General features: G+C 44.2%; 4 protein-coding genes and 2 long non-coding RNA genes across 11 annotated transcripts in view; 5 read left to right on the top strand and 1 right to left on the bottom strand.

Annotated features, from left to right (window-relative positions):
• c9 (complement C9) overlaps positions 1-4,768 on the bottom strand; it is a gene marked incomplete at its 5' end in the record, with an annotated part of 12,374 nt that extends 7,606 nt beyond the window's left edge. The window contains 3 exon segments of the mRNA NM_001124426.1: positions 4,138-4,291; positions 4,452-4,560; positions 4,688-4,768. Coding sequence (NP_001117898.1) covers positions 4,138-4,291; positions 4,452-4,560; positions 4,688-4,768 — 344 coding nt within the window.
• An 11,961-nt stretch (positions 4,769-16,729) lies between these two features.
• Positions 16,730-32,270, top strand: LOC110537025 (disabled homolog 2). 6 transcript variants are annotated; one of them, XM_036937003.2, is made up of 15 exons: positions 16,835-17,085; positions 20,649-20,930; positions 21,178-21,317; positions 24,441-24,539; positions 24,774-24,905; positions 24,984-25,064; positions 25,426-25,452; positions 25,616-25,666; positions 27,689-27,751; positions 28,560-29,180; positions 29,829-29,946; positions 30,219-30,884; positions 31,038-31,237; positions 31,564-31,630; positions 31,721-32,270. In XM_036937003.2, exons 2-14 carry the CDS (start codon positions 20,795-20,797, stop codon positions 31,603-31,605), a joined length of 2,376 nt encoding a protein of 791 aa, XP_036792898.1. In that variant the 5' UTR covers positions 16,835-17,085; positions 20,649-20,794; the 3' UTR covers positions 31,606-31,630; positions 31,721-32,270. The 6 variants fall into 6 exon arrangements, with proteins under 6 accessions (XP_021478416.2, XP_036792898.1, XP_021478413.2 ...); XM_021622738.3 differs by having other exon boundaries at positions 31,717-32,270; XM_090191782.1 differs by lacking the exon at positions 28,560-29,180 and adding an exon at positions 28,062-28,085.
• A 4,244-nt stretch (positions 32,271-36,514) lies between these two features.
• LOC110537026 (uncharacterized) lies at positions 36,515-46,510 on the top strand. Its single transcript, XM_090191359.1, is given in 8 exon segments — positions 36,515-36,529; positions 36,938-37,074; positions 37,347-37,548; positions 37,550-37,648; positions 37,650-37,832; positions 37,834-38,079; positions 43,780-43,816; positions 44,015-46,510. Coding segments are annotated over 8 exon segments (3,213 nt in total). The 3' UTR covers positions 46,309-46,510.
• Positions 46,511-47,777: 1,267 nt separating this feature from the next.
• LOC149979083 (uncharacterized) lies at positions 47,778-49,705 on the top strand. Its single transcript, XR_016484895.1, has 4 exons — positions 47,778-48,156; positions 48,318-48,369; positions 48,496-48,708; positions 49,453-49,705. It is a non-coding gene; the product is annotated as an uncharacterized LOC149979083 (long non-coding RNA).
• A 4,066-nt stretch (positions 49,706-53,771) lies between these two features.
• Positions 53,772-58,232, top strand: LOC149979082 (uncharacterized; the record flags this gene model as incomplete). Its single annotated transcript, XM_090191358.1, has 3 exons — positions 53,772-54,853; positions 55,080-55,413; positions 56,038-58,232. Coding segments are annotated over 3 exons (1,551 nt in total), but the record flags the coding sequence as incomplete, so codon positions are not given.
• Positions 58,233-59,141: 909 nt separating this feature from the next.
• Positions 59,142-64,457, top strand: LOC110537023 (uncharacterized). Its single transcript, XR_002475549.3, has 4 exons — positions 59,142-59,414; positions 60,225-60,289; positions 61,544-61,596; positions 61,919-64,457. It is a non-coding gene; the product is annotated as an uncharacterized LOC110537023 (long non-coding RNA).
• The last annotated feature ends 7,632 nt before the right edge of the window (positions 64,458-72,089 follow it).

The raw sequence follows: 72,089 nt of genomic DNA, 5'->3' as shown, positions 1-72,089 counted from the left end.
GGTGGGCGGAGTAGTAGAGGTGGGCGGAGCTGGGAGGGTCGTCAGTGCTGATGGGGCACACTTGTGAAATCTCAGCTGTGGCATAAAGCCACTGTTTCCCCATTCAGCAAGAGATCCCTCTCTCCATGTATACCTTTGGTTGTTTTGATGTAGCTGTGGCAGTTGACACATGTTGGGCAGTGTTAGTTCTTTGTTATTTTTTTTGTGGTGACCATGGCTGGGGCAGTTGTCTCAGGAGCACATCTGTGGCTCAGTGGGGTAACCAGCTTGCTAGGTGCTTTTTCTGTGACAGCGGGGTAAAGTGCATGAAGAATGAGGTTGAGCTAGTAATAGGTCTTGGGGAAGCTCCACTTGTTTTTTTGTTTTTTTTCTATCCTGTGTGGTTGACACTGATTCTGTTTTGTCTGGTTTGGGGTACTCAATTGGGGCGAGAGCAGGTTTTTTGTTCGTTGACTGTTTGACTATGGCTAACATTGAGTAATTATTCCAAGTCCTGAGGGAGGAGCTTCTGGATTGCTATACTAAAGATCAATTGTTATGAATTGCGACATATAACATGGAGATTGATGATAAATGTCTGAAAGAGACGGCCAAGTCCGTACTAAAGGCCAAGTCCGTACTAAAGGCCAAGTCCATACTAAAGGCCAAGTCCATACTAAAGGCCAAGTCCATACTAAAGGCCAAGTCCATACTAAAGGCCAAGTCCGTACTAAAGGCCAAGTCCGTACTAAAGGCCAAGTCCATACTAAAGGCCAAGTCCATACTAAAGGCCAAGTCAGTACTAAAGGCCAAGTCCGTACTAAAGGCCAAGTCCGTACTAAAGGCCAAGTCCGTACTAAAGGCCAAGTCCATACTAAAGGCCAAGTCCATACTAAAAGCCAAGTCAGTACTAAAGGCCAAGTCAGTACTAAAGGCCAAGTCCGTACTAAAGGCCAAGTCCGTACTAAAGGCCAAGTCCGTACTAAAGGCCAAGTCCGTACTAAAGGCCAAGTCCGTACTAAAGGCCAAGTCCGTACTAAAGGCCAAGTCCGTACTAAAGGCCAAGTCCGTACTAAAGGCCAAGTCCATACTAAAGGCCAAGTCCATACTAAAGGCCAAGTCAGTACTAAAGGCCAAGTCCGTACTAAAGGCCAAGTCCATCCTAAAGGCCAAGTCCGTACTAAAGGCCAAGTCCGTACTAAAGGCCAAGTCCATACTAAAGGCCAAGTCCGTACTAAAGGCCAAGTCCATACTAAAGGCCAAGTCCGTACTAAAGGCCAAGTCCGTACTAAAGGCCAAGTCCGTACTAAAGGCCAAGTCCGTACTAAAGGCCAAGTCCATACTAAAGGCCAAGTCCGTACTAAAGGCCAAGTCCGTACTAAAGGCCAAGTCCGTACTAAAGGCCAAGTCCGTACTAAAGGCCAAGTCCGTACTAAAGGCCAAGTCCGTACTAAAGGCCAAGTCCATCCTAAAGGCCAACTTGATTGAATCCGGCATTCTAATGGAGTTGTTTTCTCCTGGTTTGGCTACATTTCGGTCCACTCAAACAGCCATAATCCAATCTTATCTTTTGAACAGCAAAAATAACTGTTGTTGCTACAACTAGAGCATGATGGACTAAAACAGCAACAAGCGTTGGAAAAGGAGTTGGAGGTAGAAAGGTTTAAACCGGAAACGGAGTGTGCCAAACTGACGCTGCAACAAGTCCGTTTAGACTTGGTCTGTCACGCCCTGGCCTTAGTATTCTGTGTTTTCTTTATTATTTTGGTTAGGCCAGGGTGTGACATGGGTGATTTATGTGTTTTGTCTTATCTAGGGTTTTTGTAGTCTATGGGGTTGTTCAGTTGAGTGTTCTAGGTAAGTCTATGGTTGCCTGGAGTGGTTCTCAATCAGAGGCAGGTGTTTATTGTTGTCTCTGATTGGGAACCATATTTAGGCAGCCATATTCTTTAGGTATCTTGTGGGTGATTGTTCCTGTCTCTGTGTATTGCACCAGTTAGGACTGTTTTGGTTTTTCCACGTTTTCTTATTTTGTATAGTGTTCACGGTTTCATCTTTCATTAAAGATGTTTATAAATAACCACGCTACATTTTGGTCCTCCTCTCCTTCCCAGGAAGAAAACCGTTACATGGTCAGAGATGGTAAGCTCTCTGACATCTCTTAATGACAGTTACGGTGATTTCTCTGGAGTTCGTGCTCAGCTTTCCTTCAATGTAGCTGGAAAATTTAGGCTCCGGATGAAATTCAATGAAAAGGGTAGCAGATTCCACGAATTGGCCTGACACCGACCGTACATTGATGTTTCAATGTGTGCTAACTGGAAAGCACAAGAGGCCTCCTCGGCTCTTAACGTTGCTGACAGCCAAAACTAGGGCGAAGTTAAAGCTGCTGTGTTGCACGCCTATGAGATGGTTCCAGAAGGGTATCGCCAGTGGTTTAGAACCTGGAAAATAGCTAACAAACAGACTTTTGTTGAGTTCGCACGGGATTTGCACACCCAGTTTAATGGATGGTGCACTTCGTTAGATGTTACAACCTACGAGCAGTTGTGCTGGAGCAGTTCAAAGATTGTCTCTGACCGCCTTGCCACATACATAAATGAGCATAAGGTGCAGACCGCCTCTGGGGCTGCCGTGTTGGCTGATGAATATGTGTTGAGGCATAAAGGTCACTTTGGGGAACCCCGTTTTAGCAGTGATGGTTGTAGGGATAGTTTTGGGACTACATTTTTTCCTACTGGGCCTGACCTTGTCTCAAGGGTTGACTGTGGTTCCCATGTGAAGTCAGATCATGGCAAAATCTGCAATTACTGCCGTGGTAAAGGTCATTGGAAAAATGAATGCCCTGTCCTTAGCGTTAAAGCTAGGCCTTCTGGGGTTAATGTGCCCGTAAAGCCTATGGAATTAGCGACACCTGCTTCTAAGTTAAGGGATTCAAATGTTCCACCTCAGGACCAGTTAAAAGAACCATTGGGTATGGTTGACAGTGCATCCATCTATTAACCGTTCATTACTGAGGGTTACGTATCTCTGATAGGTAACCAAGAGAGTGTCCCGGATGAGCCCCCACTTGTTACAACCTGGCTGAAGATTGTAACAAATAATGGGAAACCACACACTCAGTAAAGGAATAACAAAATGAATTTATTCCATAAAGTAAACACTCTCAACAATAATCAGATGAGGCAGGAAGGTCAGTAAATTAGGTGTCAACTACCAAAGCCACAACAAAACAACCAAAGGTATGCATGGTGAGGAATCTCTTGCTGAATGGGGAAAAAGTGGCTTTAGCTGAGCTTTCACAACTGTGCCCCATCAGCACTGACGACCCTCCCAGCTCTGCCAACCTCTACTACTCCGTGAAATGCACCAGCCACTTTTTAACGCCTTATGAACAGGGTTGTTTCTGGTTTGGAGGGATGTGCTGTGTACCTTGATGATGTAGTTGTGTACAGTGATACATGGGAACAACACTTGTGCCGTGTAGCAGCACTGTTTGGTCGCCTGGCAGAAGCTCGACTTACCATTAACTTGGCAAAGTGTGAGTTTGCCCTGGCAACTGTGACATACCTTGGTGAAGTTGTCGGTCAGGGGGAAGTACGGCCGGTACGCGCTAAAGTTTTGGCCATTGATCATTATACTCATGTCCAACCACTAAAAAAGATCTCCAGTGTTTTTTTGGGATGGTCGGCTACAACCACAGTTTTGTAAGAATATTTAGACTGAGGCCGCACCCCTTACTGACTTGCTTAAGGCAAAGGCCAACTTTGTCTGGTCTCCATTATGTCAATGGTCCTTTGCGGATGTTAAAGCTCTTCTCAGTACTGCTCCTGCAGGAGATTGGTGGGCGGAGTAGGTGAGGTGGGTGGAGCTGGGAGGGTTGTCAGTGCTGATGGAGCACACTTGTCAAAGCTCAGCTCTGGCATAAAGCCACTGTTTCCCCATTCAGCAAGAGATTCCTCTCTCCATGTTGACATCTAATTTACTGACCTTCATCTGATTATTGTTGTGAGTGTTTACTTTATTTATGGAATAAATTAATTTTGTTATTCCTTTACTCAGTGTGTGGTTTCCCATTGTTTGTTACAATCTTGGGCCAGGTTGTAACACCATACACAGACATACTCATGGCTGTGACCTAATTGGGAGGTACAGTACCTGATTCACAAGTGAACTCAGTGCTGGAGCACTCAGAGGGCAGGGCCTGTTCACACACAGCATCACTGGTGCACGCCTGCTGCTCTCCTATTGGCTGTCCTTGACAGGGCTTCCCACCAAATTGGCCGAACACCTCCACACTCCGAGAACGGTGCTGCCAACATGACAGAGTTCAAACAGTTAAGGAGCATACAAACTTTCACTCATGCTTTTTAAGCCACGAATCATTTGAGTCTGACATTTGAGAAAAATGAGAGACTGGGAGGCCAAATTGCTAGGCCCTGATCTGTATATTTTATTAATCTGAGACCCACCCGTATCTTGGTGCAGCTGTTACAGGGGGTCCACTCAGACCAGCGGCTCCAGACACAGTCCACTGGGTCAGGGGGAGCCACCTTGACCTCCCGAGTGTCCCGTTTGCCTCTATGGGTTACACACATAAGGTTCAGAGCTCAGATTACTAGAACAAGTGTCCTCTTATTGTATTTTGTGTAATGAGAGAATAAACAAGAGTAATGAGAGTATTTTGTGTCAAATAGAGCATACGTACGTTCTGTTTTCATCACCAGACACGGACACAGACACAGCCACAGCACAGAACCCCAGGAGAAGAGCAGCAGCTACCTCAGTCCTCATAACGGCAGAATGATAAACAGAAGGTTGGTATATCTTGCTTTATATTTAAGGCCTTTCTGTTAATGATTGCAGAACAAATCGATAGTTTGGATCTTGATTTATGGAAAAACGCAACCCAGAGTGTTATCAGTGGACTCATGGTAGAGTTAGTGGACTATCCCCTATTTCACAATTTATTACAATTATTGTGTATTAGAATAAATGGACAGATTTTCGAAATACAGTGTATTTTGTATTTTTCTATCCAACATATTATCCCAACATATGATACATTTCTGAAATCCTCAAGACGTTTCCTGATCACACAAAAATGACAAATGTTAATATCATATTGATAGGAGGCATTACACACCATTTTGTGTACTCTGAGCCAAACCATATTTTCAATTTGGGACAGTTTATTTCTTGGTCTGACAAGTGAAAATCTAAACTATTGTTTCTAAATCCTTGTAGAGAAACCACATGATCAAAATCACATCACTTCATTGGTGTGACCTTATAGAGGAGGGAAAAGCAAGCTTCAAACACCTCTGTGAAGAACACAGTGAGATTAGTGACAGCTTTTTTTCTGTTTTGATGTTAAGGTTATAAAACTGTCATAAATAATGCACTGTGCCAAACTGTGATGTAAATGTGCATACTATGTACTGGTATTATGTTAAAAAAAATTGTTGTCCCGCTTTACCAACCATAGCTAGCTAAAGTAGCACAGCATAGCTAGCTAAAGTAGGACACATGGAGTAGCTAAAGTAGCACAGCATAGCTAGCTAAAGTAGGACAACATGGAGTAGCTAAAGTAGCACAGCATAGCTAGCTAAAGTAGGACAACATGGAGTAGCTAAAGTAGGACAGCATAGCTAGCTAAAGTAGGACAACATGGAGTAGCTAAAGTAGGACAGCATAGCTAGCTAAAGTAGGACAACATGGAGTAGCTAAAGTAGGACAGCATAGCTAGCTAAAGTAGGACAACATGGAGTAGCTAAAGTTGGACAACATGTAGTAGCTAAAGTAGGACAACATGTAGTAGCTAAAGTAGAACAGTCTTATAGGCTTTTCTAATGGATGAAAGAGATCCAGTTTACATCAGGGACCACCTGTACTCTGGTTAGGCAGAGCTCTGGTTCTCATAGCACTATATCCTGTTTAATTTACATTTATTGGCACCAAACATAACTATTGTAGGCCTACTGTATCTACCATGAACAAATTATTACAATTAGCTACGTCTAACATCTGCAAACGTATTGATGCAAGAGTGTTACTGGAAAATGTACTCTGTCGCCCTGACCACTGGAGTTTGTTGAAATAGAAGAGCAAATAGTTGCTTTGTTTGTAGAAACTTGTGACGCAATGGTATTATTGACAAGATAAAAGTCCAACAACATTTTTGGGCCAGTTTTCCATTCTGGGAAAGCATTCCCATTAAACTGTTTTTAGTCCAGGCTGGACTAGGCTTAGTCTGTGTTTTGAAACCTGGCCCTAAATCATTTATAAAATAGCCTCCAACACTCTACTCAACAAATTGGATGCAGTCTATCACAGTGCCATCCGTTTTGTCACCAAAGCCCTATATACTACCCACCACTGCGACCTGTACGCTCTCGTTGGCTGGCCCTCGCTTCATACTCGTCGCCAAACCCACTGGCTCCAGGGCATCTACAAGTCTCTGTTAGGTAAAGCCCTGCTTTATCTCAGCTCACTGGTCACCATAGCAGCACCCACCCATAGCACGCGCTCCAGCAGGTATATCTCACTGGTGACCCCCAAAGCCAATTCCTCCTTTCTTTCCAGTTCTCTGCTGCCAATGACTGGAACGAACTGCAAAAATCACTGAAGCTGGAGACTCATATCTCCCTCACTAGCTTCAAGCACCAGCTGTCAGAGCAGCTCACAGATAACTGCACCTGTACATAGCCCATCTGTAAACAGCCCATCTATCTACCTCATCCCCATTCTGTATTTATTTATCTCGCTCCTTTGCACCCCAGCATCTCTACTTGCACATTAATCTTCTGCACATTGCTATATTGCAATTACTTCGCCACCATGACCTATTTATTGCCTTACCTCCCTTATCTTACCTCATTTGCACTCACTGTATATAGACTTTTTTTCCCCACTGTATTATTGACTGTGTGTTGGTTTATTCCATGTGTAACTCTGTGTTGTTGTATGTGTCGAACTGCTGTGCTTTATTTTGGCCAGGTCGTAGTTGTAAATGAGTACTTGTTCTCAACTAGCCTACCTGGTGAAAAAAAATAATAATAATGTCCCTCCACAAACAGGGAGGGCCATCTGTGTCTCTAATGTGTGTCGTTTAACAAATGTCCACAAGGTGGCAACCCTAGACTGATCTGAAGTCTGTGGAGATCATTTTGCCTCTGTCTGTCTGAAACTGTAAACTCATGCATTACAGCGGCTTTTAAAACAACCTGCAACAACATTACAAATGTTCCACTCTGGTTCTTTTTCCTCATCTTTTTGTGTCATATTTAAAAACATTTGCAATCACTGCAATGTCTGTTTATATTTGCTGCCCTCCTGTAGGCATTTATGGAAAAAACACAGTAGGCCTAATGAGCAACATGACTAAAGTACAGTACATTAACACATAGCCTAACACAAAAAAAGTTTGCTTCTGAGAACATTTCAGAATGTTCTACAGAGTGATCTAGCCGTCATGTGATCTGATCGTTCAGGAAGCAGGAGTTTTCTGTGCTGAGAGAGAAGAGAAGAGAGAACAAGAGATGTTAGGGCAAGAGAGAGAAAGGCTCATTGTCAGCACGGTATGCTAATGGATGGAAGCTCTTTTACACTGAAGGGGTTTGTTTAAGCCTGGTTTGATCAATATTGATTTATGTTTTATTTAATGGTGGATTATTTCATGTTGAAGAAATGTTGGTCACATATTTATTGTGAGTATTGTTATGTGCGTAAAAGTGTAATTATTTGGTTTATGTACTGACCTTATGTCATGAAATAAAACTCCCAGCCCAAGCTGCTAGCAATTGATGAAGAGTTAGCAGTAAGCTGCGAGCAATTCTTTAACCAAAGCAACCCTCCTTTTAACCACCACCGCCCCTCCAGTCAATTTGGAGGCTGCCCGCTCCTGACTCCTCCTTTCCTCCCCTCTACCTTTCCTGCCCTCTTCCCTGAGCCGTGATAAATGTCAGGCAGAGAGAGAGAGGTAGAACAGAGGCCATCTGGCCAGGGTGTGTGTGTACACGCCGTGCATGCGTGTGTGTCTCTCTCTTAGGTCCTGCCTGAGAGGCACAAATATGTGCTGAAGTCACCATTTTTCATCGGGCTCTGTTTCCTCCCAGCCTTCTCAGGAAGCCAGAGGGGAGGCAAGGTGCTGCTTGGTCAAGGTTTCTCCTCACTAGAAAGACTTCCTGATTTAGAGGGGGGGTTGGGTCAGTGTCATCAGCAGCAACAGAGTTTGAGCAATGATGTATAACATTATAGGATATGTAGAAACATCTCTACTCAAAAGAAGTAAGAAAGTGAAAAGATGAATCATAGTTCAAAGCCAGCAATGGTTCAACATCACCATTTCTGAGAGAGAAAAAAATGCTTTATACTCTGTCTTCCATATGGGGTGGCAGCCAAAGAGCCATGGGACCCAGTCAGATAATAAACCAGTCCAGGATTCAAAGTAGACATTCAGGGAGACCAGGATGAGAAGCATATCAACTTTTCCTCTGGCACAGTCAGAAGACTAAAATAAGAAAAACAGTCAAAGGAAGAAGACTCCCTCAATTATGGAGTTAATTGTCTTCTTTGGGTCCAGGCTGTGATCTGATTGGCTCCTTTGAGTTCAGGCTGTGATCTGATTGGCTACTTTGGGTCCAGGCTGACACTGTGGTCAGGTGGCCAGAGGTGATGCCAGAAGTCACTCCTCACATTGTTCCTGCAGGGACTGGAGCCTTCCTGTGGTATACTTGAGTCAGCTGCACTGCTGTGGACATGGCTATTGGCTAGTTCCCAGGTACAATTGGTTTTAAATAATTACATAGAACTCTTACTCATCACATTCAGCAGAATTTCATCAGCAGAATAATTTATCAGAATAATTTAGTTGAATCATTTAGTAGAATCATTCAAATCATGGCTAATACATCAATATGAATTGGTATCTCTTGTTTGGATCCTATTCGTGGCAGGTTTGGCAACACATTGCCTTCATAGTGCACTACTACAGAGCCCTGGTCAAAAGTAGTACACTATTTAAGGAGCCATTTGAGATGCAGTCTTGATGTCTGTTCACTAAATCACATTCCCCAAATATAGACTGTGGAATGTTTATTCAACTTTGTGTGTTGTTGTTATCTCTGTCACCACAGACGTCAGTTCAATGTCTAGTTTTGATTTACATTTGTTTGAGTTGTCAACTAATGTGAATTCAGCATGAAATCAACAAATAATATCACCATGCCATTGGATTTATGTTTAAAATTGGGTGAAAAAATACTAAATGCTCCTACACTGACTTTGCAAATCCAATTAGTTTTCCACGTTGATTCAACATCGTCACATAGATTTTGGGGTTTGAAATGATGTGGAAACAAGGTTGATTCAACAGTTTTTGCCCAGTGGGTGGATACTAGACAGGGAAGTTGGGACATGTATCTGTGGTCAGAAGTGTCCCAATAGTGTTCTTGTTATTGGGTGTGCTTCACAACTAAATGGAATGGAAGTGATTTCTATTCAACAGAAATATGAAACACCATTTTTTTCCCCAGACACCAGAGTCATTGAAAGAAGAATGAACTTGTCACCATTGACAGATTTGATAGAGGGCATTGTTCTGTGTCTACATTGAATATGCCTATAGGATACTATGTGTCTCGTACACATGCGTCTACATCTGTTTCGTAAAGATTCTATATCTATTGCTGAATGGAAAATAGTTCTACACGCCCACGGTAATTCCACCCTAACCTGTATCATATGTGGTGGGTTGACATAACAGAATCGTGCTGATACACTCCACTAGCCCTGACTGGCCATTTCTCAAATGGCACCCTATTCCCTTTATAGTGAACTACTTTTGACTAGAGTACTTTTTGTTGTTGTTGATTTATTTGACCATTTAAAAGCACAATACAACCACGTGGACACAATGCATTTAAAAATGATTGAAGATGACACAAAAAAGTTGTAAAACACATTTCCGTTCTTGTCGTGTTGAAAACAGAATATCAAATCAAATCAAATGTATTTATATAGCCCTTCGTACATCAGCTGATATCTCAAAGTGCTGTACAGAAACCCAGCCTAAAACCCCAAACAGAAAGCAATGCAGGTGTAGAAGCACGGTATGCATACACAAGATTAGAACATGACAACAAAATACACATCATCAAATTAAAGTGTATTGGTCGCGTACACAGATTTGCAGATGTAATAGCAGGTGCAGTGAAATGCTTGTGTTACCAGCTCCTGCAGGGCAGGAGAACGTCTCTCAAAAACAATACAAATACACACATAATCAAATCAAAGATCAAATCAAGAAATGACAGAATGAATCCAATAAACAACCCAGAGTAGCTATACTAGAGTGAGAATGTGTCAGAATCCAGAATATAAATACGTGGTGTGTATAGAGAGTATATACTTCATATACTGTATAGACTTCAGATGCAATCGTTAGGCAAGTGTAATTTCAGTGTAGGAAAGGATGAAACAGCGTCTGTGTAGTAAGTACAGACAGTAGTTTAAATCCCCTCGCACAGTCTCCGCAGCCGGACAACTTTCTCATGGCTTCTGGAGGGAAATGCTGTAGGAATGCTCGACCGGTGTCGCTCATTCAGCGACAGAAACTTTCAACCTGTTCTCCCGTTACGCGGTCTGAGACACCGAAGCCTCCCACCATTAGCTCTGACATATTGAAAACCCTAGTCAATGGCGACTCCATTACCCGCAGTATTAGACTTAAAACGAATCATCCAGCGATCATATATTGTTTACCAGCGGGCAGGGCTACTGACGTTAAGGCTAATCTGAAGATGGTGCTGGCTAAAGCTAAAACTGGCGAGTGTAGAGAGTATAGGGATATTGTTATCCACGTCGGCACCAACGATGTTGGGATTAAAAAGTCAGAGGTCACCAAGCGCAACATAGCTTCAGCGTGTAAATCAGCTAGAAAGATGTGTCGGCATCGAGTAATTTTCTCTGGCCCCCTCCCAGTTAGGGGGAGTGATGAGCTCTACAGCAGAGTCTCACAACTCAGTCGCTGGTTGAAATCTGTTTTCTGCCCCTCCCAAAAGATAGAATTTGTAGATAATTGGCCCTCTTTCTGGGACTCACCCACAAACAGGAACAAGCCTGGCCTGCTGAGGAGTGACGGACTCCATTCTAGCTGGAGGGGTGCTCTCATCTTATCTACCAACATAGACATGGCTCTAACTCCTCTAGCTCCACAATGAAATAGGGTGCAGGCCAGGCAGCAGGCTGTTAGCTAGCCTGCCAGTTTAGTGGAGTCTGCCACTAGCACAGTCAGTGTATTCAGCTCAGCTATCCCCATTGAGACCGTGTCTGTGCCTCGACCTGGGTTGGGCAAAACTAAACATGGCGGTGTTCGCCTTAGCAATCTAACTAGGATAAAAACCTCCTCCATTCCTGCCATTATTGAAAGAGATTGTGATACCTCACATCTCAAAATAGGGCTACTAAATGTTAGATCCCTCACTTCCAAGGCAGTTATAGTCAATGAACTAATCACTGATCATTATCTTGATGTGATTGGCCTGACTGAAAAATGGCTAAAGCATGATGAATTTACTGTGTTAAATGAGGCCTCACCTCCTGGTTACACCCGTAAAGGCGGAGGTGTTGCTTACATTTATGATAGCAAATTTCAATTTACAAAACCTCCCCCGATGTTTTCGTCTTTTGAGCTTCTAGTCATAAAATCTATGCAGCCTATGCAGCCTATCACCTTTTATATCTACTGTTTACAGGCCTCCTGGGCCATATACAGCGTTCCTCAATGAGTTCGCCGGAATTCCTATCGGATGCTGTAGTCATGGCAGATAATATTCACATTTTTGGTGACTTTAATATTCACATGGAACAGTCCACAGACCCACTCCAAAAGGCTTTCGGAGCCGTCATCGACTCAGTGGGTTTTGTCCAACATGCCTCCGGCCCTACTCACTGCCACAGTCATACTTTGGACCTAGTTTTGTCCCGTGGAATAAATGTTGTGGATCTTAATGTTTTTCCTCATAATCCTGGACTATCGGACCACCATTTTATTATGTGTGCGATCGCAACAAATAATCTGCTCAGACCCCAACCAAGGATCATGAAAAGTCATGCTATAAATTCTCAGACAACCCAAAGATTCCTAGATGCCCTTCCAGACTCCCTCCGCCTACCCAAGGACATCAGAGTACAAAAATCAGTTAACCAGTTAACCAATCAGTTAATCAGGGCGTGCCTGGGGGGTTAGTCTAGTTTATTATTTCTGTGTGGGTGTTCTAGTTTTCATGTTTCTATGTTGGTGATTTGTATGATTCCCAATTAGAGGCAGCTGGTAATCGTTGTCTCTAATTGGGGATCATATTTAAGTAGTGTTTGTTCCCACCTGTGTTTGTGGGATATTGTATTTTGAGTAAGTGTATGTAGCACCTCTGTAGTCACGGTTCGTTGTTCATTTATTGTTTTTGTTAAGTTTCACTATTAATAAATGATGTGGAACTCAACATTCGCTGCGCCTTGGTCCGTTTCTACAAACGATCGTGACACTTGCACAATACCCTAGCTGCAGTTGCACCCCTAAAAACAAAAAACATTTGTCATAAGAAACTAGCTCCCTGGTATACAGAAAATACCCGAGCTCTGAAGCAAGCTTCCAGAAAATTGGAATGGAAATGGCACCACACCAAACTAGAAGTCTTCCGACTAGCTTGGAAAGACAGTACCGTGCAGTATCGAAGACCCCTCACTGCTGCTCGATCATCCTATTTTTCCAACTTAATTGAGGAAAATAAGAACAATCCAAAAATGTATTTTTGATACTGTCGCAAAGCTAACTAAATAGCAGAATTCCCCAAGAGAGGATGGCTTTCACTTCAGCAGTGATAAATTCATGAACTTTATTGAGGAAAAGATCATGATCATTAGAAAGCTAATTACAGACTCCTCTTGTCCTGAGTCTTCACAACTCTGCCAGGACCTAGGATCAAGAGAGACACTAAAGTGTTTTAGTACTATATCTCTTGACACAATGATGAAAATAATCATGGCCTCTAAACCTTCAAGCTGCATACTGGACCCTATTCCAACTAAACTATTGAAAGAGCTGCTTCTTGTACTTGGCCTTCCTATGTTGAACATAATAAACGGCTCTCTATCCACCGGATGTGTACCAAACTCACTAAAAGTGGCAGTAATAAAGCCTCTCTTGAAAAAGCCAAACCTTGACCCAGAAAATATAAAAAACTATCGGCCTATATCAAACCTCCCATTCCTCCCAAAAAATGTTGGAAAAGCTGTTGCGCAGCAACTCACTGCCTTCCTGAAGACAAACAATGTACACGAAACGCTTCAGTCTGGTTTTAGACCCCATCATAGCACTGAGACTGCACTTGTGAAAGTGGTAAATTACCTTTTAATGGCGTCAGACCGAGGCTCTGCAACTGTCCTCGTGCTCCTAGACCTTAGTGCTGCTTTTGATACCATCAATCACCACATTCTTTTGGAGAGATTGGAAACCCAAATTGGTCTACACAGAGAAGTTCTGGCCTGGTTTAGATCTTATCTGTCAGAAAGATATCAGTTTGTCTCTGTGGATGGTTTGTCCTCTGACAAATCAAATGTATATTTTGGTCTTCCTCAAGGTTCCGTTTTAGCACCACTATTGTTTTTACTATATTTTACCTCTTGGTGATGTCATTCGGAAACATAATGTTAACTTTCACTGCTACAGTGGGGCAAAAAAGTGTTTAGTCAGCCACCAATTGTGCAAGTTCTCCCACTTAAAAAGATGGGAGAGGCCTGTAATTTTCATCATAGGTACACTTCAACTATGACAGACAAAATGAGAAGAAAAAAATCCAGAAAATCACATTGTAGGATTTTTAATGAATTTATTTGCAAATTATGGTGGAAAATAAGTATTTGGTCACCTACAAACAAGCAAGATTTCTGGCTCTCACAGACCTGTAGGAGGACGGGTGGCCGTATAACAAGAACGTGGAGGATGGGTGGGTGTATAACGAGAACGTGGAGGTTGGGTGGGTGTATAATGAGAACGTGGAGGACGGGTGGGCGTATAATGAGAACGTGGAGGACGGGTGGGCGTATAATGAGAACATGGAGGTTGGGTGGGCGTATAACGAGAACATGGAGGACGGGGGGCGTATAACGAGAACGTGGAGGACGGGTGGGCGTATAACGAGGATGTGGAGGACGGGTGGGCGTATAACGAGGATGTGGAGGACGGGTGGGCGTTTAACGAGGATGTGGAGGATGGGTGTGCGTATAACGAGGATGTGGAGAACGGGTGGGCGTATAACGAGGATGTGGAGGACGGGTGGGCGTATAACGAGGATGTGGAGGACGGGTGAGCGTTTAACGAGGATGTGGAGGATGGGTGGGAATATAATGAGGATGTGGAGGACGGGTGGGCGTATAACGAGGATGTGGAGGATGGGTGGGCGTATAACGAGGATGTGGAGGATGGGTGGGCGTATAACGAGGATGTGGAGGATGGGTGGGCGTATAACGAGGATGTGGAGGATGGGTGGGCGTATAACGAGGACGTGGAGGACGGGTGGGCGTATAACGAGGATGTGGAGGATGGGTGGGCGTATAACGAGGATGTGGAGGATGGGTGGGCGTATAACGAGGATGTGGAGGATGGGTGGGCGTATAACGAGGATGTGGAGGATGGGTGGGCGTATAACGAGGACGTGGAGGACGGGTGGGCGTATAATGAGAACGTGGAGGACGGGTGGCCGTATAATGAGAACGTGGAGGACGGGTGGGCGTATAATGAGAACGTGGAGGACGGGTGGGCATATAATGAGAACGTGGAGGACGGGTGGGCGTATAATGAGAACGTGGAGGATGGGTGGGCGTATAATGAGAACATGGAGGATGGGTGGGCGTATAATGAGAACGTGGAGGACGGGTGGGTGTATAACGAGGATGTGGAAGATGGGTGGGTGTATAACGAGGATGTGGAGGACGGGTGGGCGTATAATGAGAACGTGGAGGACGGGTGGGGTGTGTAATGAGAACGTGGAGGACGGGTGGGCGTATAATGAGAACGTGGAGGACGGGTGGGCGTATAATGAGAACGTGGAGGACGGGTGGGCGTATAATGAGAACGTGGAGGACGGGTGGGCGTATAATGAGAACGTGGAGGACGGGTGGGCGTATAACGAGGATGTGGAGGATGGGTGGGCGTATAATGAGAACGTGGAGGACGGATGGGCGTATAATGAGAACGTGGAGGACGGGTGTTGAAATCACATTAGGGACAACTTATGCATTTTACCTAATTAGCAACTTTACAACTACTTAACATGCTAGCTAACCCTTCCCCTAAGCCTAACCTTAACTCTAACCTTAACCCCTAATCCTAACCTTAACTCCAACCCCTAACCTTAACCCCTAAACCTAACCTTAACTCTAACCCCTAACCTTAACCCCTAACACCTAGCCTAGCTAACATTTGTCACCTAGCTAATGTTAGCCACAACATATTGGAATTCATATAAGATATCATATGTATTGCAAATTCGTAACAAATTGTACGAATTGCAATTAGTAACATATCATACAAATTGTAATTCCTAAAATATCATAAGAAATGGATGATGGATATCCACAAATGACAAAACGTAACATATCAAATTAAATGGAGAGAAACAGATTTACATTTACTATGTTACGTCTACCCCTGAGTCCGGGTTGGTCTTAAAGCATTTTGCCCATTAACCAATCAGGGGCCCACAAGGCTCTGGTGAAAAGTAGTGCACTGTAGGGGATACGGTTCCATTTGGGACGAAGCCACTGGCTATCCATTCCAGAGGTCACAGGAACGGGAAAAAGGGAAAAGAGGTTCTTCCTCAGCTTGACAGCGATCTGGTTCAGAGACACTCTTCTCCCTAACTCCTCCTAAACAACATCCTCTGTCAGCAGATCTACACAGGAAACCTAGCCAGGAAGGAAAGCTTCCCTCTATCTAATTCTCTCCCCTAATCTGTCTCATAAGGCTAGTCTGGAATCACACACACGGACACATACACGCACGCGCACACACACACACACACACACACACACACACACACACACACTAGGGTGGCTGTGAAATGCTACTTCAACAACCACTTTCATTCTACTGTCATCATGCCCAGTGTGAACAATAGAAGCGTAAGATTAAAAAAATAAAAAATGAACTGATATCCTACTCTTCCTTTTTCTCTGAAGGAGGTTCTGACAAAATGCTGCCCTATGCAACATGTGTTACTGAAATAGTTTCACTTAATGGAAATTGCATTTCAAATATTTGTCTTTGGCCTAACAGGCCTACTAAATTTGGGTCAAACAAACCTGGGGCAGTGCAGTGGGGAATTATTAAATGTTTTCATCTGCAAAACATCAGAAAATATCTGATATGTTCTTATAGGCTTAGGCTACACAGATCCCAAGCAGTATGGCCCAAATATTAGAATGTACATTTAGAGAGCAGTTACATTGATTTGCATAAAACTAAAGGCAACATCAGAAGGGTATACTAGTACAAAGTATGTTTAATGAGTTAGCCAGCTAACTTTGATGAACAGACAGAAATAGCTAGATGTTCTTGTTCATTAGGAAAGCTAAACTTAGATATGTGTTTTTGGTTGTTGACTCAATTAGACCATTCCCATTTCAAGCAAATTTTTCTGAGAAATGTAAAGTTATTTCAAAATATTTAGGCAAGTTAGCTGGCTAACTCATTCATTCTGCTTTGTAGTATGCCTCTCTTGTTGCGATGTGGTGTGAGAATGAAATAATGCTTTCATGTCAATCATATTGGTCTCATCATTGGTTGGTGTAGATTTGGGGGCTGCAAGGGGTTAAATTGGGAGGTTGCATGATCCTGCTGCTGTGGGGGAGTAGCCAATTCACTGCATAGCGGCACATCTCAGTGGTAACATCTGATTCCAACAAGTCTTTGAAAAGCTGCGTTTGATTTAACCCTCATAGCGGACAGGAGACGTGTCGACGGGGAAGGTAATATTTTCATGACATTCAGAACGCTGGAAGACAAACCTCGAATATGAAGAATTCTGTCTGGAGCGCTTGTTAACGGTACGTGACAGCCACATTCTTTCGCAGCCACAAATTTACCAGGCAGGGATCGCAATTTGTGTTGTCTTGTCACGGAGTCCTATATGAAATGATACATTTGGGATGATATTTGTGACATGTTTTACATGCTGAATCAAAGAAACTCAAGAAAGCCCCCTGGTTTTTCTATTAGTTCCAGCTGTGCGCACGTCACTGGTAATTGTGGGAGTTCGCTATTTTTCATGCCGAAAATGTACTTCGGCTGAATAACGGATCGCCTTGTCTGTCTTGTTGAATGTAAGGCTAAAACGACGTTCAAATCATATTTTGGCCACCTTGGCTGTTTATCCATCATGGTTAATATTTGTCCTATTGCGCAACCAGATGTATTCCTGTCCTCCCTATTGCCTACTGCTATTTATGACTGCATCTTTGAGTTTATAAAACACAATACAAATAGCTGCCTTTTTTATCCCTAGTAGACGGTTATTGTTTCCCTGTAGTCTTTGTCTGTAGTCCAGGCCACTGTCTGTACCCACAGTGGGCCTATAGGCTGAAGTGCATTTCACTATTCCATTGAGTATGTGATTAATCCCATGATCTCCTCCAGATGTGCTGAATCTCTCTCTCTCTCCAGCAATTCTGCTGACTTGGTGAAAAAACACTATGGATTCAGTCTATGCATTTGGGCAAGATGGCCAATGTTCATGTTGATTCCCTGGCAGCTTTCAAATGGCTTCTAGCTATTTGTTATGCGTCTGGTTCTTCTTTCACTTCTAAAGCTGTGGAAATGCCAATGGTTTTTGTCTGTTCTTAGACTGGGGGCAGGTTTTTCACGCAGTGTGTCAGCCAGGTTAGTTAACATGCTGACATTGAGAAGTTGTATTTTATTAGTGTTTTCTATAGTCGCTGACCCCACAACTTATCTGGGGCAAAGTTACCTGGACTGTCACTCCTTGGTAGTTATAGACCAGCTAAGATCATGTGGGTCGTGTCACCACCCCTAAACTATTTCAGTCTTCAACCTTCCTGTCTGACAGTATCCCAAATTGTCCTCTTCTCACCCATTACTGGAGGTCCTTTGTCTTGTCACACACACATAAACCCCAGTGTTTTCCCTATATTCATTTAGCAGCGTCAGGCCTTCCCATATAATACATTTTGTATTTCTTATAGTTTTTGTTGAAGAATTTATAATGTTTGAGTCCCTCCAATAGCATAAGAACACAGCATAAGCGACGGTATGTGTAGAATTGCAGGAAATTAGCTTTAAAACAGCAATATTCTCAGCCCCTTGCCAAAATTTGTAGAATCGCAGGAAATTGGCTTTAAAACGGCAACATTCTTTGGCCAAGAGGATTGCCTCTAAAAATGTAGGACTGTCCATTGGCCACACCCCCTATCACACCACCACGCTAACTTTGTCACCACTGCTGAAAAAAATCTTGGGGGTAACAGTCACAAACAGTGTGGTGTGATGTGAACCATAGCTGAACCAATCAGTCATGAGGTATGATCTGGGATGTGATTGGTATGGTATCTAACTCCTAATTTATTTAGAAACTAGGCTTAATTGTCTTCTCTGTGCTGGAGGCCCACTAAACACACATGTAATGAATAAGAACACTTGCACTCAGTGACAGATGGGACCAGCGACTCCGTAAGTCTTTAAGCGGAGGACTCAACCAAACCCTGCTGTCTCCGACTGCATCAGCTATCATGTCATGACTGGAAAACAGCAGCGTCCAGAAGTTTTAACTCTGAACATGGTAGCGCTAGAAAGCATTTCATCTGACTTGGCTTTAGAAGAGCTGCATACTTCTCATAGTGGAAGTTTAAACAGTTCAATCTCTTTGACAGCCTCCAGTCTCTGTCATTGTTTTAATGTTACTGTGATTACCTGACATCAGGTTAGAGCTCAGAATGGACTTTACTTGATGAGCGTTGGATTAATGTTAGCTACTCTTCAGCAGTCACTGACTGTGCTTTGGGTTTTAAAAGTGCCTGTAGACTGTCAGCTTTCTGCTTGTTTTCAGGAAATGGACTGTTTTTATGAGTAACCCCCCCCCAGACTAGCACAGAGGGAGGGCGAGCAAGGATTACAAGAGGCATCTATGTAAAGGGGAGGGAATTCAACTTGAGCTGTGTCAAACAGGAGGTTCTTGGCCTTGCATGTCTCCCTATTCCAGAGTTATGATGATGTTTGTTGAAGGAGTTTAGCCAGCCTGGAGACATACACTGAGTATACCAAACATTAGGAACAACTTCCTAATATTTGACCTCAGAACGGCCTCAATTCGTCTAGGCATGGACTCTACAAGGTGTCGAAAGCGTTCCACAGGGATGCTGGCCCATGCTGACTCCAATGCTTCCCACAGTTGTCATTTGGGGGGTGGACCATTCTTGATACACACAGGAAACTGTTGTGTGTGTGTGAACCCCAGCCGCGGTGCTGTTTTTGACACAAACTGGTGCGCCTGGCACATAACCTTTTTTTCAAACGCATTTAAATATTTTGTCTTGCCCATTCACCCTCTGAATGGCACACATACACAATCCATGTCTCAAGGCTTAAAAATCATTCTTTAACCTGTCTCCTCCCCTCCATCTACACTGATTTTTGAAGTGGATTTAACAAGTGTAATAGTGTAGTCCTCTAAGGGATCATAGCTTTCACCTGGTCAGTCTGTCAAGGAAAGAGAAGGTTCTTAATGTTTTGTATGCTCAGTGACATTGACAAGTTGTTTGCATTTTGGTCTATCATGATGATTCCCATCTGAGGTTTTATAGGGTAGACCTGCAGTTGCTGAGGGAGAATTGCAAGCTGTACTGTCATGTTGTCCTTAGGTGTGTGTCATTAAGAGCTAACTGGAGCACTTGGTCATCATGGGATCTGTCAGTTTTAACGCCAACCAGCTAGCGTAAGATGAACCTTTAATAGCTCAACCTTGGGTCGCTCCAAATCTTTGCTCTGCCAGAGTGAGTCGTCGGCTTATTCAGCTTTTAAACACCCAGCCTCTTGCCTATGCTCGTCTCAGACTTGGACTGGTGGTGTTCTGGACAATACCCCTGTGGCTGTGGGAATCTGACTGAAACAGGAAGTGCGTGTGTGTGGCCAGTTGCACAACTCTTTTTGATGCCCTCTAGGTGTTTCTCTCTCTCTCTCCCACACACTCAATATTAATTAAAGAGCCCACTGAATTCAATGGCAGTTCCATTACCTGCGATCACCGTTGCTACATAAAGCACATGGTTCACAGCAAGGCTACAACAAGGGTCAAAATGGTGTGCTCCTTATGCGTGGTTAGTAGGAACAAGGTACTGGGGTCATGACTCTTGGTTGTTGATCATTAAAGTGATATTACTTTTTATGATGCCCACAAAACCCGTAATGGACAATATTCCGGTAGTACAAGCCAGCGAAAGCTGTTGGTCTTTAAAATGTTTTGAGCTGTAATGTCTTCTGTTATCATTCTTTTATCACTAGAAATGTTTTTGTATTTCACCTTAAATTTTCCTGAAAGCTTAACATCGGCGTGTCATTGCATTATGTGTCACACTCCTTCCTCTCAACCCTCCTTCAGGCACATAACTGAGCATATGCGAGTGCTGAACCTCTTTGCTCAGTTAACCCCTCCCCCTGCCTGAGTGACCGGAGCTGCCGCCTCATCAGGTTTACCCGTTCTGTCTGCCTGTCCCAACTCCTGTAAGGCTGGCCCCCCAACCCACCATGTCTACGGAAGTGGCGCGCAATACACCTGTCGTCCCAGCCGACCCCTCCAGCACTCCCTCCCCCACAACAAGCATCCCCACCACCCCTTCCACAGCACCAGCCAAGACCCCCTTCAAGAAAGAGAAGAAGAAAGGTATTGTATGTAAGGGCCACTCCCTCTCTTCCCACATGTGAGGGATTTGGTGGTAAGGGCTGAACAGCCTTGTTCTGTGACCTCCGACTTTACCTATTTTGACTCGGCATATTTTGATTTCTATGCTTGTGGTGTGATGTTTGAGGCTATGTCATAAAATAAATACAGTAGAATAAGAGGGCATGCTCAACCGGATAGAAAGTGAAAATCAATCGGTTTAATATCCTTCTCTCATACCTCTGTCCAGCTCCAGAGAAGACTGATGAGTACCTGCTGTCCCGGTTCCAGGGTGATGGTGTGAGGTACAGGGCCAAGCTGATTGGCATCGATGATGTCCCAGAGGCCCGAGGGGACAAGATGAGCCAGGACTCCATGATGAAACTCAAGGTACCACATATCATGATGCAACCGCTACAGTACACTTACTGTTACGCATCTACACTCAGTGGTCAGTTTATTAGGTACACCCATCTAGTGCCAGGTCGGACCACTGAATTCTTTGGGGCATGGAAACGGTATCACCGGGACCTAACATGTGCCAGGAAAACATTCCCCTCACCATTCCAACACCACCTGCTTGTACCGTTGACACCAGGCAGGATGGAGCCAGGGCTGCTTATGCCAAATCCTGACTCTGCCATTGGCATGACGCAACAGGAATCTGGATTCATTTGACCAAGTTATGTTTTTCCACTCTTAAATTGTCCAGTGTTGGTGATTGCGTGGCCATTGGAGCCGCTTCTTGTTTTTAGCTAATAGGAGTGGAACCCGGTGTGATCTTCTGCTGCAATAGCCAGTCCGTGACAAGGATCGATGAGTTGTGCGTTCCGAGATGCCCTTCTGCACACCACTGTTGTACCAAGCTGAGTTTGTGGGCACACCTGTTAGCTGAGCTGAGTTTGTGGGCGCGCCTGTTAGCTTTCATGATTCTTGCCAGTCTCCTTCGACCTCATCAACGAGCTGTTTTCGGCCACAGGACTGCCACTGACAGGATGTTTTTTGTTTGTCGCTTCATTCTCCATAAACCCTAGACACTGTAGTGTGTGAAAAGCCCAAAAGGCTGGCCGTTTCTTAGATACTGGAACTGGCGCGCCTGGCACCGACGATCATGCCACCCTCAGTCGCTTTTGTCACTCATTTTCCCATTCAAACGTTCAATCCAACAGTGCTAATATAGCAAGCCAAGGTTACGTGACTGCCTGTAAGAGCAAACCGTTTTTGTGAAAGGGGTAGTGTACCTAATAAACTTGCAATCCTCACTTACCTAAATACTACCCATAATGACAAAGTGAAAACATGTTTTAGGAATTCTTAAATGAAATACAGAAATTTCATTTGCATAAGTATTCACACCCTGGAGTCACCTTTTGCAGCAATTACAGCTGTGAGTCCTCTGGGTAAGTCTAAGCTTTCCACACCTGGATTGTGCAATATTTGCCCCATTATGCTGTTCAAAATGTTAAGTCAAAACTGTAACTCGGCTACTTGGGAACATTCACGGTGTTCTTGGTAAGCAACTTGAGTGTAGATTTGGCCTTGTTTTAGGTTATGGTCCTACTGAAAGGTGAATTCATCTCTCCATGTCTGGTGGAAAGGAGACTGAACCATGTTTTCCTCTAGGATTTTGCTTGTGCTTAGCTCCATAGTTTTTTTTTAAATCCTGAAACTCCTGTCCTTTTACAATTACAGGCATACCCATAACATGACACAGCCACTCCTATGCTTACACATATGGAGGGTGGTACTGATTCATCTTCTTGGGTATGACTCTAAAAGCTTGGCACACCTGTATTTAGGGAGTTTTTCCCCATTATGCTTGGGGCAAATCCAATACAACACAATCAGCTAAATTAATTGCTTTGACATTTTTTTGCAGCATTACTGGAATATTCTCATTTTGTACAGATTTCCTTTTCACTCTGTTATTTAGGTTAGTATTTTGGATTAACTACAATGTTGATGCCATCCTCAGTTTTCTCCTATAACAACCATTAAACTAGAACTGTTTTAAGGTCACCATTGTCTTCACGGTGAAATCCCGGAGTAGTTTCCTTCCTCTCCGGCAACAGAGTTAAGAAAGACGCCTGTACAGTGCATTTGGAAAGTATTCAGACACTTTGAACTTTTACACATGTTGTTACATTACAGCCTTATTCTAAAATGGATTCAATCGTTTTCTCTCAATCTACAGAATAATGACAAAGCAAAAACAGGTTTAGAAATTACATTTTATATATAAGTATTCAGATCCTTTACTCAATACTGTTAAGCACTTTTGGCAGCAATTACAGCCTCAAGTCTTCTCGGGTATGACGCTACAAGCTTGGCAAACCTGTATTTGAGGAGTTTCTTTCCAGAGATGTTCAAGTGTGTGCTATGGCTGGGCCACTCAAGGACATTCAGAGACTTGTCCCGAAGTCACTCCTGCATTGTCTAGGCTGTGTGCTTAGGGTCGTTGTCCTGTTAGACTGGGGTGACAGTTCCCCTTCGCGGTACTGAGTGTTCTGGAGCAGGTTTTCATCAAGGATCTCTCTGTACTTTGCTCTGTTAATCTTTCTCTCGATCCTGACTAGTCTCCCAGTCCCTGCTGCTGAAAAACATCCTTACAGCATGATCCTGCCACCACCATTGTTCATCGTAGGGATGGTGCCAGATTTCCTCCAGATGTGACGCTTGGCATTCAGGCCAAAAGGTTCAATCTTGGTTTTTTTCAGACCAGAGAATCTTGTTTCTCATGGTCTGCGAGTCCTTTAGGTGCCTTTTGGCAAACTCCAAGCAGGCTGTCATGTTCCTTATACTGAGGAGTGGCTTCCATCTGTCCACTCTACCATAAAGGCCTGATTGGAGTGCTGCAGCGACGGTTGTCCTTCTGGAAAGTTCTCTCATCTCCACAGAGGAGATCCACACAATCTTGTCTCGGAGCTCTACAGACAATTCCTTGGCTCGTTATTGCTCTGACATGCACGGTCAACTGTGGGACCTTATAGACCGATGTGTGCCCTTTTCAAATCATGTCCAATCAATTTGAATTTACCACAGGTGAACTCCAAGTTGTAGAAACATCTGAAGGATCATCAATGGAAACCGGATGCACCTGAGCTTAATTTCGAGTCTCATAGCAAAGGGTCTGAACACTTCATTCATTTTTTATAGAATGTATATATTTTTGCTTTCTTGTTATGGGGTATTGTGTGCTGATGAGGAGTTATTTTTTTTTATTCCATCCATTTTAGAATAAGGCTGTAACATAACAAAAAGGAAGGGCTCTGAACTTTCTGATTGCAATGTATCTTTGTAGTGACTGGGTGTATTGATACACCATCCTAGTGTAATTAACATCGCCATGCTCAAAAGGCTTAATGTTTTTTACTTATTTTTACCCATCTACCAATCGGTGCCATTCTTTGCGAGACATTGGAAAACCTCCCTGGTCTGTGTTAGTATGTCTTTTTTTTTGTGTGTTTATGTAACTCTGTTGTTCTGCGCATGGCGGTCATTGTTTCTTTGCAGGGCTTGGCAATAGCCTCTCGGTCACAGGGCAAACACAAGCAGAGGATCTGGGTCAACATATCCATGTCGGGCATCAAGATCATTGATGAGAAAACAGGGGTGAGAACAACTCTTCTATGGCTTTCTAAACCATGTCTCAGTGGCTGGGGAGTACCAACCTACAAATGGAAAGATCTATTGTAGACATCAGAGGGAGCACATTTTCAGAATAATATGAACACAGGACATGATCTCGGTCAGGAGTAGATGCCATGTAGGCCTCCGATCATAGTTATTATGCTAATAAATACTTCTTTTTTTTTTTAAGCTGTTTTTTCATTTCCTCCCTCTCAGGTAATAGAACATGAGCACATAGTGAATAAGATCTCGTTCATCGCCAGAGACGTAACAGATAACAGGGCCTTTGGTTACGTGTGTGGGGCCGAGGGACAGCACCAGTTCTTCGCCATAAAGACTGGCCAGCAGGTAACACACACAGGGACACAGACTGAAAGACTTTGATTGTATCTATTGACTGTTTTTCCATTAATCTCCTCCATATAGGCAGAGCCCCTGGTCATTGACTTGAAGGATCTGTTCCAGGTCATCTTCAACATGAAGAAAGAGTCTGAGGCCTCACAGAAGGTAAATACTATGGTGGGATCTGGGTTGTGTTCAGCAGGACACAACGTAGCTAAACATTTTGCAACAGAAAACACTGTTCTATGTGCTAATAGTTCTTCCCTCCCTACTGAACATTATCCCTATTTATTTATTTCAAGTATTGTTTTTGGGGAGGTAGCGTTTTGGGTTTGCTGACGGAAGTTGTGAGGTCGACACTGCCCCCTAGCGCTGTATTACAGTCCTGCACGACAAACCATGCTTTCTTTGTATTGCAATGACTCGTTATGGCACAAAAATATCACCTCAGCCAATAAGTAAATATAACATATGACATTACTCCAATGGAATCACCTTGTTTTCCCCTCTTCCTCCATCTGTTCAGGATCAGCGCAATAACGCAACAGTTGAGGTAAGCGCCTGTGTATTTGTCATGCCACTTAGCACCTATTTGTGGTTAGTTTTCCTTTTGCTTTTTTAATTGCCTGTATATGTTGATTTTAATATAAGCTTGATCTGAGATGTAGGCTGTAGTAGTGCATACTTGATCCTTAATGGCTGTTTCTCAATTATAGAATGGTGGCAATACCTTGCTCAGTATCGATGACCAGGCAGGCACTGCCAAAGTAAGTGTTTCAGATCATGGAATCATACATGCAAAAGAGCGCTAAGTGGATGCAAAAGAGCGCTAAGTGGATGCAGAATAGCGTTCTCCAGGACCACCTGTCTACTAGTAGACATTATGTGGTGTTTTGATCAATACTATTTTGTTATATCCAGTGCCATCATAAAGAAAGATGTATCTTGATACTGGATATACAGTTCCTTCAAAAAGTGTTCAGAAACCTTGACTTTTTCCACATTTTGTTACATTACAGCCTTATTCTAAAATTCATTTTATTTTAAAATTTATATAAAAAATCCTCAGCAATCTACACACTACCCCATAATGAGAGTAAAAACAGATTTTTAGGAATGTTTGCAAATATATTCTGAATAAAAAAACATCTTATTTATGAGTTTTCAGACCCTTTGCTATGAGACTGGAAATTGAGCTTGGGTGCATCCCGTTTCTGTTGATCATCCTTCAGATGTTTCTACAACTTCATTGGAATCCACCTGTGGTAAATTCAATTGATTGGACATAATTTGGAAAATGCACACATGTCTATATAAGGTCCCATAGTTGACCGTGCATGTCAGAGCAAAAACTAAGCCATGAAGTCGAAGGAATAGGATTGTTGAGGCACAGATCTGGGGAAGGGTACCCAAAAATGTCTGCAGCGTTTATGGTCCCCAAGAACACAGTGGCCTCCGTCAATGTTAAATGGAAGATGTTTGGAACCACCAAGACTCTGCCTAGAGCTGGCCGCCTGGCCAAACTGGGCAATCGAGGTAGAAGGGCCTTGGTCAGAGAGGTGACAAAGAACTTAATGGTCACTGACCGAGCTCTAGAGTTCCTCTATGGAGATGGGAGAAGCTTCCAGAAGGACAAGATAAGAAACAAGATTCTGTGGTCTGATGAAACAAAGATTGAACTCTTTGGCCTGAATGTCAAGCGTCATGTCTGGAGGAAACCAGGCACCATCCCTACGGTGAATCACAGTGGTGGCAGCATCATGCTGTGGGCATGTTTTTCAGAGGCGGGGACTAGTCAGAATCGAGGTAAAGATTAAAAGAGCGAAGTGCAGATCCTTGATGAAAACCTGCTCAGGACCTCAGACTGGGGCGACGGTTCACCTTCCAACAGGACAACGACCCTAAGCACACAGCCAAGACAACGCAGGAGTGGCTTCAGGACAAGTCTCTGAATGGCCTTGAGTGGCCGAGCCAGAGCTTGGATTTGAACCCAATCGAACGTCTCTGGAGAAACCTGAAAATACTTGTGCAGCGACGCTCTCCATCCAACCTGACAGAGCTTGAGAGAATCTGCAGAGAAGAATGGGAGAAACTCTCTAAATACAGGTGTGCCAAGCTTGTAGCTTCATACCCAAGAAGACTCAATGCAGTAATCGCTGCCGAAGGTGATTCAATAAAGTACTGTGTGAAGGGTCTGAAATACTTATGTAAATGTGATATTTCAGTGTTTTTTTATTTTTATAAATTCGTGAACATTTTTAAGCTGTTCTTGCATTGTCATTATGGGGTATAGTGTGAGATTGCTCTTTACGCTACTGCTACTCTCTGTTCATCATATATGCGTAGTCACTTTAACCATATCTACATGTACATACTACCTCAATCAGCCTGACTAACCGGTGTCTGTATATAGCCTTTCTACTCTTATTTTCAAATGTCTTTTTACTGTTTTATTTCTTTACCTACTTTTTTCTCCGCACTATTGGTTAGAGCCTGTAAGTAAGCATTTCACTGCAAGGTGAAACTTTGATTTGAGATTGGGGGGGGGGGGGGGGCAACCAATTTGTATAATAAGGCTGTAATGTAACAAAGTGGAACATATCAAGGGGTCTTTATACTTTCCGAAGGCTCTGTATCTTTATGAATGGTACACCTCTGCGCCATTTGGCAGGCCTAAGGCACTGTAGGCCGTCATTGTAAATAAGAGTGTTCTTTACTGACTTTCCTAGTTAAAGGTTCAATAAATGTCTTTATGATGCTGATACTAGATGTTTGTGTGTTTTGTTCAGGAGGTGCAACAGCTGGATCTGTTTGGAGACATGTCCACACCTCCAGACATCCATTCTCCTACAGTAAGTTGACCTGCTGCTGTAGGGTGAGGCTCACTGGATGTGCGGACACACAATATAGAACCCCTCGTTTGTGGAAACATTTCATTCTGCGTTCATAAGGAGACCAAACGATGTCATTGGGGAAATGTTTATAACACAAACACTGTAGAAATGGGTCTAATAATGCAGTGGTTGATGGTTAGGATGCTCAAACATTTGTCATTACATTTTAGGACGGTACGGACAACATAACTTTGCTTCTATTTTATTTTTGAAGATTGGCGGCTTTTTGCCCGTTCTTCTTATTACTAACAGGGATCTTTATAATCAGGTGGCTTTGACAACTCAATCTTTGGTAAGGTTCCTCTCAGGTTCTCGCTAGCGCAGTCTTGCCAGTTGTCAAAGATGTCTGTTTTGTTCTGCATTGCGGCAGTGTCTCAGGCTCTACTGCATAACTTCCCCCTCATTTTCCACCAATCATATCATCCCACATGTCATACAGGGCTCTCAAACTCAACTCTGTGAAGGTGTGTAATCTGGATGTTTGTCTTGAAGTCGTTTGATGGATTACAAAGGTAAAATCCTGGATATATATATCAAATATGGTTAAATCATCAAACGGACAAAAGCTAGCCTACTGCCATCACAAAGCACATTCTTAGAGTTGAGTTTCTGATTCCTGTTGAAATGTTTATTGGTCTGTCGTCAATACTGTTGCTTTAACAATCATTAACTGTCATGTCATTATGTGATTAATTTAGCTATGTTAACAGTTGCTTCTCTTTTTCAGCACAACTGATTTTTATCTCTTTCTCCTCTTGATAACCAGGAGACAAATGATATTCTATTGCTGGATCTGTCCGCTGAGGTTGACAGCAATCAGAACTGTATAAAAGGAAATCCCTTCACTACCTACGCCTCTAACCTTTGGGGCACCCCCCAAACAGAGAACCCCTTCTCCTCCGCGTTTGGCTTCTTTCCAACCCCAGACTCTGACCCTTTCAGCGACGACCCCCTTGCCCAATCAGCACCCCCCAATTCTCAGATCTCAGCACCCTCCACCAATCACAGCCAAGAGAGCTCTGTTCACATCTTGGGCAGGCCAATCATGAACGGCAATGGTCTTAATGGAGACTCTGACCACTTCGGTGAGCAGTTGAACGATTTGTCCAATAAGAACAGGATCCTGGCTCTCAGTAATTGCCAGTGGCCACTCGGTGGCGTTATGTCAGAGTGCAGGGTCCCTGTTCTAATCCAGAACGGTTTGGGACCTGTGGCCTCACCACAGAACCCCTTTCTCGACATATCTGGGGAAATCCCGCCCCTCTGTAACGGTGTGCTGTTCGACCCAAAAGAAAACACACCCATGGGTCATGGCAAGGACAGTTCGGTAGTGATAAGCCTCCCTCCACAGAACACTAAGGCTGGACGAGGTCGGAGGAGTGCCAAGGTGAAGCTCCATAATGAAGCTCTGTTGCTGCATGTCTGAGAATGAGTCTCTGTCTGCACACCACCTCCCCAAACCATGATAGGTTTTCTAACAACCCCTTTTTACAGCACTGGGATACCATACCACTATACTCTGTTCCTCAAGGGTAACAGGTTGCGATGCACTGGGTTTTGTATCTACCAACATGGTTTTTGTAGAAGTATATTAGGGTTGGTGGTGTGTTGGTTTTGCCTCTGGGATGCGGATGGAACTGGTGTGGGTTTCTAATGTAGCTAACTGCATGGTGGTGCTCCCATGGCTTCTCTCTAACTTGCTTGTCCCAGGGAAGTTTAACAACCTCTCTGCTCGACTGTAAACACTGCATCTGTCTCCTGTTTGCTATCTATTCATATGTTCCTTGTCCTAACGTTCATGCTTCAGTGAGGTGTGGAGGTAAGTGTTGGTATTTGCGTCTAAGTATTGTTAGAAATATTTGTTTTTAAGTATCGTATAACTGAATACAGTATCATTTAGTTTTCATCCATACAATAAACCATTTAATTTTGTGCTTACCACAGTTCTCTGCTCATGATTAATTGAGGGCCAGTAAATCATTGTTCACTATTCCTGTGATAAATTTGGTTGAATAATCTGATATTTCACTGACAGTGTCCTCCTGCTGACGACCTGTTTGGGGCTGACATGTTTGCTCCTCCCAGTCAGCCTGACAGCTCGTCTGCCTCCAATGACCTCTTCAGTCCCACCACCTCCTCCATGGCAGCTCTCAGTAAGACTAGTGTTACCATTGGCTCGAAATAGTCAATGATGCTACCCATGCAGTGTTGACGCATGTTAGTTCTATAAAGTGGTAAAATCTGCATCCGTAGCGGTGTAGCTCCAGCAACTATGTTTCATGTGTAATCAGGCTAGAGCAGTACCGCTCAGTAGTGTGCATACTAGCTAGTGTGTTAGCCTACTGGCTGCAAATCAACAGAATCTAACTACTGTACCCAAACCTAAATACATCACCCTCCTCTCTGTTCTTGCTCTCCTCTCCAGGAGCGTTGCAGTTGGGTCCCCCTTCAGTCACCATCCCTCGGACCGCCCCATCACCATGGGGAGCCCCAGCCTCTTCCATGTTCACCATGCCAGGAGGGGTCACACTCCCCAACCCCCAGCCCACCTTCCCCCAGCCATCTGCCTTCAGTGCCCTGCCCATACCTCCAGCCCCCTGGGGCCAGCAGGCGCCATCCCCTTATGGGGCCCCGCCAGTCAGCCAGGCTTGGGGACAGCCTGCACCTGCAGGGCCCATGGGTGCACCAGGCTGGGGCCAGCCTCCTATGACTAACCTCTTCCAGCCCGAGCCTTACACAATGATGGGAGGCCCTCCACAGGGTATGCTGCAGGGTCCACCACGGCCCCCACCCCGGCCACCAGTAAAGGAGGCCCCAGCTAAGGTGGAACCCAGTGCCTTCACAGCTCTGGACCCACTGGGAGGGGAGAAGGAGAAGAAGAGTGGGAAGGACATGTTCAAGGACTTCCAGATTGCCAAGCCTCCAGCCATCCCAGCAAGGAAAGGGGAGCAGATACCTGGGTCTGCCGCCCCAAGCACCAATGGGGATGGGGTGTTTGCCCAGTACTTCTCCAGCAAAGTGGGCGTGCCCCAGGAAATTGCGGATCATGACGACTTTGAAATTCAGAGTCGGATTTCAGCTATTGCCAATGGTAATGGCAGTTATTTAGGATTTTAAATTCCTGTCAATTGATTTGGAGAATACCACATTTATGATAAATTAATCTTTACTAGGATTATATCTTAATGTCCACTGAGTATACATACATTTGAATCCACCTGATTACCCCCTTCTCTGTCTCTAGACCCACCCAAACCAGCCCCACTGCACTCTGCACCCATGATATCTCTTGCAGTGGTCCCTGGACCAGGGCTCCTGGATGCATTTGCCCCTACTCCAGCCACATTCCTTGCTCCAGCAGCAGCAGGCCTCAACCAGAACCTATTTGATGACGCATTTGGCTCTGCTACTCCTAATGCCTTTGGAGCACCACTTCTAGCTACGGTATGGATGTACACGCATATACAAACAGTGGTGCAACTTTCACTGAAATTGCATTTTTTTTCACCCCAGTTCTCATTGGAATGTGATACAAAACGAGGCAACTGTGTGCTTTAGGACCATGTGGACGCCTCCGAGCGTTCGGGTATGCTGTTTGGAGTGTTTATCCAAATGGATTAAAAAATAAACATTGTCCCCCACACTTCTAAAACCAAAGTGCCATGTAGGGGAATTAGTTATATCAAAGTTCAAATGATTGTGACAATACTTTGTATCACTATAACACCTTAATCTTCTCTTTTTTATGACAGAACACTGCTGTTGCCCAGACCACTGGTGGCTCGGATCCCTTCGGAGACCCCTTCGCCTGAGTGACACCCTGCCCATCTTCCACATGTGAGTGACAGACGGATAACGCATTCTGAACCTTAGACTGAGTTTAGATAATACTTTAATCCAACCTGTGCGTTCTCTTCTTCCAGTCAGGTTTGCAGTGGTCCAGAGAAGAAGCAGCGATGCTCTACGACCAAATAACGTCTTCAGAACCAGCTACTACAACTACAAGCGCCAGACAATCCTCCACAATTACAACCCATAGCCCACACTGAATAACTGCCTTTCTTGATGTCCATTACATAGCCCCTCGTTCATTACATAGCCCCTTGTTTACCCCCCCCCAAAACCTTGTTTTGTTTCGGTTCCAATCTCATAGCTTTTCAGTACCACTGACTGAAATGTATTGTAATAAAGTGACATAATGTGCGATGGAAGGGAAGGCCCTGGAAATGCTCTATTAAACACTGAATAATGTATTCCTTTAAGTGTTGTCTTTTGGATGTCTGCCTATAAGTTGTTTTTTGACTGGGTTATATGAATAAATGCCAGAAACAATGTTAATTGGTCATACATGTATTTAAAATCACAGTACTTTTGTGTTGTAGTTCAGTACCCCTGATAAAGATTAACTGGGGTGAATTTGACTTTGATAAACCTACTTTACAATCATGTAATAAAATGAATCCAGTGTACTTACAAATAACATGCCTTGGTCTCTTCCAGTTGCAGTTTTGTACATTTCCATCCTGTAAATGACATGATCATTAATATAGGATGTCGCTCATATACACTGAGTAAATGTACAGTTGAAGTCGGACGTTTAAATACACTTAGGTTGTGGTCATTCAAACATTTTTCACCCACTCCCCAGATTTCTTGTTAAACTATAGTTTTGGCATGACAAGTAATTTTTCCAACAATTGTTTACAGACAGATTAATTCACTGTATCACAATTCCAGTTGGTCAGAAGTTTGCATACACTAAGTGTACTGTGCCTTTAAACAGCTTAGAACATTCCAGAAAATTATGTAATGGCTTTAGAAGCTTCTGATAGGCTAATTGACATAATTTGGGTCAATTGGAGGTGTACCTGTGGATGTATTTCAAGCCCTACCTTAACTCCGTGCCAAAGAAATCCGCCAAGACTTCAGAAAAAAAATTGTAGACCACAAGTCTGGTTCATCTGTACAAACAATAGTACGCAAGTCTAAACACCATGGGACCACGCAGCATTCATACCGCGCAGAAAGGAGACGCGTTGTCACCTAGAGATGAATGCACTTTGGTGCGAAAAGTGCAAATCAATCCCAGAACAACAACGAAGGACCTTGTGAAGATACTGGAGGAAATGGGTACAAAAGTATCGAAATCCAAAAATGAGTCCTATATCGACATAACCTGAAAGGCTGCTCAGCAAGGAAGAAGCCACTGCTCCAAAACTGCCATAAACTCCAGACTACGATTTGCAACTGCACATGGGGACAAAGATTGTACTTTTTGGAGAAATGTCCTCTGGTCTGATGAAACAAAAATAGAACTGTTTGGCCATAATGAACATCGTCATGTTTGGAGGAAAAAGGGGGAGGCTTGCAAGCCGAAGAATACCATCCCAACTGTGAAGAACAGGGGTGGAAGCATCATGTTGTGGGGGTGCTTTGCTGCAGGAGGGACTGGTGCCTCTTATATAAATGTTACTTACCCTACATTATTCATCTCATATGCATACGTATATACTGTACTCTATATCATCGACGGTATCCTTATGTAATACATGTATCACTAGCCACTTTATACTATACTATGCCACTTTGTTTACATACTCATCTCATTTGTACATACTGTACCCGATACCATCTACTGTATCTTGCCTATGCTGCTCTGTACCATCACTCATTCATATATCCTTATGTACATATTCTTTATCCCCTTACACTGTGTACAAGACAGTAGTTTTGGAATTGTTAGTTAGATTACTTGTTATTACTGCATTGTCGGAACTAGAAGCACAAGCATTTCGCTACACTCGCATTAACATCTGCTAACCATGTGTATGTGACAAATAAAATTTGATTTGATTTGATTTGACTTCACAAAATAGATGGCATCACGAGGCAGGAAAATGTTGTGGATATATTGAAGCAACATCTCAAGACATCAGTCAGGAAGTTAAAGCTTGGTTGCAAATGTGTCTTCCAAATGGACAATGACCTCAAGCATACTTCCAAAGTTGTGGCAATATGGCTTAAGGACAACAAAGTCAAGGTATTGAAGTGGCCATCACAAAGCCCTGACCTCAATCCTATAGAACATTTGTGGTCAGAACTGAAATAGCGTGTGGGAGCAATGGAGGCCTACCAACCTGACTCAGTTACACCCGCTCTGTCAGAAGGAATGGACCAAAATTCACCCAACTTATTGTTGGAAGCTTGCTACCCGAAATGTTTGACCCACGTTAAACGATTTAAAGGCAATGCTACCAAATACTAATTGAGTGTATGTAAACTTCTGACCCACTGGGAATGTGATGAAAGAAATAAAAGCTGAAATCACTCTCTACTATTATCCCAACAATTTAACATTCTTCAAATAAAGTGGTGATCCTAACTGACCTAAGAAAGGGAATTTTACTAGGATTAAATGTCAGGGATTGTGACAAACTGAGTTTAAATATATTTGACTAAGGTGTATGTAAACTTCTGACTTCAACTGTATCTCCCTCTAACTTTAAGCATCAGCTTTCAGAGCAGATTTTTACTTTTCCTTTATTTTACTAGGCAAGTCAGTTAAGAACAAATTCTTATTTTCAATGACGGCCTAGAAATAGTGGGTAATAGTGGCCTTGTTCAGGGGCAGGACGACAGATTTGTACCTTGTCAGCTCGGGGATTCAAACTTGCAAAGCTTATTGATCGCTGCAACTGTACGCAGCCCATCTGTGTACAGCCCATCCAAACAACTACCAACCTCATCCCCATATTTGTTTTTCTGCTCTTTTGCACACCAGTATTTCTACTTGCACATCCTCATCTGCACATATATCACTCCAGTGTTAATTTCTAAATTGTAATTACTTCGCCACTATGGCCTATTTATTGCCTTACCTCCTTACTTCATTTGCACACAACGTAAACAGATTTTCCTATTGTGTTGTTGACTGTACGTTTGTTTATCCCATGTGTAACTCTGTGTTGTTTTTGTCACACTGCTTTGCTTTGTCTTGGCCAGGTCACAGTTGTAAATGAGAACTTGTTCTCAACTGGCCTACCTGGTTAAATAAAGGTAAAATAAAAAACTGAGTGGCTACTCACTGTTTATTATCCTGCATAGTCGCTTTACCCCTACCTACATGTACAAATTACCTCTACTAAATATTACCTTGACTAATTACATCTACTCGGTAACCCTTGTAGCATCACTATTGTTATTTTATTATGTTACTTAAAAAAATGTTTTTCAAAAACTTATGTTTATTTAGTAAATATTTTCTTATCTCTATTTTCCTAAAACTGCATTGTTGGTTAAGCGCTTGTAAAGTAAGCATTTCATTTTCTTTATTTTCATTTTATTTAACCAGGCAAATCAGTTAAGAAAAATGTGTTATTTACAATGACAGCATAACCCGGAAGACGCAGGGACAATTGTGCGCTGCCCTATGGGACTCCCAATCACGGCTGGTTGTGATACAGCCTGGACTCGAACCAGTGTGTCTGTAGTGACGCCTCTAGCACTGAGAGCTTTAGACCAATGCACCACTCGGGAGGTCTACACCTGTTGTGTACGGCACATGTGACAAATAACATTTGAGTTGATTTGATTAACATTTGATGCCTACCGCCGGTTAACCCCAACGAAGAAGAATGGTCTGTATCGCAAGCGTTCCCAGAAGTCTCACGATGTTGCGCCTCTCGGTTTAGAAACTCTGTGACATTTGGTCAATCTATATTGTTACAAAACTACTATTCCCATAATCCCCATCACCGAAAACATCATGGCGGGGTAGTGTGTTCAGGAGCGCTAAACTTGGAATAAAACGTCAAACATATGGAATATATCTCTAAAAAAATAATTTAATCACGAGGTTTGTATTTGATTTGATCATGATATGTATTTGGAGAAGAGGAAGTTAGTATTAGCTAGATTGCTACATTCGCTTTCCTAGGCGTAGAATTTATAGCATGCTAACGTAAACTCGTACATCGCCTTGGTCCATACAATTGCCCTTATTTTAGCGCCCCAAAAACGTAATACTTCCAGATCAACTGTAAAGTCAATACCATTGTAAAGCACAATTTCTCCCCCTTCAAACAAAATAAATGACATGACCTAAACGCTTCCCGTTTCTGCATAATTCAAGCAGGCAATTGTAAAAATTGCGGGTGGGGAAGCAAAACTAATGCGTGATAGTGAGGAGAGATGTGTGGGGATTTTTTTTTTTCACACTCGATCTGTCCAATTTATCACCTTATCGCCTCTAAAATATAAATAAAACACTATAAAGAGTTTATATAATGTGTCATTACATACCTACTTGAAGGTTTGTGTCGAATTTGAATCGGGTTTTTAGGGCGGTGCTAAAGTGATATTAGAAGAAAAACAGAGGCTTTGAGAATGATGATGGCATGCACTGATTTTTTTTTATTTTTTTTTATTTATTTTATTTCACCTTTATTTAACCAGGTAGGCTAGTTGAGAACAAGTTCTCATTTGCAACTGCGACCTGGCCAAGATAAGGCATAGCAGTGTGAACAGACAACACAGAGTTACACATGGAGTAAACAGTTAGCAAGTCAATAACACAGTAGATGACGCAAAAAATGACGAGGTATCCCCCTTACCCCCATTACTGTCCATTTCTTGTTTTAAAATGATACGAGAAGTGCTACACCTGGTGGAGAGAGATTGTAAGACAGAAATAGTTGCTGTATTGCTGCTGTACGTTACAACATGACACGCCACGATGTAACGGAGGGTCCGTTTTTTCAACTTTTCTCCAATACTATAGAGCCATTACCATGTCGATCAAGGCTTGAATAAAAACCTAGTTCACACCCTGATTATACAGTCGCTACAGTACCATTAGTTCTCTTTGTAGCCTGGTTACGCACATTTGTACTCAATGGGGTGAGTTTACGTCTTTCGCCGTTACTATTCTGTTATAACAAATGCTAGCTAGCTGGCAAGATAATGCAATTACTTTATCAGATGTCTGTATCTCACTATACATTTTCTGGTGCATGTATTTACCAACCCAATCATGTCATCATCTGTGTCACAGTCTCTCTCTGCAGTAGGACAGAATGGTCCGCAGATCCAGGATCAGTATTCGTCCCAACGTCAGGCCGGCGGGCAGAGGCCCAGCAGCCCTAGCCTCCTCCCAAGACACTCCTCCATCGTCCCAGGCCACCGAGGCTCCTTCCCAGGCAGGGGGCCAGGAGGTGGACACCACCACTACTGCAGTGCCAGAAACCTCCACAGAGTCCACCACACCCAGAGAATGAGGAAAAGTCTGTCATTAAATCAAATGTATTATAGTCCCTTTTACAGCAACATTTGTCAATGATTAGTTGCTGCTGGCCAGCAGTCCGAGCTGGTTCTGGAAGTTAGTAACCTCTCATAGGATGTATAATTGGTGTAGAATTGAGAACTGTTCAAGTTAACATGGGTTATACAAATGAGTAACTTGCCTCTATCCCAACAACCATCCACTGACTGTGTGGCTGCTCACGTATTCCTTGATTGTCAGCATTGTTTCTGATCCTTTTGTCTTTTGGTATAGGGATGATAAAGACCCAAATGGTGAGGCTTCCAGTGGCACCCCCTCAGACAGAATTCAAAGGAGGAAGAGGTTCTCTTTCATGCCAAATCTTGCCAAACCCCGGGCGGCCGCAACCCCGGGCCTCACCCTCTACCCCTCCCGGACCTCCAAGTCCCCTGTGAGAGTGGGCACTGAGACCTCAGCCCCTGAGGCTCCAGGGGCCCCCCAGCGAGACAGATGATGGACCCCCACAGGGCATGAGATGCCCAAGGCGGAGGCCCTCTGGAGGTAGTAGGCAGGCCAAAGTACAGCCCAAACCCAGCCCCCAGCCCCCTGTCCCCATCTTCCCCAGCCCCTGAGACAACAATCCCCCCACTGGGGAAGCAGGCAGTGGATTACTCATCCCCGTCACAACAGACCCTGCAGGCAGCAGACGAGGAAACATCCTCACAGCTCACCAAACAAGACAAAGGCAGCATCCAATTAGATCTCTCAAAAAAAAACACCAGCCACTAAAGCTCCATTCACTCCATCAGAGAATGTCCCATCATCCTCCCTTTCACACGAAGAGGGTATCTCAGTATCTGAGAGAGCTAAGACTCTGGTAGCCAGGTCTGTGTCTGTTGGGCTCACCGGGTTGGCACCAAGGAAGTCCAGGCTTAGCAGGTTCCTGAATGACCCAACGGACCTGCAGAGGCTGGCCAAGGCCCGGAAGCTCAGAGAACTGCTGAGACAGGAGATGAACAAGGAAAAGGTGAGATTGGTTTCAGTCTCACTGATTTTCTTTAGTTCAGAGATTAAGGCTTGATAATGTAATCTTGTGAAGCTAACACATGATGCATGTTTGATAGCACAGACTCTGCAGAGAATGTAGGATTATTATTGCAAATTGATAGGTTAAGTGAAGCACTTAGTGTACCTCCAACACATACAGTTGAAGTCGGAAGTTTACATACACTTAGGTTGGAGTCATTAAAACTCGTTTTTCAACCACTTCACAGATTTCTTGTTAACAAACTATAGTTTTGGCAAGTCGGTTAGGACATCTACTTTGTGCATGATAGTAATTTTTACAACAATTGTTTACAGACAGATTATTTCACTTATAATTCACTGTATAACAATTCCAGTGGGTCAGAAGTTTACATACACTAAGTTGACTGTGCCTTTAAACAGCTTGGAAAATTCCAGAAAATCATGTCATGGCTTTAGAAGCTTCTGATAGGCTAATTGATGCCTAAAGGTACCACGTTCATCTCTACAAACAATAGTACGCAAGTATAAACACCATGGGACCACGCAGCCGTCATACCGCTCAGGAGGGAGACGCGTTCTGTCTCCTAGAGATGACGCACTTTGGTGCGAGAAGTGCAAATCAATCCCAGAACAACAGCAAAGGACCTTGTGAAGATGCTGGAGGAAACAGATACAAAAGTATCTATATCCACAGTAAAACGAGTCCTATATCGACATAACCTGAAAAGCTGCTCAGCAAGGAAGAAACCACTGCTCCAAAACCGCCATAAAAAAATCCAGGCTACGGTTTGCAACTGCACATGGGGATAAAGATTGTACTTTTTTGAGAAATGTCCTCTGGTCTGATGAAACAAAAATAGAACTGTTTGGCCATAATGACCATCGTTATGTTTGGAGGAAAAAGGGGGAGGCTTGCAAGCCGAAGAACACCATCCCAACCGTGAAGCACGGGGGTGGCAGCATCCTGTTGTGGAGGTGCTTTGTTGCAGGAGGAACAGGTGCACTTCACAAAATAGATACCATGATGAGGTAGGAAAATTATGTGGATATATTGAGGCGACATCAAGACATCAGTCAGGAAGTTAAAGCTTGGTCGCAAATGTGTCTTCCAAATGGACAATGACCCCAAGCATACTTCCAATGTTGTGGAAAAATGGCGTAAGGACAACAAAGTCAAGGTATTGAAGTGGCCATCACAAAGCCCTGACCTTAATCCTGTAGAACATGTGTGGGCAGAACTGAAAAAGCGTGTGTGATCAAGGAGGCCTCCTAACCCGACTCAGTTACACCAGCCCTGTCAGGAGGAATGGGCCAAAATTCACCCAACTTCTTGTGGGAAGCTTGTGGATGGCTACCTGAAACGTTTGACCCAAGTTAAACAATTTAAAGGCAATACACTCAATTAGTATTTGGTAGCATGTAAACTCCTGACCCACTGGGAATGTGATGAAATAAATAAAAGCTGAAATAAATAATTCTCTCTACTATTATTCTGACATTTCACATTCTTAAAATTAAAGTGGTGATCCTAACTGACCTAAAACAGACTTTTTACTAGGATTAAATGTCAGGGATTGTGAAAAACTGAGCTTAAATGTAGTTGGCTAAGATGTATGGAAACTTCAGACTTCAACTGTACTATGTCTATATTAGGGGTAGGCAATTTCGATGGGGGTGGGGGCCCAAAAAAAATGGAACTCACTATGAGGGGCTGCATTGGCTCATGGGTCTGCTAGACTAATTTACCAATCTAAAAAAAATGTTGCTGACATGGGCTAATTGAGTGTCTGCTGATGCATGAATGGGAATACAGCCATGCATCAGTTGGTCACAGATACGTTAAAAGTGTAAGGGTGTGGATAGGGTTGCACATTTTGGGGAATATTCAGAGATGGAAACTTTCCGTGGGAATTAACGGAAATATATGCAAATTAATATTACTACCATTTAAATGTAGATGTTTCTTGCATTGGATATATTTACCATATCATATGGAGACATAAACCTTTGACCTTATCATAAGTGGACATAATTGCGAATGATTAAACCCTCCAATAGAAAAAACAAAACAATTTAGTTACGAATTGATCTTTAATTAAATGAGTTGACTCTTCACATGGGATGATTTCACTGAACAACAAATGAAAGGGAGTAGTCATCATGTGCCCTGTCTTGTGTGGACAAAATGTCAGGAGTATTCAACTGGGGGTACTGCAGGGGGTCCACATAAAATATTATAAATAAACTGGATTTTTAAATATATATTTTTTTAGGAATATGTTTTTCTTATGTCAACTTTATTTCTCAACTCCTAATATTGAGCCAATTACACTCACTGGAGTCAGTTACACTCACTGGAGTCAATTACACTCACTGGAGTCAGTTACACTCACTGGAGTCAGTTACACTCACTGGAGTCAGTTACACTCACGGAAATCAGTTACACTCACTGGAGTCAATTACACTCACTGGAGTCAGTTACACTCACTGAAGTCAGTTACACTCACTGGAGTCAGTTACACTCACTGGAGTCAGTTACACTCACTGGAGTCAGTTACACTCACTGGAGTCAATTACACTCACTGGAGTCAGTTACACTCACTGGAGTCAGTTACACTCACGGAAATCAGTTACACTCACTGGAGTCAATTACACTCACTGGAGTCAGTTACACTCACTGAAGTCAGTTACACTCAATGGAGTCAGTTACACTCACTGGAGTCAGTTACACTCACTGGAGTCAGTTACACTCACTGGAGTCAATTACACTCACTGGAGTCAGTTACACTCACTGAAGTCAGTTACACTCAATGGAGTCAGTTACACTCACTGGAGTCAGTTACACTCACGGAAATCAGTTACACTCACTGGAGTCAATTACACTCACTGGAGTCAGTTACACTCACTAAAGTCAGTTACACTCAATGGAGTCAGTTACACTCACTGGAGTCAGTTACACTCACTGGAGTCAGTTACACTCACGGAAATCAGTTACACTCACTGGAGTCAATTACACTCACTGGAGTCAGTTACACTCACTAAAGTCAGTTACACTCAATGGAGTCAGTTACACTCACTGGAGTCAGTTACACTCACTGGAGTCAGTTACACTCACTGGAGTCAATTACACTCACTGGAGTCAATTACACTCACTGGAGTCAGTTACACTCACTGGAGTCAATAACACTCACTGGAATCAATTACACTCACTGGAATCAATTACACTCACTGGAGTAACTGACATGCTTTTTCAAAGTCTCTGCTAATAGGCTACCAGTCAATAGGCTACCAGTCAATAGGCTACCAGTCAATAGACTATCAGTCAATAGGCTACCAGTCAATAGGCTACCAGTCAATAGGCTACCAGTCAATAGGCTACCAGTCAATAGGCTACCAGTCAATAGGCTACCAGTGTGGCAAGTGCCGCTAGCAGCTTTTTTTTGCCAGCACATTGCTAACCTCTGTTTAACCAGCTAAAAAGCTACTTCTGGCAGAAATGTGTCTGGAGTTACTTTTCTAGCTAAAAGGTTGGAGTTTGAATCTACAGCATACCTCCTCTTCCAATTATTATGTGGGGAGGTCAAAATAGTTTTTCATTGTCTACCAAATCTATTAATTTTTAAATGTTGATTACTTCTCCTTGCCATTATCATTCACCTAATGATAAGACAAGACGTGAAAAAATGTGCTTTTGCTAATGTATGATGGCAAGGAAAGGTTGAAGACCCCTCCTATACAGTGCCTTGGAAAGTATTCGGACCCCCTGATATGTTCCACATTATGTTACGTTACAACCTTATTCTAAAATGTATTTTAAAAATACATTTCATCATCAATCTACACACACTACCCCATAATGAAAATCAAAACAGGTTTTTAGAAATGTTCTACAAATTTAATATCACATTTACATAAGTATTCAGACCCTTTACTCAGTACTTTGTTGAAGAATTTGCACACAATGTATATAGACTCTTTTTTTCTACTGTGTTATTGACTTGTTTATTGTTTACTCCATGTGTAACTCTGTGTTGTTGTCTGTTCACACTGCTATGCTTTATCTTGGCCAGGTCGCAGTTGTAAATGGAGAACTTTTTCTCAACTAGCCTACCTGGTTAAATAAAGGTGAAATAAATAAAAAACATTTTTTTAAAAAGCACATTTGGCAGCGAAAACAGCCTCGAGTCTTCTTGGGTATGACGCTACAAGCTTGGCACACCTGTATTTGTGGAGTTTCTCCCATTATTCTCTGCAGATCCACTCAAAGTCTGTCAGGTTGGCTGGGGAGCGTTGCTGCACAGCTATTTCCAGGTCTCTCCAGAGATGTTTGATCGGGTTCAAGTCCGGACTCTGGCTGGGCCACTCAAGGCCATTCAGAGACCTGTCCTGAAGCCACTCCTGCGTTGTCTTGGCTGTGTGCTTAGGGTCGTTGTCCTGTTGGAAGGTGAACCTTCGCCACAGTCTGAGGTCCTGAGAGCAGGACCGTTCTGGAGCAGATTTTCATCAAGGATCTCTCTGTACTTTGCTCCGTTCATGTTTCCCTTGATTCTGACTAATCTCCCAGTCCCTTCTGAAAAACATCCCCACAGCATGATGCTGCCACCAACATGCTTTACTGTAGGGATGGTATTGGCCAGGTGATGAGCAGTGCCTGGTTTCTTCCTGATGTGATGCTGGGCATTCAGGTCAAAGAGTTCAGTCTTGGTCTCATCAGACCAGAGAATCTTGTTCTCATGGTCTGAGAGTCCTTTAGGTCCTTTTTGGCTTACTCCAAGCAGGCTGTCATGTGCCTTTTACTGAGGAGTGGCTTCCGTCTGGCCAATCTACCATAATGGCCTGATTGGTGGAGTGCTGCAGAGATGGTTGTCCTTCTGGAAAGTTCTCCCTTCTCAGCAGAGGAACTTTTGAGCTCAGTAGGAGTGACCTTCGGATTCTTGGTCATCTCCCTGACCAATGCCCTTCTCCCCCAATTGCTCAGTTTGGCCGGGCGGCCAGCTCTAGGACGTCTTGGTGGTTCCAAACTTCTTCCATTTAAGAATGATGGAGGCCACTATGTCCTTGGGGACCTTCAATTCTGCAGAAATGTTTTGGTACCCTTCCCCATATTTATGCCTCGACACAATCTTGTCTCTGAGCTCTACAGACAATTCCTTCAACCTCATGGCTTGGTTTTTGCTCTGACATGGATGATAAATGTTAACAGGATGCACCTGAGCTCAATTTCGAGTTTCATAGCAAAGGGTCTGAATACTTATGTAAATAAGGTATTTCTGTTTATTATTTGTAATAAATGTGAGAGAATTTTTTTTAGGATCGGTGTAGGATCGGTGTCCCTATCCCTATACTGTTTTTTGCTTTGTCATTATGGGGTATTGTGTGTGGTTTGAAGATTGTTTTATGTATGTTTTTTATCCATTTTAGAATAAGGCTGTAACGTAACAAAATGTAGAAAAAGTCAAGGGGTCAGAATACTTTCTCGAATGCGCTGTACATCACAACCATCCCTGCTTCATCCATGTTGTTATACTATGTTTTGTCATAATATCACATTTGATTTATATAGCACTTTCCACAAGACCTCAGTGTTATATTGAGGTCACTGGGTCAAGCACCCACCTGGTTCAAGCACTTCAGCTATTTTGCTCCAGATTGTGGATCTCTTATGAGGACTAATGTTTTTTTGTTTTCTTCATTCTAGGATGTAATTGACTTCCTGTCTCCAGATAACATGGAAGGTTGGTTGGTCATTTCAAGAGCTGATATCTATTGCATCCTCTTAAGTAAAACAGTCAAAAACCTTTCTCCCTCTATCCACTAACTATAGAGTGTTAATTAAACAGTCTCTTCTCTTCTCCTCGGTCTGTGTTCTAGTATCTGATCTACCTCTCAGCACTAACTATAGAACGTTAAACAGTCTCTTCTCTGTGTTCTAGTGTCTGAGGAGAGCTACAACGAGGAAGCTAGAACCTTACTGGCCATCGGCAACCTCACCCAGTTGTCTCAGGCTGCTGAGGCCTGCACTGCAGGAGCAGATGATTTCATCACTGAAGAATGTTCCGATGAGGAACAACAGTACCAGATGTCATCACAGCCCGCTGACCAATCACAAACTAGCACCACTCCTTCTGAATCTCTGACCCCTGACCTTTGGGTCACTGAGGCATCACTGACTGCTGAGGATTCTGTCCCTGTTGCCACGTCAACAGCCTCTATCCCAGTCTCCACGATATCAGCCTATGTTGCAGTCGCTATGACAACAACCACATCTGTCCCAGTCACCACGACAACAAAAATAGCCTCTGTCCCAGTCACTACGACAACAGTCTCTGTCCCAGTCACCACAACGACAGCCTCTGTCCCTGTCACCAGGACAACAAAAATAGCATCTGTCCCTGTCACCACAACGACAGCCTCTGTCCCTGTCACCAGGACAACAAAAATAGCCTCTGTCCCAGTCACTACGACAACAGCTTCTGTCCCTGTCACCACAACGACAGCCTCTGTCCCTGTCACCACAACAACAGCCTCTGTCCCTGTCACCAAAATAGCCTCTGTCCCAGTCACTACGACAACAGCCTCTGTCCCAGTCACCACAACAACATCCTCTGTCCCAGTCACCAGGACAACTGCCTGTATTCCAGTCACCACAACAACTGCCTCTGTCCCAATCACCACGACAACAGCCTCTGTCCCTGTCACCAAAATAGCCTCTGTCCCAGTCACTACGACAACAGCCTCTGTCCCAGTCACCAAAATAGCCTCTGTCCGAGTCACTACGACAACAACCTCTGTCCCAGTCACCACAACGACAGCCTCTGTCCCAGTCACCAAAATAGCCTCTGTCCCAGTCACTACGACAACAACCTCTGTCCCAGTCACCACAACGACAGCCTCTGTCCCAGTCACCAGGACAACCGCATGTATTCCAGTCACCACAACGACAGCCTCTTTCCCAGTCACCACAACAACATCCTCTGTCCGGGTCACCACAACGACAGCCTCTGTCCCAGTCACCACAACGACAGCCTCTGTCCCAGTCACCACAAGGACAGCCTCTGTCCCAGTCACCACAACAACTGCCTCTGTCCCAGTCACCACAACAACATCCTCTGTCCTAATCACCACGACAACAGCCTCTGTCCCAGTCACCACAATGACAGCCTCTGTCCCAGTCACCACAACAACTGCCTCTGTCCCAGTCACCACAACAACATCCTCTGTCCTAATCACCATGACAACAGCCTCTGTCCCAGTCACCACAACGATAGCCTCTATCCTAATCACCACGACAACAGCCTCTGTCCCTGTCACCACAACGACAGCCTCTGTCCCTGTCACCAGGACAACAAAAATAGCCTCTGTCCCAGTCACCACAACAACAGCCTCTGTCCCTGTCACCACAACGACAGCCTCTGTCCCTGTCACCACAACGACAGCCTCTGTCCCTGTCACCACAACGATAGCCTCTATCCTAATCACCACGACAACAGCCTCTGTCCCTGTCACCACAACGACAGCCTCTGTCCCTGTCACCAGGACAACAAAAATAGCCTCTGTCCCAGTCACTACGACAACAACCTCTGTCCCAGTCACCACAACGACAGCCTTTGTCCCAGTCACCAGGACAACCGCATGTATTCCAGTCACCACAACAACAGCCTCTGTCCCAGTCACTACGACAACAGCCTCTGTCCCAATCACCACAACAACGTCCTCTGTCCCAGTCACCACGACAACATCCTCTGTCCCAATCACCACGACAACAGCCTCTGTCCCTGTCACCACAACAACAGCCTCTGTCCCTGTCACCAAAATAGCCTCTGTCCCAGTCACTATGACAACAGCCTCTGTCCCAGTCACCACAACAACATCCTCTCCCATTCACCAGGACAAATGCCTGTATTCCAGTCACCACAACAACAGCGTCTGTCCCAATCACCACGACAACAGCCTCTGTCCCTGTCACCACAACGACAGCCTCTGTCCCTGTCACCAGGACAACAAAAATAGCCTCTGTCCCAGTCACTACGACAACAGCCTCTGTCCGAGTCACCACAACGACAGCCTATGTCCCAGTCACCAGGACAACCGCCTGTATTCCAGTCACCACAACAACTGCCTCTGTCCCAGTCACCACAACAACATCCTCTGTCCTAATCACCACGAGAACAGCCTCTGTCCGAGTCACCACGAGCACAGCTTCTGCCCAAGTGCCTCAGAGCAGTGACGCGCCAACTCAGGAAACCATACCTGCAGAGGAGGAGCCTCTCAGACATGGGGAGGGAACTGTTATTGGACACGCCTCTAATGTGGAATTATGTTCAGAAGTGTCCAAGCAGCAGACGACCTCACAGACCAGGAGGAGACGCTTCACTAAGGTCAAACCCAACCTGGGCCTGGCTGCCAGGACCACACAACCCAAACCAAAACATCCTACAGAAAATATTACCACAAAGTCAAAACCACCACAGTATACCATCACACAATCAGAACCACCACCACAGCCAATGCTGAATATCACTGCATCCTCAAAACCACAGCCAACCATGAATATCACCACAGAATCACCACTGTCTACTGAGAGTATTACCACAGAGTCAGAACCACAGCCCAAACAGAGAAGTACCACACACTCCAAGCCACAGCGCACTGCAAATATCATCACACACAGATAACCACAGCCCATTCAGAGGACCAGAGTAGCCCATTCAAAGCCACAGTGTACACAAAATATTACTACGCACACAGAACCAGACCAACCCACACTAAATACCACCACACAGTCAGAACTACCCCAGCCCACACTAAATACCACCACACAGTCAGAACCACCCCAGCCCACACTAAATACCACCACACAGTCAGAACTACCCCAGCCCACACTAAATATCACCACACAGTCAGAAGCACCCCAGCCCACACTGGATACCACCACACAGTCAGAACCACCCCAGCCAACGCTGGATACCACCACACAGTCAGAACCACCCCAGCCAACACTGGATACCACCACACAGTCAGAACCACCCCAGCCCAAACTGGATACCACCACACAGTCAGAACCACCCCAGCCAACTCTGGATACAATCACAAATACACTCTCAGAACTACAGCCCATCTCAAATCTTGAGCAGCCAGGCCCAGGTACACGCAGAACCAGAGCCCCAGTCCAAGAGTCACCGCTGAGGTCATCAGAAGAGGAGAAAGGTTGCGATGGCCCAAAGGAATATACTTCCTCCTCCCTCAGTGCTGTAGGGTCTTAGTTAGGAACATCAGACTGGTGGTGTGACCCAAACAGACTGGTCCTCCAACCCGCAGAGCCCGTTTACCTAAACCCAAACCCAACCTGGGTCGCACCGCTAGAGCCGCCACACACACTTCATCCCAGGTACCAGAAAGCAAAAACTGCCCTGTAGCCCAGATACCACATGTTGAGGCTACCAGGCCCAGCTCTGAGGTCCAGATACCACATGTTGAGACTACCAGGCCCAGCTCTGAGGTTCAGATACCACATGTTGAGGCTACCAGGCCCAGCTCTGAGGTCCAGATACCACATGTTGAGGCTACCAGGCCCAGCTCTGAGGTCCAGATACCACATGTTGAGGCTACCAGGCCCAGCTCTGAGGTCCAGATACCACATGTTGAGGCTACCAGGCCCAGCTCTGAGGTCCAGATACCACATGTTGAGGCTACCAGGCCCAGCTCTGAGGTCCAGATACCACATGTTGTGGCTACCAGGCCCAGCTCTGAGGTCCAGATACCACATGTTGAGGCTACCAGGCCCAGCTCTGAGGTCCAGATACCACATGTTGAGGCTACCAGGCCCAGCTCTGAGGTCCAGATACCACATGTTGAGGCTACCAGGCCCAGCTCTGAGGTCCAGATACCACATGTTGAGGCTACAAGGCCCAGCTCTGAGGTCCAGATACCACATGTTGAGGCTACAAGGCCCAGCTCTGAGGTCCAGAGACATTGCGCTGAAGTTCAAACACCAGAGGAGGCTGATGAGGTTCCCATGGAAATACAACAGATTCACCAAGTCATCCCCCTTACTGACATCATTGATGTTACTCAGGTAAAGTTATTATAAATATCAGCTATTAGTTTAGCCATAAGCGCTATTTTACAATTCAATGTGTTCCAATAAAAATGGCTGATTGTCTTCCGGTTGCGTTACTGTAATGTGCTTTTAGAATGTGTGTCTGATCTGTGTGCCTTTGATGTTTGTATTCATAGGAGGAAATACAGCTGATTCACCCCCCTTACTGACATCATTGATGCTACCCAGGTAATTCATTAATTGTATTCCTACCACAGATGTCTGGTTGCATGTGGAAATGTGCTCCAGAAATGTGTGTCTGATGTTTGGATTGACATCTCTCCTCACGGAGGAAATCTTCTTCTCTCAACAAAGTGATGCTCTCATCACACAGCATTCAGAAAGTTCTGGATCAACTGTTCTGTTGGACCCGGCCCAGCCAGACCCTGATGAGCCCATCTTCATCCTCTCCCTGACTGAAACCCCTTTCTTCCCCATGGAGGAGGAGAATGGCTGTACGTTTTAGATCCTCTCCGAGCCCCTCTCTTTTCCACCGGTCGCAGACGCATGCTCTCAACTGCAGCAGAGGTTAGTGCCTGTCTGTCAGTCATCACAAACCCGGTCCACTTAGTTTCCCCCCCAGATGCAATTTATCCAGTGGTGTAAAGTACTTCAAATACTTTAAAGTACTACTTAAGAAGTTTTTGGGGGGTATCAGTACTTTACTATTTATATTTATGACAACTTTTACTTTTACTTCACTACATTCGTAAAGAAAAGGATGTACTTTTTAATCCATACATTTACCCTGACACCCAAAAGTACTTGTTACATTTTGAATGCCTAGCAGGACACGCACTTATCAAGAGAACATCCCTGGTCATCCCTACTACCTCTGATCTGTCGGACACACAAAACACAAATGCTTTGTTTTTGAATGATGTCTGAGTGTTGGAGTGTGCCCCTGGCTATCCGTAAATTTAAAAAACATGAACAATTGTGCCATCTGGTTTTCTTAATATAAGGAATTTGAAATTATTCATACTTTTACTTTTGATACTTAAGTACATTTTTGCAATTACATTTACTTTTGATATTAAAGTATATTTAAAACCAAATACTTTTAGACTTTTACTCAAGTAGTATTTTACTGGGTGATTTTCACTTTTACTTGAGTCATTTCCTTTACTTTTACTAAAGTATGAGAATTGAGTACTTTTTCCACCACTGAATTTATATACCATATGAATGTACGTTATCTCTCTCTCTCGCCATCTCTCTCTTTTGTGCTCTCGGTTTCTCGTCACCTGACATATGCCTCCACTCCTTCAGCAGTGATATTGTTGGTCCTGGAGGTGGTTTGGAGGAAGGGTATGCTGGTATCCTCTGTAAAGCCCCTGAGCCCATGTCATTTGATGAGGTCGTCCCTCAACCCACATACACCAGTATCAACGAAGTGGAGTCTGGCTCCACAGCAGGCCCAGTAGATGTGTGTGCCTCAGCCAATCTCTCAGAAGACTCCATGGCTGACGTGGAGACTAGGGAGGACATAGATCCTCCTTTTAAGAGGAAAGAGCCAGGAGAGGTGGGCACAGAATACACAGTAGTTGTACATCTAATACAATGTTTAACAGACATGTTTTCCATTGTTTGTTTGTTCATTCAATGCCCTCCATTCATCCATCCTTTTATCCATCCATCCATTCTTCTATCCATCCATCCTTCTGTCTATCCATTCATTCATCCATCCTTCTATCAATCCATCCATTCTTCTATCCTATCCTATCAATCCATCCATTCTTCTATCCTATCCTATCAATCCATCCTTTTATCAATCCATCCATTCTTCTATCCATCCAGCCTTCTATCTTTCCGTCCATCATCCATCCTTCTGTCCATCCATTCTTCTATCCATCCATCCTTCCATCCAACCATCTATCCATCCATCCTTGAATCCATCCATTATTTCATCCTTCTATCCATCCATCCATCTATTCATCCATCCTTCCATCCATCTATTGTATTGTGTAATATGTTTTTCATTTAGTTCTGTCTGTGTGACCTAGACAAACTGCAGATCAGACCTAACACAGCAGTAAGGAAACAGCCCAGTTGTTCGGTCCTAGCCAAGGACGCTGTGTCAGCATCCACCTCAGACTATACCACCATCCCAGAGGCGGACCATAAGACAGCCTCCACCTCAGACCATACCACCATCCCAGAGGCGGACCACCCCACAGCCTCCACCCCAGACCATACCACCATCCCAGAGACGGACCACCCCACAGCCTCTACCCCAGACCATACCACCACCACCATCCCAGAGACGGACCATAAGACAGCCTCTACCCCAGAGCATACCACCATCCCAGAGACGGACCACCCCACAGCCTCTACCCCAGACCATACCACCATCCCAGAGACGGACCACCCTACAGTCTCCACTCCAGACCATACCACCATCCCAGAGACGGACCACCCCACAGCCTCTACCCCAGACCATACCACCATCCCAGAGACGGACCACCCCACAGCCTCTACCCCAGACCATACCACCACCACCATCCCAGAGACGGACCATAAGACAGCCTCCACCCCAGACCATACCACCACCACCATCCCAGAGACGGACCACCCCACAGCCTCTACCCCAGACCATACCACCATCCCAGAGACGGACCACCCCACAGCCTCTACCCCAGACTATACCACCATCCCAGAGACGGACCACCCCACAGCCTCTACCCCAGACCATACCACCATCCCAGAGACGGACCACCCTACAGTCTCCACTCCAGACCATACCACCATCCCAGAGACGGACCACCCTACAGTCTCCACTCCAGACCATACCACCATCCCAGAGACGGACCACCCCACAGCCTCTACCCCAGACCATACCACCATCCCAGAGACGGACCACCCCACAGCCTCTACCCCAGACCATACCACCACCACCATCCCAGAGACGGACCATAAGACAGCCTCCACCCCAGACCATACCACCACCACCATCCCAGAGACGGACCACCCCACAGCCTCTACCCCAGACCATACCACCATCCCAGAGACGGACCACCCCACAGCCTCTACCCCAGACTATACCACCATCCCAGAGACGGACCACCCCACAGCCTCCACCCCAGACCATACCACCATCCCAGAGACGGACCACCCCACAGCCTCTACCACATACCACCACCACCATCCCAGAGACGGACCATAAGACAGCCTCTACCCCAGAGCATACCACCATCCCAGAGACGGACCACCCCACAGCCTCTACCCCAGACCATACCACCATCCCAGAGACGGACCACCCTACAGTCTCCACTCCAGACCATACCACCATCCCAGAGACGGACCACCCCACAGCCTCTACCCCAGACCATACCACCATCCCAGAGACGGACCACCCCACAGCCTCTACCCCAGACCATACCACCACCACCACCATCCCAGAGACGGACCATAAGACAGCCTCCACCCCAGACCATACCACCACCACCATCCCAGAGACGGACCACCCCACAGCCTCTACCCCAGACCATACCACCATCCCAGAGACGGACCACCCCACAGCCTCTACCCCAGACTATACCACCATCCCAGAGACGGACCACCCCACAGCCTCTACCCCAGACCATACCACCATCCCAGAGACGGACCACCCTACAGTCTCCACTCCAGACCATACCACCATCCCAGAGACGGACCACCCTACAGTCTCCACTCCAGACCATACCACCATCCCAGAGACGGACCACCCCACAGCCTCTACCCCAGACCATACCACCATCCCAGAGACGGACCACCCCACAGCCTCTACCCCAGACTATACCACCATCCCAGAGACGGACCACCCCACAGCCTCTACCCCAGACCATACCACCATCCCAGAGACGGACCACCCCACAGCCTCTACCCCAGACTATACCACCATCCCAGAGACGGACCACCCCACAGCCTCTACCCCAGACCATACCACCATCCCAGAGACGGACCATAAGACAGCCTCCACCCCAGACCATACCACCACCACCATCCCAGAGACGGACCACCCCACAGCCTCTACCCCATACCATACCACCACCACCATCCCAGAGACGGACCATAAGACAGCCTCTACCCCAGAGCATACCACCATCCCAGAGACGGACCACCCCACAGCCTCTACCCCAGACCATACCACCATCCCAGAGACGGACCACCCTACAGTCTCCACTCCAGACCATACCACCATCCCAGAGACGGACCACCCCACAGCCTCTACCCCAGACCATACCACCATCCCAGAGACGGACCACCCCACAGCCTCTACCCCAGACCATACCACCACCACCACCATCCCAGAGACGGACCATAAGACAGCCTCCACCCCAGACCATACCACCACCACCATCCCAGAGACGGACCACCCCACAGCCTATACCCCAGACCATACCACCATCCCAGAGACGGACCACCCCACAGCCTCTACCCCAGACTATACCACCATCCCAGAGACGGACCACCCCACAGCCTCTACCCCAGACCATACCACCATCCCAGAGACGGACCACCCTACAGTCTCCACTCCAGACCATACCACCATCCCAGAGACGGACCACCCTACAGTCTCCACTCCAGACCATACCACCATCCCAGAGACGGACCACCCCACAGCCTCTACCCCAGACCATACCACCATCCCAGAGACGGACCACCCCACAGCCTCTACCCCAGACTATACCACCATCCCAGAGACGGACCACCCCACAGCCTCTACCCCAGACCATACCACCATCCCAGAGACGGACCACCCCACAGCCTCTACCCCAGACTATACCACCATCCCAGAGATGGACCACCCCACAGCCTCCAGACCATACCACCATCCCAGAGACGGACCACCCCACAGCCTCTACCCCAGACCATACCACCATCCCAGAGACGGACCATAAGACAGCCTCCACCCCAGACCATACCACCACCACCATCCCAGAGACGGACCACCCCACAGCCTCTACCCCAGACCATACCACCATCCCAGAGACGGACCACCCCACAGCCTCTACCCCAGACTATACCACCATCCCAGAGACGGACCACCCCACAGCCTCTACCCCAGACCATACCACCATCCCAGAGACGGACCACCCCACAGCCTCTACCCCAGACTATACCACCATCCCAGAGATGGACCACCCCACAGCCTCCAGACCATACCACCATCCCAGAGACGGACCACCCCACAGCCTCTACCCCAGACCATACCACCATCCCAGAGGCGGACCACCCCACAGCCTCCACCCCAGACCATACCACCATCCCAGAGACGGACCATAAGACAGCCTCCACCCCAGACCATACCACCATCCCAGAGACGGACCACCCCACAGCCTCTACCCCAGACCATACCACCATCCCAGAGACGGACCATAAGACAGCCTCCACCCCAGACCATACCACCACCACCATCCCAGAGACGGACCACCCCACAGCCTCTACCCCAGACCATACCACCATCCCAGAGACGGACCACCCCATACCACCATCCCAGAGGCGGACCACCCCACAGCCTCTACCCCAGACCATACCACCATCCCAGAGGCGGACCTCTGCAAAATTGCACTGAACACAAAAACATTGATCTACCATTGTGGGAATAATCTTGTACGATCAGACACAGAATTATTATTGTGCTTCTGTCCTACTCTCTCTCTCTTTCTCTCTCTCCCTCCCCATCTCTCTCCCTCCCCATCTCTCACTCCCTCAACATCTCTCTCTCCCTCCCCATCTCTCTCTCTTTCTCGCTCTCTCTCCCCATCTCTCTCTCTTTCTCTCTCTCCCTCCCCATCTCTCTCTCCCTCCCCATCTCTCACTCCCTCAACATCTCTCTCTCCCTCCCCATCTCTCTCTCTTTCTCTCCCTCCCCATCTCTCTCTCTTTCTCTCTCTGCCTCCCCATCTCTCCCTCCCCATCTCTCTCTCCCTCCCCATCTCTCTCTCTTTCTCTCTCTCCCTCCCCCTCTCTCTCCCTCCCCCTCTCTCTCTCTTTCTCTCCCTCCCCATCTCTCTCCCTCCCCATCTCTCTCCCTCCCCATCTCTCTCTCCCTCCCCATCTCTCTATCCCAGAGACGGACCACCCCACAGCCTCTACCCCAGACCATACCACCATCCCAGAGACGGACCACCCCACAGCCTCTACCCCAGACTATACCACCATCCCAGAGACGGACCATAAGACAGCCTCCACCCCAGACCATACCACCATCCCAGAGACGGACCACCCCACAGCCTCCACCCCAGACCATACCACCATACCAGAGACGGACCACCCCACAGCCTCTACCCCAGACCATACCACCATCCCAGAGACGGACCACCCCACAGCCTCTACCCCAGACCATACCACCATCCCAGAGACGGACCACCCCACAGCCTCCACCCCAGACCATACCACGATCCCAGAGACGGACCACCCCACAGCCTCCAGACCATACCGCCACCACCCCAGAGACGGACCACTCCACAGCCCCCAGCCCCCCAGCCCAGCCAGGTCCCTCCGACACAGGAACAGCATCAGGAGAGGTGGCGGCTGAGGAGCAGGAGATTGTGGGCCGTTTAGACCTCCCAGAGACAGAGGAGGACACGCCCACTGGAGGGGGCGAGATGGAGGACCGTAGGTCAGGGGCAGAGTCTCAGGCTGTCTGTCAAATGACACCACTGGCTACGAGTGGCCCCTTGAGCAGGTGAAGATTCTAATACCTGTCAATCTCTCCATCTGTCTCAGTTTGTACTATCTATTACTTGTAAACTCCTCAATAACATATGAAATCTCAAGTAGTTGAAAGGACCTCATGTTGAATTATAGTTGTTGATTGACAGGACACATTCGGTTAATGTCTTCCATTGATTAGATTGATTGATTAGGAATAATTATTGATTTAAATCCTTTAATATTCCTTCCCTCTATAGGCCTGGTAGAAGACCCATAGGATTTCTTTCTTTCATGTCCAATAAAACCAGCACCCCTGCAGCTGCCCCCTTTGCCCCTCCTCGAGGGCCCAGAGCAGCCCCTCAGAGACCCCAGGTCAACACCACCCGGCCAGGGGGGAAACGGGCGGCGCCAGCCCCCTCCACCACCAGAACCACGCCTGCCCCCTCCACCAGAAACACCACCATTAGTTTCACCAGAACGGTCACTAGGCCAGACAGTTCCCCCAGGGTGACCTGGGAACAGCCCTCTGATGTCCAGGCCTTCCACTCAGACCCAGATCCCAGTACTTCCCAATGTACTACAGCTACCAAGGTAAAGAGATGGACAACATGTGGTGATATTTTACCTCTGCAAAATTGCACTGAACACAAAAACATTGATCTACCATTGTGGGAATAATCTTGTACGATCAGACACAGAATTATTATTGTGCTTCTGTCCTACTCTCTCTCCCGCTCTCTCTCTTTCTCTCTCTCCCTCCCCATCTCTCTCCCTCCCCATCTCTCACTCCCTCAACATCTCTCTCTCCCTCCCCATCTCTCTCTCTTTCTCGCTCTCTCCCCATCTCTCTCTCTTTCTCTCTCTCCCTCCCCATCTCTCACTCCCTCAACATCTCTCTCTCCCTCCCCATCTCTCTCTCTTTCTCTCTCTCCCTCCCCATCTCTCTCTCTTTCTCTCTCTGCCTCCCCATCTCTCCCTCCCCATCTCTCTCTCCCTCCCCATCTCTCTCTCTTTCTCTCTCTCCCTCCCCCTCTCTCTCCCTCCCCCTCTCTCTCTCTCTTTCTCTCCCTCCCCATCTCTCTCCCTCCCCATCTCTCTCCCTCCCCATCTCTCTCTCCCTCCCCATCTCTCTCTCCCTCCCCATCTCTCTCTCTTTCTCCCCATCCCTCTCTCCCTCCCCATCTCTCTCTCCCTCCCCATCTCTCTCTCCACTAGCCTTCTCAGGTACCAGCCACCCAGGCCATTACGTCTCCCTGTGTAGACAGCTGTTCAGCAGGTGAGGAACCCCTCAACGTGTCCCAGTACTTCTTCAGTGACATCTTCACTGAGGTTGAGGGAAGTGAGGGATGAGAGGGGGAGGAAGGAGGAGGAAGTGAAAGGAGAAACGGAAGTCACTCTCGGTTTAAATCAAACCGGAAAACAAAATGTTAAGAAATCCTTGAAAGATTGCGCTTGAGAAAAATCAGGGTTCTTTGCACGTATGTTTGTGTATGTAGCTGTAAAATTATGTCTCTGCTTGTGATTATGCTGTTTCATGCTTGCAGTGAATAGATTTGGCCACAAGATGGCAACAGGGAACACAAACAAAGTGAAAAAGAATCTTCAAATCATAAATGTTTTGTCCAAACTGGCACCTAGAAGCTTTGCCAATGTCCCATATTGGATGATTACATTTTGGGCTCTTTCACCCCAATCATATCTTCTAGCCTTTTGGGTAATCTATATATTCTAAAATATATTTATTTGGTTATATTTTTTAAAACCTCACAAAGCTAGACATGTATGGTCATTTTTCTCCATCTGCATACAAGCAGAATACTTGAAATCAATGTTAACTCACTCTTCTACATTGGAGAGTTTGGCAGTTTACTCAGGGACTTTCACATTCAGATTTGTGTTTTTATTTGAAGCATTTTTTACGTTTAAATCAGAAACCATTGACTTAAAATTAGCATTGTATATATGTTTATTTGAATGTAGATCAGATATACTGGAAGGGGTGTATTCCCCGAGCATTTACAGTTTTTCTTTCTTGGTGTATGAACAAGACCCAGCTTGATTGACACCACAGTGATGTCAACACTTGTTTCTTTATTTCATGCTACCTGAAGATACAGGACATATATTTTCAAATGGCTCTGCAAAGAAACCTCTCATTTAATACATGTACAAGTGACAAACTCACAGAAACCGTGCACAGATCATGAGTCCAATTTCAAGGATTTATTATGTTCTGCAGCCACTGTTCAAACTAACGTAGCTATTATATAGCTCATGTGAATACAATTGTATACGTTAATGTCTCCTTTAGTGTTATGTCTTGCTACATTATAGAAAAGTGAGTATAGAAAAGTAGAAGAAATGCATAAGAATGGTCAGAGGGTCTTGAAACTGGACTAGTGTAGAACAGTCCTGCTGCACACTAAACACTGCTGGACTAGTGTAGAACAGTCCTGCTGCACACTAAACACTGCTGGACTAGTGTAGAACAGTCCTGCTGCACACTAAACACTGCTTCTTGCAGACCACCTATACAGAACCTTATGTTCACATAAGAAATATGTTACAAAGTTTTTGAATGGAACGGATATCATCTTAGTTAGTCTCAACAGAAATTAAGAGGACACATGATCTCAAAAGCCTTAAAAGTGTAATGAAAACTTCAGTATTTGAGTGTAGTCTTTTTTTGCTGTGTGGTGTGTCGGGGGGATGGGGGAGGAATGTGCAGATGTTTCATTTCCAAGCAGCATAGAGAGGCAGTGAGATCGAAGAGACCACGCTGCATGTTACTAGGTGACCTCACTACATAAATATTCCACGCTCTCACAGTCAGCCCTTATGCAGTTCCACTCTTCTTTTGGTCCATGTTGAATAGGGATGTAAAGGAATTCACTTTTATAGACCCTGTGCTTTTAAATTAATCAGGGGTTTTCCAGCTGTTTCTGTTCTGCCTTAAAGATGTGAAATAAACACTGTGCATGAGAGGTATTACTTGCCAGTCAATGTTTTAAGCCAGTATGAACTCATCACTAGTAATGTCTGTCTCTGATTATGAACATGCAATGGTAGATTGTCGTAAACGTTTTTGTGGATAACTCCGAACCACTAATTGTGATGATAAACTGAATACTGTAATCTGTAATTAAGTGTAATCAGGAACCAATTAAGTAAAAATATAGGGAATAATTGAAGTGCATTATCTTCCAGGGAAGAAGTGGTAGAGCTTCCGTTGGTAGTGGACATTCAAGGGAATCCACATCCAGGGTCCAGTCTGGGTGAATTACACAGGTGTATTTGATTTGCACAGTTGGACCAGCTTCGTTAGGGTTTGGCCGAGATAGGCCGCCATTGTAAATAATAATTTGTTCTTAACTGACTTGCAAGTTAAATAAAAAAATATATAAAATAAATACCATGTGCACGGTCACGATTTTGGTATGTAATACTTCCGTTATTCACTACAAGAAACAGACAATGGAATCTACTGGTGCTTCCCAATAATAGTGCATTTTCCCCGAGTTGTGCCCTCATTCACTATTTACCACAAATCTAAAATCATTGGATTGGTGGAGGCATGACATGGACTTGTAGGAGTTCCCACTATATATCAGTAATTTCCTATCAAATCAGTGAAGGGAAGTGAACACCGTTTGGGAAGAAGGATAGATAATTGGGACATATCCTACATTTACATATCTATGGTTTTAGTACAGCCTCCTACTAGTAGGGTTTCAGTGGTAGGCCTATCTACACCACCCCCATTTTTTACTAAATCTAGTGCACCTAATTTTCGAATTCGATTATGCTGAGCCGCGGGGTATTGGTCTATGGCCCGTGACGTGACTGAGCAAAAGCGGTGAGGGAGGAGCGACATTGTCAAATGGAACAGTAATCTGCGCCGCTCTGTCATGTTGTCAACATGGTACATCGTCCAGAAACATACAATATTTTCATACCATTTTCCATAGAATTTATGTTTGGATTTTTAAAATAGTTTTCTTTGGGAAGGCACTTTTGCATGTGAAAACACCGAATCCTGCTCATTACTACACGTGCTTAATTACGTCACGTTTGTTTTGAGCCGATTTCTCCATCGGACAGAGTTTGGCACTAAATTCACGCCCTGGAAGCAACCCGGTTTCGAACTCAATGGAGTCAACTTTCAGCCGGTGCAAAACACGCTTACAATGGCGTCCGGGCAAGATTCATCGAATCCCCACAATGTTTAGAGGTTGGCTCCACCGGCCTTCGCTCTGATTGGAGAAGCTGTCTCTCCCAGACAGAGGGGGACCTTGAGTTACCGCAGACTGCCGAGTAAGCACCGAGCAGTCTGACTGTACACTACTGCAGACGTAATGGGGGGCCTGGCCCCGAGCCAACAGCAAGCTAGTTAGTTAAAGACGGTGGCAGTTGGGTCAACGCAGCCGTATATGGGGTTCTGTCCCCGCAAGGCTGTTTGCCGTTTTTACGAGCTTCACGTATGCAACATTGTGCCAGTAAAATTGAAACTTCATCAGCGCCAGCTGGCCTCCCCACCGCTAGCTGGCTAGCGAACTAATGGACATTACTTTAGTATAACTGGGCTTCAATCTGTAAGTACATTTAATTACAATGAGCTGTTCGATGTTACTTGTCGAATCTGGTTAGCTGGCTAGCCAGTAGCAGCATAATTGTGTGTTAGCAGACGTGTTTTATTTTTACCGGTCTAGCTACGTTAGCTAGCTAGCTATGTGGTTAGCTAACTAGCGAGCTGCCAAGCTGGCATGGCATTTTGGTGCGAGCCAACCCTAGCTAGCAGCTTCAGGCGTAGACTGAATGCAACCCCCTTTCTTTGTTTGAGAGGCTAGCAAAGACGGAAAGTACAATTTGCTTGACGTAAACGCTAGATTATTGCTTGCAAACCACCAAGTTTATGCAGCAGCATTGGTATTTTAATTTAATAGCTAGCTATATTTGTAATATTATGTTACTTGACACATTACGATATTAACTGTAACAATCACAATGTAGCGAGGTGTATTGCTGTTGAATGATACATTTGTGAAGCACCGGCAGGTGCTCATTCAGGGATTGCATGAATCTGTTTTTAGACGGGGGCAGTTGGGTCAACGCAGCCGTGTATGGGGTTCTCTCCCCGCAAGGCAGCTTGCTGTTTTTACTAGCTACATCTTTTTTTAGTGAAAAAGATGAAGTCATTTTTGTCTGCTTTCTGCAAACGTGTATTTAATAATACGTTTTTACTGCATGGCGCATTATTGTGCATTGAGATGCCGTTTATTTAATGTATACTGACTGTCACTGAATGCTTGATGCTTATTCAATTATGTCTGTAGTGATAAACATGATAAAACATTTGTGTGTGTGTGTATATGTATATATATATATTTTTTTTTATCTCGCAGTCCCACACTTGCCCTGATGCCAGACTGACTATGCAGTAGAAATGCGGCTCTTGCAGATAATCAAGGTAAAATTTGATGTTGCCCTGTTAAAATTCACAGATCTCAACTTAACCATAGATAGGATCATTAAAATCAATATATTGCCACATGTAGCTCTAGGCTATTGCTTTGACTTGTTACTATATTGTTTTATCATAATTTGCTCTATGTATTGTCTGTGTATTCAAGACTATATGGGAACAGTATTGCTATTGGCAATATAATCTGCATTTTAAACAATCCATGGTAAGTATTATGATCCATGGCAAGTATCATATCCTAATCTAACCAATGGAGAAGGAACCTATAACCAAATCAGAACATCACACTGAACCATCACCAATCAGATGCTGTAATGATATAAGCGTGCCTTCCCTTGTCCAATCAGTGATATACCGGTATTTATGACCCAATCACAGCTTTAGCTGGTACAGTATCGTCACTACCACTCAGCATTGAGCAGGCCTCTGACCAGTTATATAAGTCCATGGCTCCGATGCAGCAGCACTGTCTATGCTAGCTCAAGGCTGCCTGTGGGTTCAGTGAGTTCGAGACAGCCTCAATGCAGTGGACTGCCGCTGGGGGAAAAATGTGACCTCGTTTGACTGGTGTTGCCTGGAGGCGCTCCAAGCTGCAGTCTGGGAAGTGGAAAAGACAGTCTGTTTTAAACAGGTGGCCTTCCCTACTGCCTCTACTTTACTGTACTGTAAATGTAACATGTGCATTTAAACTACTAAGTCATGTTAAACTACTAAGTCATGTTAAACTACTAAGTCATGTTAAACTACTAAGTCATGTTAAACTACTAAGTTGCGGTAAGACGGAAGGAGTTAGGAGGGCAGATTCTCTCCAGTAGTATTGAGTTCAAGTTATGTGAAAATTCTAGGAAGGGCTAGTTCAGTTGTTTTACATGACATTTTTCTCTGTCCTAGAAAATGATTTTCCAATGTTTGTGTGTCGTCCTGCATTCTAGTTCAATATTGCAAGAGCTGAGTTGAACTGTTTGGTCATAAAGATCCCCTTGAGTCTGCTTTGAGCATTTGGATTCAGAACATGGATTGCCCAGGAGTAGGCCTAACAGTTATAGTCTACTTTATAATATGATGCTAGCTTAAGCAACCGTAAATGTGTTTTCTCAGATCCCTTATTGTCTTTTCTGTTTCCGTATTGGCTTGTCTCGTTGTGAGTTCTAGGGTAATGAATTGCAGCTAGGGATCACTGACTCACTGTTGTTCATGAATCAAATAGTTATATTTCATGCTTGTCTCTCTTGCTCTTAGGTACCAGTTTAACCCACAGACTGAAATTAACAGGCTATGATGGCTCCCCTGAGGTAAGAACAGCCAAGTCTATTAATGAATGACAGTGCAGTGCTACTGTATTATTTAATGGACTGTAAAGGTGTCATTATCTCGTTCTAACAGCTGATACACATCCTGAGAAACCTGCTCTAGCCTAGGCTAAATTGTGGTTAAAAAGGTTTCCTAGTATTATGTTGTCAGACCCTAAATCTACATATAGCTGAATTTACAGAAGATTCTTCAGGATGAAGAAGTCAGGATGAAGTCTCAACCTAGAGTATCCACACGAGCAGTCGTTGTCGATTATGTTATCATGTCTAAAATTTTGAATTGACTTTTTCCTTTCTTTCACAGAAAAGACTGCAGGTCACTGTCGGTCGGACCAAAGGGGAGCAGCAACAAAACAACTCACCGGTCCTTCCCTTCACTCCTTCCTGGGAGAAACAAAACACTGTCATCATAAAGAACAAATGGGAGAAAAAAAAAAGTATTTTAATTTCTGATTTTTGTAATCATGTCTAACCTTTCTTGGGGGGAAGGGAAAGGGGGGGTATAGATGACATCATGATGACTCTGAAGTTTCATACCTTCTCTGTCTATTTCTGTGATTTATTAACACATTAGATAGATATTCAGTAGCTTGTTAGGGACTCTAAGCCTTGATGATATGTTTGTTTTCAGGAAGGAGAGGAAAAGCCGAATGACACAAAGCAATGTAATAACAGTCTCCAACAGCAGAGACCTAGCCTGATCCCAGGTCTGTTTGTGCTGTCTTCCATGGCTTTGGTGACTGCCCAAACAGATCTGGAACCAGGCTAGCAGAGACCCACGTCTACGTTTACGAATTCTACAGGTGGCCCCTTGTGGGCTGAGTACAGTAACTGACAAGCAGCAGCATGTCATCCACTCTGCCACAGAACAAATCACAGTTCAAACAGCAGCATTATCCTCCTATTTATGTTTTAACACTCACTCAGTTCTCTGCACTGTTCACACACTCAACTGCAGTATGTGATCGCTCCTTAACACAGTATTAAGCTAGGCCTAGACCTGTATCATTATCTCTACAAAACACACTCTTCAACGTCTTGGAAGGGAGTGGTTGCACCTCGAAGCGGAACCATTCAAACGTTAGGTTCAAGATTTTACTTTTTAACAGTCCTAATTGCTCTGCTCTTCGGGTGATTCACACCCTTCAGCTCTCATTCTTCTCTCATTCTCAAAACTCTTAATATTTACACACTCTACAGTATTTACTGAGGCTAAGAGTCCCCCCTTTTTCCATGTTAGCTAGTAAATGCTTCCTAGTGTGTTTTTGTATTTTAAACGTTTATGCTTTTAAGTAGGTTTGCTTTTTAACATTTTTAGAATGTTTGTTGCTAGTATAAAACCATGTGTAGACAGTTATGTACGCTGTGATGTAGCCTATAGAAGTAGCTATAGTAGAAATGCATTGTTCCCTTGTGGTAAGTGAGTGAGATGCTGCCACGGAACTGAGACACTGATGATTGGTGCTATTTTGGACTTTAATCTGCTCCTTGGAAAGGTAGCCGAGATGGGTTTTCTTGTTTTACTTTCACATTCTGAGTAAAGAAGGTGTTGGTTCTTTGTTGTCATGGTTGTTGTAACTTGGTCTGGATTGGCTTAGTTTTTCACTGTTTTCTGTGCGGCTTTCTCATTGGATTTAAGATTTGAGGAAATATAAACTTTTATCATGGTCAATGTTTTACTAAAGGAAAAGAGGATACATGTGAGAAGATTTGAGGATATACCATGTTGATGGGAGCAATCACAAAACTGCAATTGTTAAAAACACTAGTTACCCTTTAATACTGACATGTGCATTCAAAGGTATACAATGTATCTAGTAGTACCCAGCACTGGTCACTTTTAGAAAATGTTAAGCTTAAGTGTGTTTTGATTGACAGACAATCTCGAAACCAAGAGTGCAGTTCTGCCCCTAGCATGTTTGTGTGTAACGGAGATCTAAGAGATTTTGCACACATACGAGTGAGTTATGAATTTGTCACATGGAAACATAGAGTTAAATGCTAAAAGGAATGAACACACTCTATGTGTTTTAAGGCCCAGCCTGTTTGGGTTTGGGTTCAGGGTTTCAACTTTTCCTCATCTCCTTCACCAGCTGGATATGACTTAATCCTATAGAGTCATGTGTGACTTAATGTTAGTTAACGTGAGACTGGAATCACATGATGCATATAATCTTGTTTTAAAAAATTGAATACAATTTTCCAAATGGTGCACATGTAGCAAAGTTAGAATAGAACAATCTTTTTAATTTATGTATTTTTTTGAATGATTTTGTAAATGAATGTTGATGAGAAGCTTACTTTGTTATAAAACAGACAAACTAAAACCAAAAAGCTTTTTATTGTTTTTAGCTATAGATTTAAAACATCAAAGTAATGTCAGTATTTGCAGTTTTGTCTTTGCTTCCCTGTTAATTTATTTAGTTAAAGATTCTAATATTAATATGATAATAACCAACTTGAAAGCCCATGTTGTTGTTCTTTTGTCTTCCATTCTCCCTCTATTCTAGGGACCTTTTTGTACCAGCATGCTCTAGTGTTATTGATCGCTTGCTCTCTTCCTCATTGAGTTGATTTGTTACACATTTTTCCTCTTGCAGTTCTTTCCTTTCAGACTAGTTAATATGTAAGCTATTTTGTACATAGCAAAGTGAATAGCATATGCAGGATGTGCTGTAGTGTGTTGAGTCAGGTATTCAGTAATTACCACTGTATATGGTTGGAAAAAAACACGATATGCCAGCTTTGCAAAATTATTACAACGATGCACTTAACTTACAGTATCCCATGTATTTTTTTTTGGCAATTTTAAAAGTAGTGCAATAAATATGCAAGCTCGTAAATGTGTGTTTTTATTTGAATCTGTTGATGTTGCAGGAGTTTTTCCAGTGTTGTGGGAAACTTGTGCAATTGTGCTTTGTTCGAGAAATTGATCATGCCGCGCCATGGAATACGTTGTTGCAAAAAGTTAAGTCATTTTCAAGCAGTGGTTTATAGCCATCAGCAGACAGTTCTCGGCAACAGTTCTGACTGACAGCAGTTCAGAGCAGATCTAAAGCATGATTGTTTTAACCTGTGGCGTCGAAGAGGATATTACTTACAACATAGTTGGATGAATCTTTCCCACCCCAAACCACTTTTCTACTGACACAGGCAAACTAATCTATAGGATACATTTTAAGTGCAAAAACTTATCAGAGCAAACTTACCCAGAGATGATTGCTTTTCAGGGATGAATCAAGATACATTGGAGAATTGTGCATTGATACGATGGCAAAACGGTAATACACTCCCACACAAGGACATCAAATCCCTCTTTCATTCAATAGCGAGGTCAGTTTTACACATAGAAAGGCCTTATTAGCAGTTCTGTTATATTCTGGGAAAGTTTTGGAGCATCACATGGAAAATACTGTCAAGAGGAAACGGAATCGAGCTAACGCTTGGCAAACAATTTCATACCCAAACTGCATGGATGTGAACTTAGGACTATAGCTAGATTTTGGGAACTTTCTTCAATACCTATTCTCCTTGTGTGTGCGAATGAGCGTGCACATGTGTGTGTGACTGGTGTGTACATTTTGTGGGCGAAGATACTGTCTTCCACTGCAGGATTTGGGCTGTTGTGGTAAAGTTGGGTTCATGCATGCAAAGCCCATTATTCCCTGACATCTGGGTACAGGCAGGAGGGTCTGGTCAGATAGAGCAGAGCCACTGCTGAGTCCTCCCTCCTTTCCTCCCTCGTTCCCTGATGCTGTCTGTCTCTGTGACCAGCTCATTCTAATCTCATCAGCAGCTCCAGCTTTCAAATGCCTCTCTCTCTCTCCCTTCCTCCGGACCCCTCTCTCTTTTCCAAAACAATACCAAGGATTCTAAGTTGGAAAATGTTTTATTGTCTGCACTGCAGAAAGAAAGAAAAAAAACACAGACAAATAGGAAAGTTTGCATTCAATTTATCATCAGACAGTTGTTATAACGTTCAATTTATAGATGTGTGTTTGACCTCTTCTTAGTAATTACTGTGTCAGGGTGGTGCCTTCCAAGCCAGACTTTAAATCATACTCTGTTGGTGAAGGCTAAAGCAATGTGTTGTATACTTCAAGGCACTGTGTACTGTAGCATGGTAAGTTATGGTCCACTGGGAGTCTGGGACCAGCTCTTTCATAGAATAATTTTACCAGCCGGCTACCCCTGAGACCCAGGACATTTTAGCTTTCCTAAGGAAAACATCCATTCCAGACACGCGCTCACGCACACACAATGATGCAGTTTTGTGATTTCTGATGTTATTATTGATGTTATTTTAGTGCACATTGCATAGGGGTCAACAGTAATTCAGGTACTGCATTTGAACAATGTGGATTCCAGTTATGCTCCCGTAGACTTTGATGCTGTACACACACACACTTATGACATCCATTGCCTAACTTACTGTATAAAATCAATGATACATGAGCTTTCAGCTTTTTCAGGCTTTCTGCAGTGCATGAGTGTCTGTGGCAACACATGATCTTAATCACGTACTGTTATTTTAGAGTGAGAGGACAGGATCAGGAAATACCTCAGGAGCAGTCTGTCTCTGGGTTATAGTAGTAAAGGCCAAATTCAATATTTTTTTTTTGTGTATATATATTTTTAATACCTGTAAGGGTCCTAAAATTATAAATCAAATTGTTAAATGATCCATAGTATGACCATCTTAAAACAATTCCGTATGTCTGACTGCAGAGAGTTGCTTGGTAGAATGATCAGGAGGACCAGCGCGTGTGTGTTTTCAGGGGAAGGGGGTGGATCTGATCTTCATCACCTAAGACTTCTCAAATTTCTCAAATTTTTTGCTCAATCTTGCATGGTTTCTCAAACAGCTGTAACTGTAAATGCATTCATAAATCAGGTCCTTTCTTGAGTTGGGCTCTAGGATGTAACAACTGTTGAACATCTGAGCTTATGGTTGATTGTGGGGGAAAGGGATAGAGTGTGTAAGAGTATGTTTGTGTGTATGTATCCCACATCTATTGCTAGGGGCAAGGATGTTAGGGACAATATAGTAGGAATCACAATAATTGTTTGCTAAAATAATAATTGCTTAACAAAAATGTAATGCAATGGCAATCCTGGTTATAGGTAACAATCATTTGTATGAACTGACAACATTATTACGCATATTAATTGTTAATGATGTTAAGATATATATATTTGAATAGTTATATATAAAGCAAATTGAGGTGAGAGCATTGGAAATACTTTTAGAGATTGATCTGCTTCTGTTCTGTGGGTGGAACTGTGTTCTCTTTTTTTGAAGGATAGGTCCTGGCCTCTCGGGGGGCCTAGGGATCCTGGAGGACGGGGGTGGTCTGCCGGTCACTGGGATGACAACCCAACTTGGGATGGGGAGGGGCTTTAGCGGGTGGAATAGTCGAGAACAATTGGAGGGTTACATAGTAGCAACGCAAATATCATGGTACAGCTATATGGACACTCAAACACATGGTTCTTTTTAATGGTAAATTTACAAGCATACAGTACCAGTAAAAAGTTTGGACACACCTACTCATTCCAATGTTTTTCTTTATTTTTTACTATTTTCTACATTGTAGAATAATAGTGAAGACATCAAAACTATGAAATAACACATATGGAATCATGTAGTAACCAAAAAAATTGTTAAACAAATATTTGAGATTCTTCAAAATAGACACCTTTTGCATTGATGACAACTTTGCACACTCTTGACATTCTCAACCAGCTTCGTGTGGTAGTCACCTGGAATGCATTTCAATGAACAGGTGTGCCTTGTTATAAATTAATTTGTGTTTGAGACAATCAGTTCTGTTGTGACAAGGTAGGGGTGGTATACATAAGATAGCCCTATTTGGTAAAATACCAAGTCCATATTATGGCAAGAACAGCTCAAATAATCAAAGAGAAATGACAGTCCATCATTGCTTTAAGACATGAAGGTCAGTTAATACGGGAAATGTCAAGAACTTTGTGCAGTTGCAAAAACCATCAAGACCTCTGATGAAACTGGCACTCATGAGGACCGCCACAGGAAAGGAAGACCCAGAGTTACCTCTACTGCAGAGGATAAGTTCATTAGAGTTACCAGCCTCAGAAATTGCAGCCCAAATAAATGCTTAAAGTAACAGACATCTCTCAACATCAACTGTTCAGAGGAGACTGCGTGAATCAGGCCTTCGTGGTTGAATTACTGCAAAGAAACCACTACTAAAGGACACCAATAAGAAGAGGAGAATTGCTTGGGCCAAGAAACACTAGCAATGGACATTAGACTGGTGGAAATCTGTCCTTTGGTCTGATGAGTCCAAATTTGAGATTTTTGGTTCCAACACCTGTGTCTTTGTGAGACGCAGAGTAGGTGAACGGGATGATCTTCACATGTGTGATTCCCACCGTGAAGCATGGAGGAGGTGTGGGGGTGCTTTGCTGGTGACACAGTCTGTGATTTATTTAGAATTCAAGGCACACTTAACCAGCATGGCTACCACAGCATTCTGCAGCGATACGCAATTCCATCTGGTTTGCGCTTGGGACTATCATTTGTTTTTCAACAGGACAATGACCCAACACACCTCCAGGCTGTGTACGGGCTATTTGACCAAGAAGGAGAGTGATGGACTTGGCCTCCACAATCAAGAACCTCAAACAAATTAAGATGGTTTGGGATGAGTTGGACAGCAGAGTGAAGGAAAAGCAGCCAACAAGTCCTCAGTTTATGTGGGAACTCCTTCAAGACTGTTGGAAATGCATTCCAGTTGAAGCTAGTTGAGAGAATGCCAAGAGTGTGCAAAGCTGTTGTCAGGGGTTCACCTTGGGGTCGTGATAGGGGCTGTATCAAATGTTTGATGTATTATAATAATTTATTATGCTTATGTTGTATTAATAGAAGGGGAGGGGTTATAAGACCCCTCTCTCCTTACATTTGTAGGATCATAGACTACAGATGAACAATATATATATTCATTATAAAGGTTTAATATTGTTCCACAGTCTTTTCTAATCTCTGCCTCTTATAAAGAAACTGTCTGAGAGATGTGTGACTGTGACACAGAACTCTGCAGGGGAGTGTAAGAGATAAGAGACTAGTCAGACATTCCACTATAAATCAACTTGGGGAGTGGACATTTACTGCTAAGCTTTTAGATAACACAAAAACTCGTGTTTATATAGCTGTGTAGGCATGGTTTTGGTCTCGTGAGTAGAAGGTAATGATGTAGGCAGTGACATCACTAAGATATATGGCTGTAGGAATAAGAAAACAACTCGGACCCTTTTCTATTTTGCAGAACTTACTCGGAAACATGCGTGCTATGTTCCTGTTGTCAACTTCTGTCTGCAATTGCATTAATAAATGAGTGATTGATTTCCTTAAAGATATTGTCTGAATGCTAATTTCAACAATGATTGACAAGGAACAAGGAACAAACCCCAACACTGTCATTAAGGCAAAGGGTGGCTACTTTGGAGAATCTCAAATATAAAATGTATTTTGATTTGTTTAACACTTTTTTGGTTACGACATGATTCCATGTGTTATTTCATGGTTTTGATGTCTTCACTATTATTCTACAATGTAGAAAATTGTAAAAATAAAGATAAAACCTTGAGTAGGTGTGTCCAAACTTTTGACTGGTACTGTATATATATACATATATATTTGCAAAATAGCATATGGGTGATTAATAAATGAGTGATTGATTTCCTTAAAGATATTGTCTGAATGCTAATTTCAACAATATCTGCAAGCTGATCCCCCAAAAATAAGCCCAAAAATAAAGAACAATTCCATATGTCAGCTCCCTCCAAAAGCTTAGACTTTTAATAATTAAATCCCGATTTCAATTTCTCAGAGAACAAGTTGAGAGATTTTGCTCGGATGGTTGATGACATCAGAAGTAACCTGCAACCGCAAGTTGCATCTGGCTGTCCATTATTTACTGGATTCATTGGCCTGCAGCAGACATGCCCCAGTAGGAACAGATGTCTGTGCACTGACTACACAACAACCTCGGTGCTAGAGGTTTGTCTGTAGCAGAAGATTTCCACAAAGGGGACACTGTCCTCCCATGACAGTCTGTTTAGCCATCAGACATGGAACAGGCCCTGAGGTCATGCAGATTTGATTGATGTCAGTTAAGAACAAATTCTTATTTTCAATTCCCTGAGCTTGTCAGCTCAGGGATTTGAACTTGCAACCTTCCGGTTATTAGTCCAACGCTCTAACCACTAGGCTACTCTGCCGCCCATGGACTAATAACCGGAAGGTTGCAAGTTCAAATCCCTGAGCTGACAAGCTGACCAATCTGTTGTTCTGCCTCTGAACAGGCAGTTAACCCTCTCTCAACTAGCTTCAACTGGAATGCCGTCATTGAAAATAAGAATTTGTTCTTAACTGACTAAATAAAAATAAAGGTAATAATATAATATCCCACTAGCAAGTACAGCTACTGTACTATATATCCCATCAAAATCTGGTATTTAAACTTCATGGGTAGTTTGCACTTACTAATGTGTTTTTTGTCATAGCTATTTAGTACTGGTACTGTACTTCATTAAAATCTGATATTTATATGGGGACTTTCCATAGAAATTGCCTTAATACTGATACATCCTTGAGTCCCAGCTGTTTAATCAGGATAACACAGATGTCTTCACATTCACTGGATAAATAGGTCTGTCATAAACCAGGAAGGAATAGGAGGATGTTACAGTTTCCTGTTTACATCAAGTTGAGTGCTTCTGGGTGCTGGCTCTTGTCCTCCAGGAAAACAGGATGTTTAGAGGGCATAAGACATGGATAGGCCCATTATTATAATGTAGTCCCTACAGGACTCAATTGGTTGGATGAAGAACTTCAGTCTGCTACAACAGAGTGCTTCAGTATGCTAAGAATAAGATGACATTATTACACTATTTCTCTGTGTTTACATTATTGTAAAGGCTATACAATTAAATATGTCTCTTGCAAATAAACATAAACCCTCTCACCTAATCCATGAAACATTCCAAAATACAGGCGCACTCCGTTCATGCTTAGCATGGTATAATCTTCTAACACTGGGCCCTGCTCATATCCTTTCTTTGAAAGAGGTGAATGAGTGCATTTGGCACAGCCTGCTGGTATGCTGCCATAACACATTAAAATCGTGACTAGCTCCGGTGCAGATATGAGGAGATAAACTGAGTCAGAGGAATGGGGAGGCAGGCTATATCAGATCAGTAGAAATGTATGCAAACAGTGAGAGAAAGTCATACCATAGGCTACATCTCAGACCATAGAAGGAGGAAAGGCAGGAAATGTATGGATGGAAGAATGCTGGCAGAATAGTTGTATTGTTTCTACACTGAGTACAGAACACTAGGAACACCTGCTTTCTCCATGACAGACTGACCAGGTGAATCCAGGTTAAAGCTGTGATCACTTCTTGATGTCACTTGTTAAATCCACTTCAATCAGTGTAGATGAAGGGGAGGAGTCAGGTTAAAAAATGATTTTTAAGCCTTGGTAGTAGGTGCCAGGCACACCGGTTTCAGTGTGTCAAGAAGTGCAAAAAGGCTGGGTTTTTCACACAACGGGTTTCCGTGTGTTTCAAGAATGGTCCACCACCCAAAGAATATCCAGCCAACTTGACACAACTGTGGGATGTTTTGGAGTCAGCATGGGCCAGAATCCCTGTGGAATGCTTTCGACACCTTGTAGTGTCCATGCCTCGACGAATTGAGGCTGTTCTGAGGGCTAAGGGGGTTGCAACTCAATAGTAGGAAGGTGTTCCCAATGTTTTGTATACTCAGTGTATATCATATTTTACATTTGTGTGACTGTTCTTGTCCATCAGTGTTTTGTTACTTGTTGTGTTTTATGTTTTTGTGTGGACCCCATCCGAATAAACCAATAATCATATCAGGCTTTCTAGGACAAAGTCTGAGTCATTCAGTTGAGTTGAAGTCAGGACACAACCTGAGATCAACTGCCTTACCATTCATCATGCAGTAGTCAACACACACTCAGTGCCAACTCAAATGGCTGAGCAGTTTGCTTGCTATAACGGTGAGTCATCGTTGTTGCTGTTGGGATACTTCACATGGGTGTATATAGAATTCATTATTAATTGGCCATCCTAAAATATGTTCCTAATAGTTATCACTTTCATTTCTCCATTCACCCACTAAAAAGTTGCATACATGGATTTGACAAGGATTGTAGATTAGATTAGGGACTGTTGTGTTTCTAAATCCAACGGTAGTAGTTTAGTTGGTGTCCCTGTATGAAGATATTGTAGCAGCTGCTGAACTATTTCTTCCGTTTCTGACTCGTCTTATCATTCCAGCAAGGCAGAGTGAGTCATCCCAGACACCACCACCATTACATAGACATTATATGTTGTCTTGGATTTGTCCATCAGTGCTTCCACACTCATTCTCCAAAAAGAACAGGATCAAATAAGTAAGAATTT

Source organism: Oncorhynchus mykiss, chromosome 12 (assembly GCF_057628025.1).
Source record: "Oncorhynchus mykiss isolate SJ-2025 chromosome 12, ASM5762802v1, whole genome shotgun sequence".
NCBI lineage: Eukaryota > Metazoa > Chordata > Actinopteri > Salmoniformes > Salmonidae > Oncorhynchus > Oncorhynchus mykiss.
This window is presented reverse-complemented; position numbering and strand designations above follow the sequence as displayed.

Bases quoted from the DNA above. Each gene is read 5' to 3' on its own strand.
- LOC110537025 (XM_036937003.2), top strand. From the start codon at position 20,795: ATGTCTACGGAAGTGGCGCGCAATACACCTGTCGTCCCAGCCGACCCC. The intron at 21,318-24,440 runs GTACCACATATC...GTTTCTTTGCAG, and splicing joins ACTCCATGATGAAACTCAAG to GGCTTGGCAATAGCCTCTCG. The intron at 25,065-25,425 runs GTAAATACTATG...CCATCTGTTCAG, and splicing joins AGTCTGAGGCCTCACAGAAG to GATCAGCGCAATAACGCAAC.